This window comes from Zea mays, chromosome 2 (assembly GCF_902167145.1).
Source record: "Zea mays cultivar B73 chromosome 2, Zm-B73-REFERENCE-NAM-5.0, whole genome shotgun sequence".
NCBI lineage: Eukaryota > Viridiplantae > Streptophyta > Magnoliopsida > Poales > Poaceae > Zea > Zea mays.
The window spans coordinates 106,123,182-106,195,270 of NC_050097.1; the positions used below are offsets into that span (position 1 = coordinate 106,123,182).

At 45.7% G+C, this 72,089-nt stretch overlaps 2 protein-coding genes and 1 pseudogene across 2 annotated transcripts; 1 reads left to right on the forward strand and 2 right to left on the reverse strand.

The window, feature by feature from the left end:
* Positions 1 to 5,235: 5,235 nt before the first annotated feature.
* On the reverse strand, positions 5,236 to 6,356 carry LOC103646785 (senescence-specific cysteine protease SAG39). Its single transcript, XM_008671446.2, has 2 exons — positions 5,912 to 6,356; positions 5,236 to 5,822 (listed from the first exon to the last, which is right to left on the reverse strand). The coding sequence occupies exons 1-2, from the start codon at positions 6,354 to 6,356 to the stop codon at positions 5,236 to 5,238; spliced, it is 1,032 nt and encodes a 343-aa protein (XP_008669668.1).
* A 1,978-nt stretch (positions 6,357 to 8,334) lies between these two features.
* On the reverse strand, positions 8,335 to 9,152 carry LOC103648825 (uncharacterized; annotated as a pseudogene).
* A 14,436-nt stretch (positions 9,153 to 23,588) lies between these two features.
* LOC103646787 (uncharacterized) lies at positions 23,589 to 26,981 on the forward strand. Its single transcript, NM_001319750.1, has 4 exons — positions 23,589 to 24,074; positions 24,826 to 25,272; positions 26,477 to 26,582; positions 26,662 to 26,981. The coding sequence occupies exons 1-4, from the start codon at positions 23,589 to 23,591 to the stop codon at positions 26,979 to 26,981; spliced, it is 1,359 nt and encodes a 452-aa protein (NP_001306679.1).
* Positions 26,982 to 72,089: the final 45,108 nt, after the last annotated feature.

Consider the following 72,089-nt stretch of genomic DNA (forward strand, 5'->3'; position numbering starts at 1 on the left):
ACTCCGCTCCGCCCGACCCCAGGGCTCGGACTCGGGCTAAGACCCGGAAGACGGCGAACTCCGCTCCGCCCGACCCCAGGGCTCGGACTCGGGCTAAGACCTGGAAGACGGCGAACTCCGCTCCGCCCGACCCCAGGGCTCGGACTCGGGCTAAGACCCGGAAGACGGCGAACTCCGCTCCGCCCGACCCCAGGGCTCGGACTCGGGCTAAGACCCGGAAGACGGCGAACTCCGCTCCGCCCGACCCCAGGGTTCGGACTCGGGCTCAGCCCCAAAAGACGACGAAACTCCGCCTCGCCCGACCCCAGGGCTCGGACTCCGCCCTGGCCTCGGCCGAACGATCTCCGCCTCGCCCGACCCCAGGGCTCGGGCTCTGCCCTGGCCTCGGCCGAACGATCTCCGCCTCGCCCGACCCGGAGGCTCGGGCTCGGCCTCGGCCACGGAAGACAGACTCGACCTCGGCTTCGGAGGAGCTCCCACGTCGCCCGACCTAGGGCACAGGCCCGCCACGTCAACGGGAAGCGCCATCATCATCCTACCCCGAGCCGACTCGGGTCGCGGAGAACAAGACCGGCGTCCCATTCTGCCAGCTCCGCCAGATGGGCAATGATGGCGCCCCACAAGCTCTGTGACGACGGCGGCTCTCAGCTCTCTTACGGAAGCAGGGCAACGTCAGCAAGGACTCGACCGCTCCAACAGCTGTCCCTCCGCCAGGCTCCGTCGCTCCTCCGACAGCCACGACATCACGCCAGCAAGGTGCCAAGACCTCTCCGGCTGCCACATTGGCATGTACCCAGGGCGCTAGCTCTCTCTCTCCGCTAGACACGTAGCACTCTGCTACCCCCCATTGTACACCTGGATCCTCTCCTTACGACTATAAAAGGAAGGACCAGTGCCTTCTCAGGGAAGGTTGGCCGCGCGGGACCGAGGACGGGACAGGCGCTCTCTTGGGGCCGCTCGCTTCCCTCACCCGCGTGGACGCTTGTAACCCCCCTACTGCAAGCGCACCCGACCTGGGCGCGGGACGAACACGAAGGCCGCGGGACTTCCACCTCTCTCACGCCCGTCTCCGGCCGCCTCGCCTCTCCCCCCTTCGCGCTCGCCCACGCGCTCGACCCATCTGGGCTGGGGCACGCAGCACACTCACTCGTCGGCTCGGGGACCCCCCGGTCTCGAAACGTCGACAATATTAAATAGATATAATATGAAAGTAATGTTGTTCGTTTATAATTTATTCACCTTTGACGCTTCATATTTTGTATTACTTTATTCAATCTATTATAATTTAATTACGAAGATTTAACCTTCGTAATCATATTGTCTTTAACCTTCGTCCAAAGTTCATTAGTCCTTAAGGGAATAATGCTTCGTTGGACGAAGGGCATTAACATTTAACATTTTATGTTGCCTTGTTCTTGATTCATAGCATTTGAGAACAAGTCCCCAACAAATATAGTGGTCTATATCCTCCTCAAAATATCCTACAAATATTTCCCAGTGATCCCCCTCGAATTCTTTCTAGAGATACTGCCCAAATATTCCACCGATAATTCTCCAAATATTTTCCTCCTCGGAAATACCTTCAGAATCATTTTTAAAGTATCTACAAATATTTTCTTCATAATTTTCCTCATGCTCATAAGTATATGTACGCCTCCGGTGTCATACTATGAGCTCTACAAGCTAATTTCACTTATACATGACTAATACATGCTTATCTCCCACTAATCCTAGCATCCTCCCACTAATCCTCGCCTCCTCTCCCTAATCCCCCACCTTGCCTATAAATAGAGGGGCAAGGGCCTCCCCTCAAGCCACCCCAAGTCATTTCATGGCAACTCACTTCTCCCCCCACTCCCACTCCAACACAAGCACAAGGATCATTCGGTCTTTCATTCGATCGTTCGTCCACCTGTTCATAGTTGTTCGTTCGTTCATCCTATCGTTCGATCATTCGTCCGATCGTTCATGGTTTGTTCGTTCGTTTGTCCGATCGTTCGATCGTTCGTTTGTCCAAATAGTTTTGTTCAGCCATTATGCTGCCGAAATTCTGATCGTTCGTCTGTTTGTTCATAATCCCTATTCATTGGTCATCGTTCGTTCATAGTCACTATTCATCGTTCATCGTTCGTTGATACGAACTGTTCATCGTTCATTCATAGTCACTATTCATCGGATCGTTCATAGTCACTATTCACCGTTCATCGTATCGTTCATAGTAACTATTCATCGTTCATTCATATGAACTATTCATCGTTCGTTTATACAGACTATTCATTGTTCATCGGATCGTTCATTCTACTATTCATCGTTACTATTCATCGATCATCCGATCACCCAAATATTCAACTGCTCATCCATCATGTTGTCCAGCTCACCTAAGACCTGCCAGACCAATATTTTAGTCATACGAACTCCGGTGACTGTGATTTTTCTTCCAGTAAGAACTTCCCATCTGGTTACTCATCCCAGATTTCTCCAAGTTGAGCACGCTTAACTTTGAGATTCTTTCGAACCAGGCTTCCAAAAAGAAAGGCGAACCATGTTTGTATGGATACGCCTTCAATCCTATAAAACAAGGATGGGAATGTTTTGTCCTGGTTTGGGCATGGAGGTGGCCTTGTGCCTTTCGGTATAACCGCCAAGGTAAAGTCGTGCAAGGGAAGAGAGAGTTTCAGCATTCGGATTTCACGACGGTGAGATTGCAGAAACCGGACTAGTGGGTAAAGTGTACACCTCTGCGCAGAGTTTAAAAACCTATTCGAATAGTCCGTGTCCACGGATATGGATGAGTCATGGCATGGTTTTTACAATTAGTGTTTTGTTTTCCAAAAATGCTTTTGAAAAGTGGTTTTAAAAGGTTCGGTGGTTGAGCGTGAGCTATGGTGGACGAGAAGTCCAGTAGCTATTTTTGAAAATGAAAACCAGTGGGAAACTGCTGAGATGCCTGGATGGTTTAGTCTAGGGGATTTTGTTCTATATTGAAAAACTTCCTGCTCCTTTGGGAGAGGATGTGCTTTCAAAAATGAAAAATGTTTTACAAAATAACCCTGCATCAAATATTGCTCTTTCTACAAAATATCCTGAGGTCCACATACTCCATGCACTATATCTGATTTCCCCATTCTGTGGGTGAAGGTGGGCTGCTGGGTACGTAAGTACTCACTCTTGCTTATTTGTTGTTTTTTAGAGAAGGAGATCCTTGATCGAGTAAGGGTTACGCATGTTCCCAACCATGCCTGTAGCTGTTGGACCGCTGATTTGCTTCGCTGCGGATATCGGGCTGCTTTAGCCCCACTCTGATGATATGTCCCGATTTATGGACCAACTCTTAAAGTTGATCGCCACCTTTGTAGGTTTGTCTTGTTTAAGCAGATCTGGAACCATCTGATGTATAAATATGTTTACTAGCCTCTTATGACTAGTAATTGTATCACATTTGAGTCCCAGAGGATTGTGACACTTCATACAAGTAACTCCGTAGATAGTTGTAGACCTTCTCCATGTACAAGTGGTCCTCCGCTTTTGGCCTCTCTTGGATGCTCCCCCTATCTTCACTATCGAGCTTTCGGCTAAAATGCTACATGTCTCGTCCCCTCTAGTGCATGGTGGTGGCCACACCGCAAACACGGTTGGTGTGGTCTCGCAAGACTTTCTCCTCAATTGGTACAATTGCAACGACTGTGCAAGAGTCAAGGGGTGTTTATGGGTTTTCTAACCTCACTTAATCAACTAGGAACTAAATTAGAGCAAGCACAATAGTGGTCTAACTAAACTAAGCACTTCACAAAAGCACCTACACTAATTACTGAATGATTCTATTAAGCACTTGGGTGTATGGTGCTATGGTGATGTTTCTCAACTCACTAGCAATGTTGTTTGGCTTCCACACTTGAGAATGACCGGTTGGAGGGGTATATATATAGAGCCCCACTCCCGAAATAGCCGTTGGAGGAACCTGGTTGTTATACGTCGCACCGAAATAGTTCGGTGTGCCTCCACGTTAGCTAGCTGTTGTCGATCTCAGAAACACTTGACAAACATTGTGCAACAGTGCAGAGGTCCGTGCACCACCGGATCTGTCCACGTTAGCCATTGGAACTAGTTGTTGCTGACCGCTGCCTATTGTTCCAGTGTACATATTAGCTACTGGAAGAATACCTAGGTGGTGTTTGGTTTATAGGGACTATTTTTTAGTCCCTCCAATACATACCATTTTAGGCCATAAATTGCTAAAAACGGAAACTAAAACTCTATCTTAGTTTCCGAATTTAACAATTTAAAGACTAAAATATAATAAAATGAAGGGAATAAAAATTAGTCCTAGAAACCAAACACACCCCTAGTGTCGCACATGATCGATACACATATCAACCTAATCAACTCTATCTATGACTCTTAGTTCTATCTTTACATGTAGGTCGTTCCCTCTAACAACCACTCTACCATATTAACTGAGTATTGACCTTATCTAGCTAGCGATCTGAATAGATCTTACGCCTCCATCGATCCTAGTCGAATCTAGTACCTCCTGACATGTGGGCTGAGTCCTTGGATAATGTGGCCAGGTGCTTGGACATACGTGTCAGGGTCTTGGACGTTGAAGTGTCATCGGGTACTCCTGGTATGTGTATATATATATATATATATATATATATATATATATATATATATATATATATATATATATATATGATTATTTATCCAGCAGGATTCGAGGAACTATGTATGGAGCTTTAAGTTAATATTTCAAGCGTCCAAGACATTTACATTGTTCACAAACATAATAAAAAGTCACACGTGTATGATGTAACCTACATTTTTTAGATAATAGAACAAAGTTCTAGTCACTACAACAAGATGCACAATACATAAATTTAAGAACATATATTGCGAATGGGATGCTAGAAGGCACATATAACTATTTAATACGAGCAGGTGTTGTTTTTGGAAGCAAACGCTTGGTTTTCTACTTGGTGGTGTAAGAAGGCTTCAAGGAACTCTGCACACAACTTTAAGTTACTATTTCAAACGTTCAAGATATTTATATTGTTCGCAAACATAACAAAATATATATATATACACACGCGTGTGTGATGTACAATACATTTTTTAAGATAATAGAACAAAGTTCTAGTCGCTTGTACATAACATAAATACTTTGTGCAGTACAACTATTTAATACGTGTAGGTAGGTGATGTTTTAATTTTGAAACCAAACGAACTCTTGGTTTTCTACTCGGTGGGGTAGGAAGGCTTCATGGCAAGGCCGCACATCCCTTGCTTGTCAGAAATGTCCTTCTCCATCCGTAGGAATCTCTTCTCTCCCCAAGTGGTGCCCCATGAGTTCTTCAGAATCCAATACTTTGTGCCGTCACTCTCCACGCCGTAGCCGATCGCAGCGATCCCATGGTCCAGCTGAGTGCCGCAGGAGCCGGTCATCACACCGCCGGAGTAAAGCATGAAAGTCCTGTCGCTTGCATCGACGGCGACCGACACAGGCTGACTGGCCACGGCCTTCATGAGCGCGGCCTCGTTGTTGGGCGGCACGTCCTCATGGCCTTTGATCGTCGCGGCGCTCTTTGACCCGCCCTTGCACTTGCCGTCTACGGCCTTGTACGGGTAGCTAGACTCGGTGGCGAGGCCTCCGTTCTTGATGACGAACTCGAAGGCGCTGTCCATCCAGCCCCCCTCGCAACCCTCGTCCATGCTGTGGGTGTCACAGTCCACCAGTTCTTGCTCTGAGAGTGAGACGAGGTTGTCGGTGCTCAGCTTCACGATGCCCTCCATGGCAGCTACGGCCGAGAACGCCCAGCAGCAACCTGCAGTTATATATTGGTGTCATTTACTGTTCATGTCATCATAAGAAGTATGGCTTTCAAGTATGACCATAAAATATGAATGCACATACCACACTGGCCTTGGTTCTTGATGGGTGTGACAGCTCCCTTGGTCCTCCAGTCGACGGCCGTCGGAAGCGCGCTAACGCTTAAGTTCTCGTACTTGAATCCAGTCGTTGGGACCTCTTCTGCTGAGATCGGTTTGAAGCCTTTGTTTGCTTTGAACTCTTCGGTAGTCAGGTCGGCGAACTGGTTCACGCCAAGCCAGAACTTGTTCTTCTTATCGGCGTTGAACGACTCGACGAATGCGAGATTGTCCTTGAACACCTCGAAGCGTCGTGCCTTCTCGGCTGCATCCTTGTAGACGCGGCCATACACCGCCATCCACCTCTCATGCCTCTCGGCCATGGCTGCATCGTCGCTCAGCTCACGAGCCGCCAGGACAGGACTAGGGAAGCTGCAGGCGCAGCCAGTAAGGATGGCAAGGAGGAGGAGGAAAGCCCTGGAGCTCACCATGATCTATATATGATGCTGGTGAGTTTGTTTTAATTTCTTGGTGGTTGCTCTTTGCAATGGATGATGCTGTGTGTGGAAGTGAGGAGGGGAGCGTTGTGTTTATATAGCACCTACATCTTTGATGGAGTGGTCATTTTCAATGCTGTGAGTGCAGGCCAAGTTGACTACCCATTATATATAATTCTTGTTCATTCTTGCTGCACAGAACGTATGGTATTTGCTGAGAGTGACCCACACTATAATGAGCTAGAAATAGAAAAGTAATAATCCAAACGTTGTGTGGAATTGACAAGACGGATTAATATATGTTCCAGCGCGTAACCTCGACGTTAACTAAAGAATTATTAGTAATATAATATTCAGGCAACATCGGCGTCGCGCGCTACGTACACGAAGAACCCGAACCGAATCGCACGCACCCTACCACAAACGAAATCAATGCTTGTTATTGCCTTGTATGTCGTCAACGTTTAATAATCAACAAATTATTAACTAGTGTAGGAACCAAACGAAACAAGTTATATATATGTGTCCTTTTAGTACAGTGTGTGTGTATTGTTTGAACACTAAAATTCTAGACAAAAATGTGTGATATCATTTCATTTTACCACCGGACTCTTATCATATGAACTTAAAAAAGATTAAAAAAATAAAATAACCAAACATGCTATATTAAAAATATATATATAAGCATAGGCACATAAATCATAAAAAAGTCTGTGAGCTTAACTACTCTGAAGAAGCCTGCGGCAAGGTTAATTAAATAGCTAGTCTTTTCTACAACATACGTTAAGCATGAAAGACTTTTCACGAGTATGGTGTAAATAGACTGATCAAATTTAGAGGAGTTAGTGTAAACATCAATTTAAATGATGAGGTACATCATCTCTTTCAGACAAAAAAAAGCAAGACACTATGATCCTTTGTCTTCTATCTTATATAACTTGGTGACCAATATGCTAGCAACGTAACTTTGATTTCTCGAGCTAATTCAAACAAAAAAAACTAGGGAAATTATTCCACATTTGGTTGATGATGGCCTCTCAATTCTGCAATAAACAGATGACACTGAACTCTTCTCATATGAACCTAAAAAGATAAAAAAAAATAAAGTAACCTGTCATGTTATATAGAATGTATAAGCATGGACACATCATAAAAATATATGAGCTTAACGACTCTGAAGAACCCTAAGATAAGGTTAAATTGTCTTTTTTGTAACACTCAATAATAATGAAACGCTTTTCGCCAATATATGGTGCAAATAGATTGATCAAATTATGAGGGAGAGTTAGTGTAAACAACAAAATAAATGATGAACTATATCATTTCTTTCAAACAAAGAAAGGAGTGAGATATTGTGATCCTTTGTCTTCTATCTTATTTAACTTGGTGGGCAATATGCTAGCAAATTTGATTTTTTTTGAAATCTCTACTATCCTATAAGGCTCCAAAGAGGGCGTCCACCCTGACTCACCGTGCCCCTGCTCCCGTCATCCCCGCCGAGATGCCAGCCAAGTCGCCCCCCACGGCGGCCACAGGCTTCATCGTGCCTCCGCCCGCGCGTCCCCGCTCCCGCGCGTCGAGATCTCGCGCCCGTAGACACCGCCACAGCGGCACAGTGCCCCCGCCTCACCGCGACCCTGGCCCGCCACGCGATCTCCTGTCCTGCCCCGTGTGCCTTCGTCAATCCCGTCCCCCGCGCCTACCAAATCTTGATATCGAGCAGATCCGCCATCCCGCGCCCTCGCACTCCCTCTCCAATTGGCTTGGCGCGTGCTCGTGCGGCGGTCGAGGCGGAGGCACCTACGTCGACTCCAAGGAGGAGCAACGCCTCCTTTAGATCCAGGAGTCCGAGGCGGCTGTGGAGTAGAGCGTGTGCTCCGTGACTTCAAGGACGCCGACTCGTCATTGCTGCCCTCATCATCCACCATCTCATCGCTCTCGCACTCCCTCTCCCTGTAGCTCTACTTGCAAGTCACCACCAGATCTCCATTCCCGCGGCTGCGAGGAGGTCGCCCCCGCCCCACTTCTTCCTTCCCCACGACACCTCTCTGCCGCCGTCACCGCGCTCCCGACGCTCCGCTTCTTCGCGTTGGAGGAAATCGACATCGGCGCTGCCGCCGCCGTTGGGCTCGGCCTGAAGGATCTGGGCCGATAGGGTACACTGGTGGCCCACTGGACTTTGCTGGATGGCGTAGAACCTCGACGGCCTCAGGCTCGATAGCGTCGAAGGAGTTGACGAAGATGGCTTCGGCGGCTTCACGGCAGCGCACGACGAGGTGCTGCATCACCACGTACTTCGGTCGAACCGGTCCTGGAGCGGCGAGACGATGTCGGGCCCTAGGATGGGCACGCAGCCGGGTATGATGCCCAACAAAGAATTATAGTTTGATGAACTAGATACTTTTTCATTGCTTGATCTATGATTTTGGCCAATACTGACTGCATCTTGGGTGTCATGTTCTTGGCAGCGATTCTTGGCAGTTGCAGGGAAAAATGGTTGTTCTTTTGCGTATAATTTTAGGGGAATCGGGCTCTAGATTTTTGGGCTTTCATGGTTCCCATTCTGCATTTAGATTGTCGTTCTCTCTTTATGTGCCATGTTGGATGGTTCTCTCTATTTCGAGTTCAGCCTGCATACATTACTAATAAATACCACAATTTTGAATCCGGAACTGTGTAGAGAAATTGGTTAGGATGAAATAGAAAGAGATAGGATGATACTGCAATTGGAGGAGGATTGTCTCAATGGTTACAGACAAAAGGTGAATCAGATAAGGAAACATAAGGCATACCTAACCTACTTCAAAAGTTGTCCTTTGGTGAAGCTGATAGAGTAATAAAATGAGTTCTTGGCTATTCAGTGAGAGATAGTTCTGGATCAAACTTCTGCATCCATATATGAAACTCCTAATATCAATGAAGTATGGATCAAACTTCTCATAAAAGGATTTTAGAGCCTTAAGAACAAAAGATAGTAGTAATAGCTACGCTAGAATAGATCTCGCGCAAGCTACTGGGAGCATCAGTGTGCACTCTCCTGAAAGTGAACAAAATGTTCCAAGCCAGGTATTGATGCTTGTTAGTTTGGTATTTTTATATCTTTTCTTTTCTTCTTTAAATAGGCCATTCTTTGTTGGGCATCATTTTTTCCTCAAAATGCAAATTGGTTTGTTCACATTGTTCTCTATATACGGAACCTTTAATGTATGTTGCTCTCTGAACTGATGGCTTAACACCACATGGGATCTAATATATATGCAGAATACCTTGCTTGTTTGGATGAGTTCAATGTCTGTTCTCTGAATTTAAGATCTATGATCTGCAATTTTACTCATTGTCACCAATTTCTAAATGTCCCAGTATACACGTATATATTTCTTTTCTAAAAAGACTGCTCATCAATTTCTAAAAAGACTGTTGTTTCAGATCCTCTTGTGAGTGATCATAACAAAGAGTCTTTTATAATTAGAGGTGATAATAATGTCGCCGGCAATTAGAGGTGGGTAACTGAGTATTACTACCATATATTCCTTATATGTGAGTGCATTGCACACATTTGACTTGGCGGCTTTCATTTTTAATGTAGATGGCTCTCATCTCTTGGGCAGATCAAAGGAAATAACACACAGGATACCCTCCCCCACAACCTTGTAAACTGCAGTATAATGTAGGGATGATTTGAACTCATTTGTTTCATTCCCGAAGTGGTTAACATTTTGTTTGTGTTATTTTTTCATGGCTTTACAGGCATTGTAAAATGTAATCTTGGAGTTTTTGATTTTTGAACTGCATCCTTTGAGTTTTTTAATTGATCTTTATTTTTGTTTCAAGCAATGATGTACAGGTGGGTGGTCTTGAGAAAGCGTATTTAGCAGCCAAGTCCTTACTTCAAGTAATGGGGGAAAAACAATCTACTGTGGTGGTGCTGGAAATGGCTCGGCAAGTTTTTTTAACCTTCATTCTTCACAAAAATTCTCAGTGTGACGATGATTCTGACTCACTCTTGATATTGGGTATTTAAGGCTGCAAAGATATGTAACAACATGGCAATGGCAATCAGCATGCTTGGGGTCTCCGAGGCCTTTGCTCTTGGCCAGAACCTTGGGATCAAAGCAACCACTGTCACAGACATTTTCAACTGTTCAAGCGCTCGCTGCTGGAGTAGGTATTCTCTCCTTTGCTCATCTTATTGTGGTCTAAGCTGCTGCGACTTTGGGATTTTCTTCCTAAGGAATTGGAAGGGTAACAACCATTGTATGGATAGTAATTTTTTAGCTTCAGCTTGCATGTTGCATCATCTGAAATTTTTAATTGGTTTTCTTTTCTGTTGGTTTCAATAGCGATACATATAATCCAGTTCCTGGAGTTATGGAAGGTGTACCATCATCAAGGAACTATAGTGGTGGTTTCACTTCCAAACTAATGGTACAAACTGACACAGAATTTTCCTTGATCAAATTCTTCTGTAAATTATTAAGTAGATTACTTCTCCTAAGGATGAGTTGATGTGTCTAAAAAGATAATCTTATCAATAAAACTGAGTTGCTTGGGAATAATGTTTGCTTGTATTAAATACCTCTGTTTCAAATTGTAAGTCCTTCTAGGCTTTTTCTATATACATACTCCTGCTTTTATTTACGTGTCGTATTAGTTTTGTCCTAAGTTAAATATTTATAACTTTTACCATTAATTTTTAAAAAGTGTATAAATTCATGACATAATATTTATGCTTTTAGATTCACTATTAGAAATATTTTAATAATATATAGTTAATATGTTGTGAAACTTTAAAGATTTTTTTGAAATAGATGGTCAAAGATAGCAACATTTAAATTAAGACAACTAATGCGACATGTAAATAAAAACAGAGATTGGTTCACAACCGACCGTTTGGCAGGAATAATTTGCATTTTCCGTTGAAATGTGCCACTGTCATGAAACCAAAGAAGCCCTAAGATGTGGGATGACCTCAATAGAGAAGTCATTTGTAATATGCCACCATAACCATTTTGCACATAGGAGGTCCTCAGCATTCTGATCCAATTTGCACATAATTTTCAGGGACCATGATGGCAAAGTGATCCCTGAAGAGGTGGCGACGGCAATAGTCTATCTCAAGGACACCATAGGAAAAGAAGCCGTGCAAGAGATCATCATCAACCTTTCTAAAGACAGAGATTGGTTCATCCATGACACCTACATGTTTCTCCAATGTTGCATCTGTCCAATTTTCTTGTATTTTTCTAAATGTTCTCTTTATGCACACCTTCAGTATTCAGAAGGAAAAATTCTTGTTGAGATATTGTGAAGCAAATGTCCTAAACAAGGAACAATGAAGTGGAAGAGGAAACACAATTTTGTCTCTTGACTGAATTTGATAGTGACTTCCAATTAGTAAAGTAGATTTGTTGTAGAAAGGCTCATGCTGACATGCATTTAGTTAGGTGCGGTGCTCTGATTTGGCAGGTAAATTGAAACCGAAATCTCGACCGGTTGCATGGACGTGGACAATATGGATCAATTGTATTTGTTATGCTATTATGCAATCTCGAAATATTGGATCTGTTTCCTATTCCCAAGTAATGGTTGATGGATGCTATTTATTGACCATAAATAAAGTTTACAGAATCATTATTGTTTTAGCTGATTTTATCGTGACCAGTTCTGATCAGTCTACATGCCTACGTGGTTGCTGCATTGTTCTGCTTGGAGTCAATTTTCATTAGTTGTACTTATATTGGATTACTGCATTGTTCTGCTTGGAGTCAATTTTCATTAGTTGTACTTATATGGTAATGTAAATGACATTCCTTTTTAATTGCATGATTTCCCTTTGAATTTGATATTTTTACAGGATGGTTTCTTCCCTAAACCAATCGACCTCAAGGGTGTTCAATACATTGTTCTGCTATCACAGTTTTGCAATGCTCTTGTAATACCCTATTATCTAGCTAGCTCTAGCACCAGTCATTTACCCCTATAAGATCTTGATGAGGGTGCAGCTGGCTGTGTACAGAAATATTAGTGGTTTGCAAGCTATTATGAACAACAAGCTGAAGCAGCTAGCAGAGGAGGATGAAGAACCATCTTGCATCTGGAATCCCATGTACAATAATCGGTTCTCTGGTAGCGAGAGGTTTCAATTTTACTGAGGTCTCAGCGTGAAAATCCAGCTTACACCCACTGCATATTAATTATCATACAGTTTCTCTTCCCATCATTCAGTTATTAAACTAATAAATGTCATGCAATTAGGACACACATTTATATAGAAATCGTATCAAAACAGGGGCACCTAACTATTTGTTATGATTATTGAGTTGATTCTTGATAGCATCACTAAACGAATGACCTATGTGTGCATAGGTGTCTTCCGTTGCAACGCACGGGCATATACCTATAATTCTAATAAAAAGATTAGTGGAATTGTTCCACACAATTGGTTGATGATGACCTCTCAATCCCGCAATATTCAAATCTGACACAATTTTGTTTACGAATCATGGTATGCTATAATCCAAGGACCTCGAGGTCGTGTTGAATACCTGTGAGCAATAATCAAGATTGAAAATTATTTTTCACAAAGTGAGATTTTTTTTGTTATGTAGCGGTCAAGGACTATGAATAGGAATATACACAATTGTTTGAATGCATGTTAGGGTATGGTGTTTCCCTTGTAAGAAAGTTTCAAGTGTTGTTTTCAAAGTTCAATTAGAACTATCCAATATTTGTTCTTTGATTGTTAGTTTGCGAGATTTGTTTGGAACATTGTGCATATTACTCTTGAAATTCAACTATATAAGACATGTAAGACAGGGTGTCAGATGGATATTGATTTCTCGAGTTGTTGTATGCACGTGTTGCAACGCACATCGTGGAATGTAGCAACCTGACGAGCAATATACATCTGGATGCATAATATTAATCTATAACATCAAGCATAAAAGAAACATTAGATTGATACTACACAAGATAACTATTAGATCTTGGCAACCACAACACTTAGTACCAGAACTATAGGAGTAAGGCAATGCACTGCACTACCATGACGTGATCTACTAGAGACCACATCAGCGCAATCACCCATTATTAGGGGGGTAGTGTAAACAAAGAAATGAGTGACACAATTTGACCCCTTGTCTACTTGATGGCCAATATGTTAGGAACTTTGATTTTTCGAACTAAGTCTAATGCTAAAAATCAGGGAAGTTTTTCCACATTTAGTTGATGGCCTTCTGCAATATGGAGATGGCACCATTTTGTTTATGGATCATGATGTGCTACAAGCTAAAGGCCTTGTTGGTCACCTGTTCAAATTCCGATAGAGGACCAAAACATGGCAACATAATTGAAGTATTTAGTCTTCTTTCCTTTAATTCGCTCTTTAATGAGAGAAAGATTAAATGGAGAAGATTGAAATAATCATTAATAAAAAAAACCTCACAAGTGAAAGACATTTGGGATAGTTCATTATAGGAATATCTCCTTATTTATCTCTCCTTTATTACAAATGATCACAAGTGTACCTTCGAAAATCCAGTCAATGGTTGAAGGTGTGAATATTGCGCATCTTCGGATGCTAGCTGAGCAGCTCCGCAGATGATGTTTATATTTAGTGTGTTCTCATGCATGAATGTATGACACTGTACTTTTATTTATAGTAACGACGTGACGTATCACTTATCATACCTTTGGGTTTTTTATACATAAAGTATAAAACTACTGAAGAATGATATTATATTTTCATCTTAAAGACGTATTGCACACGCTTCCCGAACCTTTCTTCACTTATCTGGCTTCATGATTCAGACTTCGGCCATCACTATGTGCTTCGTCCGAGCAACAATACCAAATTTGTCACCTTCGTTTCATATCTGAAGACATCACCGAGATGAAGATCCCTTCATTATTCTTCCTAAGATGAACTCAGAGATAGCTGGTATTTATTATTTTGAGGATCTTCAGCATAGATAGGTCCCTAACAGACCTCAAGGTAGTGTTAAGTACCTTTGAGCAATGATCGAAATTGAAAAATATTTTTTATTGTCACACCTAGATTTAAGGATAAATTCAAAAACATCTCATATGTGTGTGAGGATCAAGTTTTATATAGACGACGACTCAGGGTACAGAATCCAATGCCCTGCGGTACAGATTAAATATGTGAAGTGGTATAGGGGTTTTAATCCCGTTCATCCATCTAGGAACGAACGATCAGCACGTGCCCCCGATCGACCTCACTGACGGGACGGCGCTCTTATAGACGGTGGCGCCTTGCTAGCGAGAACCGCCTTCAGTGTTCTAAGGCTATATTTCTAAAGCAGGCGTGTGCTAGACATAGCTAAATACTTGGTGAATTTGTCTGAAGCATCTTACTGGCGATTGGTGCAACCGATAGACTTCTCCACACGTCGTGATGCAGCTCGGCAGCGGAGAGGACTCTCTATGGCGAGCAATTCTCATCCCTCTGGTGCTCTACCAGGCTCCGCTAGGCCTCATGTCCTCGTGCGGTGTGTTCGGGTGAACCTCCATGACCACTAACCACGACCAGACCAGTGGCGGCTCCCTCTCTTCTCTTTCTTGGCAGCGTCGGTTCTCACGACACGGCTTATTGGATCCACCTCGGCTAGACGGTGCACATGCATCTGGCTGTAACAAACTCAAGTTAGTTATGAGAGGCAGTTACGGCGAACTCTAATCGATCCACGGGAACGAAGCTTGGTGGCTGGTGCACATGTCACAGCGACCGTGGCTGCCCAGTGGGGCCCACCTGACGGTGACCCAAGCGGGACTTGGGACTGAGCCGTGCAACGAGGGAAATAGATGGGCCGTGGGTGTGGTTTTTGTCCCGGTACGGAAAGTTCCTTTTCCTTTTTATATTTTTTTGTTTTCCTTTTCTTTCCTAATTTCAGTTTTTTTGTTTCTATTTCAAATTTCAAAGCAATGTCCAAACTAAAATTTTAAATCAAATTTAAACGCACAATCAAAGATCACAACATTATTGCAAGGTTCGTTTTTAGTTTATTAACTATTCCTTTTATTTAATTTGTTCAAACCAATAATACTTACAAATATGGAATTAAATAAACAACAATTTCACACGGTCTCATAACTCTAAAATGAAATTCATTATTTTACTCAAATTTGGGTATTACACATCCTACTCCTTGTTGGGGAATGCCTTTGCCGAAGGTCTTCAAAACTAACTGGTATTAATCATTTCACAATCAGTTTCAGGAGCAATTCACTATGTACGCCAAAGAATGTCAATACAGGGAAAAAGAGATATGGAAGAAGCTTCAGTTCAAATGCTTAGATGTGGTATGTCGCCGAATCCGAAGCAGTTGACCTAAAGACGAAGGATGCCGACATGCGTGCCACCGCTTCAAGAAGAAACGACAATTCTACCCCAGAAGTTTTCATAGCTGCATGTATATGTTTTAACACTATGTTTGTAAATTAACACAAAGTTGTATACCAGGTAGTCCCGATAAATAGTGAATAGTATCCATGCATGGGGCACGATTTTTCACACACACTCATGTGACACAAGTCGATTCTACATCCGAAGTTGTATGTACTCATACCTTTGGACTGCTACCTAAGCCTCTGAATGTATAACCGTATTCATTTGTAAGAAGGGAAAGATAATACAAGGAACATGAAAGTAATGATTTTCCTTGGTTATGTTTGTTCATTCTATTTCCTATGAAATTATAATTATAACAACCTTCTCCATTCAATTTGTCTTTCAAATAAAGACGAATTGAAGGGATAAGGGTCCTACATTTCTAATTGTGTTGCCTTGTTTTGATCTCTCGAAGGAATCAAAGAAAGTGACCAACATTGGTGCCCACCTCCGATGAAACCTCGACAAAAAGCATGGCAAGCTTTGGCATTTCGTCACCAAGCCAAAGGAAGCTTATCCTTCCCATTACGTGAGGATCAAGCTTCGAACCAAGCAACAAAAAACAGAAGAAAGAATCTCAACAAAAACAAAAGAAAGAAGCTCAACAAAAAACAAAGAGGAAGCCTTTGTCGAATGTCGGGTAGGACACTCGACAAAGGCTCTGTCACCGTTACCTGCGCCGTGACGACGACTTTTCTTTCCTGAGTACCAGGAGTGCCCGACAAAAAGTACTCGGTAAAGAAGCAGTTGCCAATGTACAGTCGCAGAGACTTCTTTGTTGAGAGTCACACTCGGCAAAGACTTCGCCGAGTGTTTTCCAGGCTTTGATGAGTGCCTGAAGCATTCGGCAAAGCAGCTGTGTTCAGTAGTGAAACCATCGGAAATTTATGGTTTTGCTGTTGTGGTGACCTTTCTAGGCTTTCTTGCCCATTATTTTCACCTTTTACTTCTATCCTAATTTATAGAAAACTTAAATGATAGAAAATGCTTTCTAGTATCTTTCTTTGTAAGTTTTAAGCCTTCTTCAAGTAATTTTAGAAGATTTTACAAACATATGCTCCTTTAATTTAGTTTACGTTCCGCTTGAGCACTTTTGACAAAGTGATGTCTATGACTATGGTTTGTAATAATACTACACACTCTTTATTATTATTCGAGCACTGTGCGGTAATGTGATATTTATGTAATTGTTATGTACGTAATTTAGATCCTAGTATGTACATAGTTCATATTCGATTTGTCTTCTGAAATCGTGTATGATAGACTTGCTCCCTCCTAGTTCTCTCTTTTCGATATTTTGTTATGCAACAATAGTCAAGTTTTTTTATTAAACACTAAAATATAAACTTAATAAGCCATAAAGACCATTTTCTTACACTTAAAAATAAAGATATGATCTATGTCACACTAGTAAAAAATGTTTGTCACTCACGCGATACTTGTCCCCGTCCCGCAGACACTCATCACCCTAGCCCTCGCTCCCCCCTGAGACCCTAACATCAACTCTGTTTTCGACGCGCTCTGTCTGCCATAAATTCCATTTTCTTACACTTAAAAATAAAGATACGATCTATGTCATATAAGTTATATGTAATAGCATTGCTGACTAATACACTAAATGTCCATTAGTTAATGATTGCTTTATGGCCTATAGTGACCTTTCTAGGCTTTTCTTGCCCATTGTCTCCACCTTTTACTTATGTCCTAATTTATAGAAAACCCAAATCATAGAAAAGGCTTTCTGGAATCTTTCTTTGCAATTTTTAAGCCTTCTTGAAGTAATACTAGAATATTTTATAAATGGGTGCTCCAACAAATTTTGATGATGATTTGAACATAACATTAATTGAAAGGCTACATAAAATTTCTGAGAAATTTGATCCAAAACATTTTATATACAAAGAAACATTTTTTATGTTTGCAATATAGGATACTCGTGAAGTTTCAAGGGTATGAAAATAGAACATGTCATAAAATGCTAGAGGTACGCGGGACTTTTTGTGGTTTCCTATGTAGGAGCCAGCTATATTGGTAAATCTTGATGTTTAGTCAATTTGTTGATGAAATTAGTGCATGCGTTTTTTGTGTTACTATTAGAATTAATGCTCTTTCATATATGAAGAAGGTTTTAATAAACTTAAAAATATTTTTATGAACAATACTATATTTGAAGTCCCTTGAAAAATCACATGAAATATTTCCCCAAAAGTTTTCTACAAATTATTTTCTAAAACATGTTTTGAGCACTCTACTGAAAATTTCAACTGTGGTTTTACAAATATAGGATTTAGTGAAAATGTATCTACTAAAAATTTTGTGAATAAGGTTGTCTCCAGCAGCTATCATATCTCATCCCCTATTTGAAACTTTACACTATAAATAATGCAATCTACAATATAAATCCTCTATTTTGCACGATTTGTTAGGGACAGCCTAAGTTACGAAAGAAATGTGCTTGTCAAGTCTTCTCGTCGCTTTCCACCAGATTAGCTATATGGGTATTTTGTCTGTTTCTTGTTAAAACATACATTAATTATCAGGTATTTGTTAATGGTATGTTGCTTTTTTATATTTTGTTGATTGGAGCATTCAGTCATGGTAATTTTTCCTTTGATGCTTGTATGTTTATAGTGTGCATGGTTTTTTTGTTGCTTGTTGTTGGAGCAAGGACACAACATGATCCTCTATCACTTGTTGTTCAAGTGAAATGTTAGTGGTGGTGTATGGGCGAGAGAAAGGTTCGGGTTGAGGGATGTTGTGCTGATAGCTATTAGCGGCACGCTAATGTTTTTATCTTTTGATATCTGAGTTTTTTATGCTTGTTGCCAGGAAAACGTTAGTAGGTTTTTTTTCTTTAATAGCCGTAAGGATTTTGTTGCTTGGTGTCGAAGAAGCATTAGAAGAAGCATTAGTAACCATAAGGAATTTTAACCATTTGATTTTAAAAGTGAAACATCAGTAGATTTTTTCCCTTTTTCGTAGAGACATTAATATATAGTCGTAAGAATTTTATCGCTTGCTGTCGGACGAGCATTAGTAATCATAAAGGGTTTTAGTCGTTTGAAATGTAGGTTTTTTTCCATTTTCGGAGAGGCACTAATAGTCGCAAGGATTTTGTCGCTAGCTGTCGAAGGAGCATTAGTCGTAAGGGGTTTTAGCCATTTGATTTTAAAGTGAAGCGTTACTAGGGTTTTTTCGCTTTTTCGAAGAGGCGTTAATAGTCGTAATAATTTTGTCTCTTGCTGTCGGAGGAGCATGAGTAACCATAAAGGATTTTAGTCATTTGATTTTAATGTGAAGCATTACTAGGATTTTTCGCTTTTTCGAAGAGGCGTTAATAGTCGTTAGAATTTTGTCGTTTGCTGTCGGAGGAGCATCAGTAACCATAAAGGTTTTTAGTCATTTGATTTTAATGTGGAGCGTTACTAGGGTTTTTTTTCGCTTTTTCGAAGAGGCGTTAATAGCCGTAAGGATTTTGTCGCTTGCTATCGGAGGAGCATTTAGTAACCATAAAGGGTTTTAGTCGTTTGATTTTAATGTGAAGCGTTACTAGGGTTTTTTCGCTTTTTCAAAGAGGCGTTAATAGCCATAAGAATGTTGTCGCTTGTTGTCGGAGGAGCATCAATAACCATAAAGGTTTTAATGTGAAGCGTTACTAGTGTTTTTTTGCTTTTTTGAAGAGGCATTAATAGTCGTAAGAGTTTTGTCGCTTGTTGTCGGAGGAGCATCAGTAACCATAAATGGTTTGTCGTTTGATTTTAAAGTGAAGCGTTACTAGGGTTTTTCGCTTTTTTGAAGAGGCTTTAATAGTCGTAAGAATTTTGACGCTTGTTGTCGGAGGAGCATCAGTAACTATAAAGGGTTTTAGTCATTTGATTTTAAAGTGAAGCGTTACTATGGTTTTTTCGCTTTTTTGAAGAGGTGTTAATAACCGTAAAGATTTTGTCGCTTGTTGTCAGAGGAGCATTAGTAATCATAAATGGTTTTGGTCGTTTGATTTCAACGTGAAACATTAGTAGGTTTTTTCCTTTCTTCGAAGATGGCATTAATAGTTGTAGGGATTTTGTCGCTAACTGTCGGAGGAGCGTTAGTAGCCGTAAGGGGTTTTAGCCGTTTGATTTTAAGTGAAGCATTATTAGGGGGTTTTTTCTTTTTCAAAGATGTGTTAATAGTCGTAACGATTTTGTCGCTTGTTGTCGAAGGAGCATTAGTAACCATAAGAGTTTTTAGTCGTTCGATTTTATAGTGAAACATCAGTAGGGCTATTTTTTCTTTTCCGAAGAGGTGTTAATTGTCGTAAGGATTTTGTCGTTTGGTGTCGGAGAGCGTTAGTAACTATAAATGGTTTTAGCTGTTTGACTTTAAAATGAAATGTTAGTAGGGTTTCTTGTTTTTTTGAAGAGACGTTAATAACAGTAAAGATTTTTCCGCTTGTTGTCGGAGGACCATAATAAAAGGTTTGAGCCGTTTGATTTTAAAGTGAATCGTTAGTAGTTTTTTTGTTTTTTCGAAGACGTGTTAATAATCGTAAGGATTTTGTCACTTGCTATCGAAGGAGCGATAGTCGTAAGGATTTTGTCGCTTGCTGTCGGAGGAGCATCAACAACCATAAATGGTTTTAGTCGTTTGATTTTAAAGTGAAGCGTTACTAGGGGTTTTTTCACTTTTTCGAAGAGGCGTTAATAGCCGTAAGGATTTTGTCGCTTGTTGTCGGAGGAGCATTAGTAATCATAAATGGTTTTAGTCGTTTAATTTCAAAGTGAAACATTGGTAGGTTTTTTCCTTTTTTCGAAGATGGCATTAATAGTCGTAGGGATTTTGTCGCTATGTGTCGGAGGAGCGTTAGTAGCTGTAAGGGGTTTTAGCCGTTTGATTTTAAAGTGAAGCGTTACTAGGGTTTTTTTGCTTTTTCAAAGATGCATTAATAGTCGTAAGGATCTTGTCATTTGCTGTCGAAGGAGCATTAGTAACCATAAGAGTTTTTAGTGGTTCGATTTTAGAGTGAAACATTAGTAGGGTTGTTTTTTTTCCTTTTTCTGAAGAGGTGTTAATTGCCGTAAGGATTTTGTCATTTGTATTCGGAGAGCGTTCGTAACTATAAATGGTTTTAGCTGTTCGATTTTAAAATGAAATGTTAGTAGGGTTTTTTTTGTTTTTTCAAGAGACGTTAATAACACTAAAGATTTTGTCGCTTGTTGTCGGAGGAGCATTAGTAACCATAATAAAAGGTTTGAGCCGTTTGATTTTAAAGTGAATCTTTAGTAGGTTTTTTTCGAAGACGTGTTAATAGTCGTAAGGATTTTATCGCTTGTTGTCGAAGGAGCAATAATCGTAAGGATTTTGTCGCTTGCTGTCGGAGGAGCATCAGTAACCATAAAGGGTTTTAGTCGTTTGATTTTAAAGTGAAGCGATACTAGGGTTTTTTTCGCTTTTTCGAAGAGGCGTTAATAGTCATAAGAACTTTGGCGCTTGTTGTCGGAGGAGCATTAGTAACCATAAAGGGTTTTCGTCGTTTGATTTCAACGTGAATCATTGTCAGGTTTTCCCTTTTTTCGAAGATGGCATTAATAGTCATTGGGTTTTTGTCGCTAGGTGTCGGAGGAGCGTTAGTAGCCGTAAGGGGTTTTTGCCGTTTGATTTTAAAGTGAAGCATTACTAGGGTTTTTTTCCTTTTTCAAAGATGTGTCGATAGTCGTAAGGATTTTGTCATTTGATGTCGAAGGAGCATTAGTAACCATAAGAGTTTTTAGTCGTTCGATTAGTAGGGCTGATTTTTTCCTTTTTCCAAAGAGGTGTTAATTGTCGTAAGGATTTTATCGTTTGCTATCGGAGAGCGTTCATAACTGTAAATGGTTTTAACTGTTTGGTTTTAAAATGAAATGTTAGTAGGGTTTTTAGTTTTTAAGATACATTAACAACATTAAAGAATTTACCGCTTATTGTTGAAGGAGCATTAATAACCATAATAAAAGGTTTGAGCCGTTTGATTTTAAAGTGAATCTTTAGTAGGTTTTTTTCTTTTTTCGAAGACATGTTAATAGTCGTAAGGATTTTGTCGCTTGCTGTCGAAGGAGCAATAATCGTAAGGATTTTGTCGCTTGCTGTCGGAGGAGCATCAGTAATCATAAAGGGTTTTAGTCGTTTGATTTTAAAGTGAAGCGTTACTAGGGTTTTTTCGCTTTTTCGAAGAGGCGTTAATAGTCGTAAGAATTTTGGCGCTTGTTGTCGGAGGAGCATTAGTAACCATAAAGGATTTTCGTCGCTTGATTTCAACGTGAATCATTAGTAGGGTTTTTCCTTTTTTTAAAGATGGCATTAATAGTCGTTGGGTTTTTGTCGCTAGGTGTCGGAGGAGTGTTAGTAGCCGTACGGGGGTTTTGCCGTTTGATTTTAAAGCGAAGTGTTACTAGGGTTTTTGCCGTTTGATTTTAATGTGAAGCGTTACTAGGGTTTTTTGCTTTTTCAAAGATGCGTTAATAGTCGTAAGGATTTTGTCATTTGATGTCGAAGGAGCATTAGTAACCATAAGAGTTTTTAGTTGTTCAATTAGTAGGGCTGATTTTTCCTTTTTCCAAAGAGGTGTTAATTGTCGTAAGGATTTTGTCGTTTGCTGTCGGAGAGCGTTCATAACTATAAATGGTTTTAGCTGTTCGGTTTTAAAATGAAATGTTAGTAGGGTTTTTTGTTTTTTAAGAGACGTTAACAACATTAAAGATTTTGCCGCTTGTTGTCGAAGGAGCATTAGTAACCATAATAAAAGGTTTGAGCCGTTTGATTTTAAAGTGAATCGTTAGTAGGTTTTTTTTTCGTTTTTTCTGAAGACGCGCGTTAATAGTCGTAAGGATTTTGTCGCTTGTTGTCGAAGAGCATTCGCAACCGTGAAAGGTTCGCCGCTTAAGTTTTGAAGTGGCATTAGAAACCATAGAGAAGTTTGTCATTTGCCGTCGGAAAAAAATATTGGGTGGTACTCATAGGACATTTTATTTGCTTATTATCGTAGCGTTCTTTCGGTATTATAACGTGTTTGGTTTGCCACAAGTTATAGTGAGCCTTCTCTTCAATTCACACAAGGAAGCTCGGTAGTAGTACGATTTTTGTATCGAGGAAGACAAAAATTTATGACGTTTTGCCGAAGCGTCTTGTATTTTTGTCGCACGCATTGTAGGTGGCGACACTACACTACGTACGCACACGGAATAGGAGCATGGATGGATACGGAGAGCGGTGCAACGGCGGCAAGGTACAAAAGCAGATGATGGAAGCTGCGCGCGGCATGCCGCCGGGGGTGAAAGAAAGCCTGCGACTGCGCGACGGCACGCATCGTCCAAAGGCCGCGCCGCGCAGGCCGTCATACGGCGCACGCACGCACCACCGGTGGAGTGGAGAGAGATGGAATGGAAGGCAACGCAGCCGCGGCTTTTGGGGGCTGCCAGTTTGTGTGCGGCGTCTCAAGCGGGACCACGCGCCCCCTGCACCTCCCCGGCCACGTGTCGCGCGCAGTCCACGTCGCGCGTACGTGGGTCCCGCCGCACAGAACCCGCTGCTCTTCCGTCCACGCGACCCGAGCTCGCACACCACCCACGCGGACGCGGACGCCGAGGGGGAAGCGGAGCGAGAAGAATAAGACCCCGTCTCTCTCTCTCTCTTGAGTCTTCTCCTCCACCCCGCCGGCCCCTCCACCACCTCGATCTCATCCGATGCCCTAGCTAGGCGAGCTTCGCATGGATTCACCTGCGGCTGCGTCGCCTTCGCTGCTCCGGGACGACTCGTGCCGCCGCCGCTCTCCGTCCACCGCGTGACCGCACCACCGCCCGCTGATGACCAGCGCCGGCGTCAACGTACCGGGCGACGACGGGGTCGGGAACCCGGCCGCCGCGTCCGGGTCCGCCTCCGCCCCAGAATGCCGGACGATGCAGCGCAGGCGGCGGCGCCTCGAGCCACAAGGATCCGGCGACGCCGCCGCGGGGCCGAGCTGGGTGCGCCGGCTCCGCCCGGCCGCCTCCCGGTTCTCGCCGTCGCCGTCGCAGGGCTCTGCGGACAGGCCCAACGACGAGGAGCAGGAAGAGGATGACCCGGACGTGCAGGAGATGGAGCTCGTCCCGCTCCCGCCGGCGGGGCCGCAGGAGCTCCAGCCTGCCGACGTCCCCGCGCAGGTGTGGCCCGTGGCGTTCGGCTCCCTGTCCATGGCGGGGCGGATGCGCATGATGGAGGACACCATCTCGCTCCACCCGGACCTGTGCACCTGGGCCGACGGCTCGCCCGTGCACTTCTTCGCGGTCTTCGACGGCCACGGCGGCTCCCATGTACGTGATCCGAACATTTCATGACCATCTATCAGTATCACTTGGCAGCAGATTTTTTTTACCTAATTACTCCCAGTAGATAGTAGATGTTATACTTTTACCTATATATATTCTACATCATATCACTTGGCTACTTTTATAGTGTTTTGTCTCTCTATATATTGTTGAACTCCTGCTGCTACTGTGATTTATTTGTCTGTTTGCATCATCATGTAACAAGAAAGGTACTAGGCCAAGAAAGGAAGAGTAAGGGCATGAATGCGTGCCGAAGAAAGGCTGCCACAGCTAGCTTCCTCGTCTCCTCAGCACCACGTTTGGCTTTGGCTACTATAGCAGCAGTCACTGCTTTCTTTCTGCTGTTAGCTAGTACCAAGTGTCCAGCTGGCCACATTCTAGTGAGAACGTATCTTGTGCGCAAGGAGCGTTGGTGCTCCCATGAGCAAAATCAATCCAGACCACATCCTCCACATCCAACGGTGTTGTGTCAGGGGGTTTTGTAAAATGTTCTTTGCAACTCTGTACATTTTACAAAAACCCCCCTGACGCAGCACCGTTGGATGTGGAGGGTGTGGTCTGGATTGATTTTGCTCATGGGAGCAGCAGAGCTCCTTGCTCATAAGATACGTTCTCCATTCTAGTTCCTTCTAAATCCGACATGCATGCATCCACGTTTCTCTACCTCGTTTAATTGTCTTTTTATTTATTTGCATGAGACAGTATTATATATAATTAACAAGGGCTGTCCGATCAGGTGTCCGCGCTGTGCCGCGACCGGATGCACGAGTTCGTGGCGGAGGAGCTGGGCAAGGAGGGGGCCGCCTTCCTTCGGCGGCGGCAGGAGTGGCTGGCGTGGGGCGACGGCGCCGGCGCCGAGACGAGCGCCGCGGCGTTCGTCAGGGGGCCCCGCGGCGCGTGGCCGGAGCGCGAGGAGGAGGAGCGCGCGTGGCGCTCGGCGCTGCGGAGGAGCTTCCGTCGCGCCGACGCGATGGCGGCGCTGGCGTGCGCGTGCGGGCGCGTGGCGCGCCCGAGCTGCCGCTGCCCGCTTTCCAGCGTCGTCTCCGGCATCGTCGGGTCCACGGCCGTGGTGGCGCTCCTCGTCCGCGGCCGCCTCGTCGTCGCCAACTGCGGCGACTCCCGCGCCGTGCTCTGCCGCGGGCCCGCCGGCACGCCGCCCGTCCCGCTCTCCTCCGACCACAAGGTATGTACGTGCGTACTCCGATTGTCGGAGAGCGAGAGACCGGGGACTAGGACACCGCTGCTTTACTTGTCGGCTTTGACTCGCCGGTGGTGGTGGTGGTCCGCCACTGAGATGAGTCAGTCTCGGCGACGTTGACCATTGACCGCCGTTGCGCCGGGTGTCGGGGGGTGGGCCCGCTTGTGGTGGTTCCCGTGTGAGGTGTCGCGCTCGCGCCTCCAGAAGTTTCAGTCGAAGCCGACTCGTGGTTGGCCTCCGGCGGCGGGCTGTTCGTGCTCGCCGACGTGCAGCGCCCTGACGTCAGCGGCAACGGAGGTGAGCGGGTGGTGCTGGCGTTGAGATCTCGTATCGTATAGTACATGTCTACATGGGTCAGGTACCACCGTGTGCTGGCCCATGACACTCCTGCGGCTCACGGTGCCGGTACGGACATACATGACGTGACTAATAGATTGTCTAATAATACGGATAGAATAGAGGAATATATAAGCATCTATAGTTCTCTACTACAATCTAAACCTTAATGTTCCTTTTCTCTTCACCTTTTCTCATGACGACGTAATGATGTGGAGACTGAGTGAAACAGTGGCAGGACAGGTCAGGTCAGGGCTGTCCGTTCGGCACCTGCAGGATCGATCGAGGCCAGCAGCAGCAGCAGCAGCACGGGTACCAAAGCGGGCCATGCAGTGGCAGTCCCGTGGATAGCCTCCAACTTCCGGGGCGGGTCGCGGCGCGCCATCGCTGTCGCCGAGAGGACACGTGGCGGCGACGCCGGGGGTTCCGAGGTTTGGGCACGTGTCGGTGAACGCCGGGGCACGTGGGGTGACCCGAGTGGCCGCAGGCAGGTGGCCTCTGGTACCTGTACCTCCAAAGCCGCGCGCGGGGCCCGGCAGTCTCCACTGGCTGTCGCCTGGGCCCCGCCCTGGGAGCCAGGAGAGGAAGGGGGTGGTGGCCGGAGGCGCAACCTGGCCTTGCTTGCCGCCTCTGCTCGCGGGACGGTAGAGAGAATGGAGAGAATCGCCTCGCTAGGAGTAGTACGGAGTGCTGCCGTGCTGGTTGGTTGGTGTTCAGCTCTCTCATCTTTTGGGACGGGTGGTCACCAAAAAAACAGCATGTTTGTAGTGCGCCAACATTCGTGCTGATCAACTAATCACTGCTTGTTTTTTGTTGTTGCTGTTGGGAACTCGTAACGAAACCCTGTGTGCAGCCAAACCGGCCGGACGAGAGGGCGCGGATCGAGGCGGCCGGCGGCCTGGTGGTGTTCAACAACGGCCACCGCGTGCGTGGGATCCTCGCCATGTCACGCGCGCTAGGTACCAATGTCTGGTGTACGTACATGATCGTTTGTGCTGCCGCTGATCATTTCCGTTCCATTTAACGCTGGCTGCGCAGGGGACAGGCTGCTGAGGCCTGAAGTGATCGCGGAGCCGGAGATCACCGTGACGGAGCGGACGGCGGAGGACGAGTGCATGATCCTGGCGACCGACGGGATGTGGGACGTGATCGCCAACGACGTCGCCTGCAACGTCGCCCGCCACTGCCTGGAGGACGGGAACCCGCCTCCAGCCGCCACCGCCGCCGCCGCCACCGCCGGCCGCGAGGAGGAGCCGCGGTGCGTCCGCGCCACCTCGCTCCTGGCCAGGCTCGCCATCGGCAGGGAGACCCTGGATAACGTCAGCATCATCGTCGTTGACCTCAAGCACAGGGAGTGAATGACTGAGTGCCTGCCTGCCTCGCTTGCTTGCTCTGTCGCCGTGCATCAGCAGCTTAGTCGATCTAGGAGTGAACTGGTACCGTGAGAGGAGGTGTGATCGTCTAGACCTGGCATTTCCTTCGTTCTTTCGATTCGAAGATAAGATTCTAGCTGTTTCCTTTTTTTTGGAGAGAAAGAAAGTGGATGGAAGATTGCCGTCCTTAATTAAATGAAGACAACAACAACAACAAAAAAAGAGAGGAAAAAGAGAGCAATTGTACAGAGTATGATATGGTGCGACATTTCTGTGCATTAGTGAACTTGCTTCCATTTTCTCAAGGACAATAGTTCGGCTGGTGTCTCTCTGCTTGCTTGGCTGTCGTTCTCTATCGTCTGCTGGGTCTGTGGGATGAATTTTTACTGCAGCAGCTTTGGGGGAGCGGCAGCACTGCTTGCAGGGTGCTCATGCGATCTTCAGCTCTTAATGCAGCGGAAGGTGGCACCGCCAGATCACTGATACTCTTGCAGTTTCGTTTTTTGTTTTAATTGCAGAGTTTGATCTTTAATGTTAGCTCGTATGCAAATTTTTTCACGCTAATTTGTATAAATTAGATCTAAGCATTTCTCGAATTAGACAAAAAGGTTGGGGATCGTCGTATCGCATGCTCAACGGCTCCAATGGAGATGGCTAGGGGAACTATCCGCACGATTGGTTGCATGCTCCTCCCAAACCAGTCTCTACGCGTGCGTTGACTGCTTCCCAATGTTTAATTGGAAGACTGAATGTGGATGGCCATGCCTGCATGTGTGGATGCAGTGTAAGCTAAATTAAAGCTTTTTGGTTGTACGTATGCAAACGGAGAAAACTGCATTTGTGGAGGGACAGGCTCGCGCGAGACATGTGCTGGTTGTGCAACCAACCAATCATGCGATATGCGATCATCGTCGACCACGGGTAGATTGCCAATGGATATGGTGGATATCGACTGATCATGCCTGAGATGGATCGAGGGGTGCCACACTGGCCACGTAGGGAACAACTATCGAGGAGGGGAACCGTTACTCTCTTTGGTGTCCTATTAATCATCATTTTGTACAAGAAGTTTCAAATTAGACTTATAAATTTTTTAAAACCTAATATTTATAACACCGATTTATCTTAAAAACTATTTTTATAGAAATATAAATGTATTAAGAATTTATTTGCATTTTAATAAAAAAATTATTGGTTAAAATTATATTTTGAAAACCGTGTCGTTGTTCTAAACGATAACTGATAGTACACTTGTCGGCGTTTCGACCACGGGGGGTCCCTGGACCGACGAGTAAATTGTCGTTGCGTGTCCCAGCCCAGATGGGTTGGCGCGGGACGGAACACAAAGGGGGGCGGCTTCGTGTTATCCTGCGCCAGAGTGGATGCGCTTGCAGTAGGGGGTTACAAGCGTTCGCAAGGGAGAGAGAGAGTCCCCGCGCGACCACCCCCTCCCGTACGAGGGCCCTGGACCTTTCTTTTATAGATGTAAGGAGAGGGTCCAGGTGTACAATGGGGGGTGTAGCAATATGCTAACGTGTCCGACAGAGAGGAGCCAGAGCCCTATGTACATGCCAACGTGGCTGTCGGAGAGGTGCTAGAGCCCTGTGCATGCGATGTCGTGGCCGTCGGAGGAGCGCTTGAGCCCTGTAGAAGCACAGCTGTCGGGGCTATCGGGACCTTGCTGACGTCTCCTTGCTTCCGTAAGGGGCTGAGAGCCGCCGTCGTCATGGGCGCACGCGGGGAGCCATCATTACTTGTCATCGAGGCGAGCCTGGATGGGACGCCGGTCTTGTTCCCCCATAGCCTGAGCTAGCTAGGGGTAGGGCAATGATGTACCCCCTGCGGCGTGGTCGGTCCGAGCCCAAGGTCGGGCGAGGCGGAGACTCCTCCTGAGGCCGAGGCCGGGGTCGGGCAAGGACGCGATTCCTCCCGATGTCAAGGTTGAGTCCGAGCCCTGCGGTCGGGCGAGGCGGAGACCGCCTTCCGAGGTCGAGGTTGAGGCCGAGCCCTGGGGTCGGGCGAGGCGTAGACCGCTTTCCGAGGTCGAGGTTGAGGCTGAGCCCTGGGGTCGGGCGAGGCGGAGACCACCTTCCGAGGCCGAGGCGGGGGCTGAGCCCTGGGGTCGGGCGAGGCGGAGCTTCCTGTGGTGCCTGAGGCTAGACTCGGCTGCTGTCAGCCTCACCTTGGCGGGTGGCACAGCAGTCGGAGCAGGGCAGGCGGCGCTGTTTTCCTGTCAGGTCAGTCAGTGGAGGGGCAAAGTGACTGCGGTCACTTCGGCCCTGCCGACTGAGGAACGTGCGTCAGGATAAGGTGTCAGGCGATCCTTGCATTGAATGCTCCTGCGATACGGTCGGTTGGCGAGGCGATCTGGCCAAGGTTGCTTCACTGCGAAGCCTGCCCGAGCTAGGCCTCAGGCGAGTCGAGGGCGCGCCCGTTGCTTGAGGAGGCCCTCGGGCGAGGCGTGAATCCGCCTGGGTCTACTGTTCCTGCCCGAGGCTGGGCTCGAGTGAGGCGAGATCACGTCCCTTGAGTGGACGGAGCCTTGACCTGAATTGCGCCCATCAGGCTCTGTAGCTTGTGCTGATGGTGATTACCAACCGAGTTTAGGAGTGTTGGGTGTTCCCCTAATTATGGTCCCCAACAGTAGCCCCCGAGCCTCAAAGGGAGTGTTGGTACTCGCTTGGAGGCTTTGTCGCACTTTTTTGCAAGGGGACCGGCCTTTCTCGGTTACATTTTGTTCCGGTGGGTGCGCGCGAGCGCACCCGCCGGGTGTAGCCCCCGAGGCCTCGGAGGAGTGGTTTGACTCCTCTGAGGTCTTAATGCCTTTCGTGATGCCTCGGCCGGTCTGGTTGTTCCTGAGAGCACCTAGAGAGAGGGGGGGTGAATAGGTGATCCTGTAAAAACTTAACTTATAGCCACAAAAACTTGTTAGAGGTTAGCACAATAATTGCCAAGTGGCTAAAGAGAAGATCTTGCACAATACGACAATCACAGAGAATTCAACACAGAGGAGACACGGTGATTTATCCCGTGGTTTGGCCAAGTACAAAACTTGCCTACTCCACGTTGTGGCGTCCCAACGGACGAGGGTTGCAATCAACCCCTCTCAAGCGGTCCAAAGACCCACTTGAATACCACAGTATTTTGCCTTGCTTATCTTTATCCCACTTGCGAGGAATCTCCACAAATTGGAGTCTCTCGCCCTTACACTTAAGATTCACAAAGAAGCACGGAGTAAGGGAGGGAAGCAACACACACAAATCCACAGCGAAACGCGCACACACACGGCCAAGATTCGAGCTCAAAGACTATCTCACAGTTTCTCACAAGAACAGAGCTCGAATCACTTAGAATCACAAACGGATGCGCAAAGACTGAGTGTGGATGATCAAGAATGCTCAAGAGTTGCTTGGTGTACTCCTCCATGCGCCTAGGGGTCCCTTTTATAGCCCCAAGGCAGCTAGGAGCCGTTGAGAACAAATCTGGAAGGCCATCTTTGCCTTCTGTCGTCGGGCGCACCGGACAGTCCGGTGCACACCGGACAGTGTCCGGTGCCCGATTCCTTTCCTTAAATGGCGAAGCCGACCGTTGCAGATGCGGGAGCCGTTGGCGCACCGGACATGTCCGGTGCACACCGGACAGTCCGGTGCCCCCTTCCGACCGTTGGCTCGGCCACGTGTCCTGCGCTGATCGCGTGGCCGACCGTTGGTCCTGGCCGACCGTTGGCTCACCGGACAGTCCGGTGCACACCGGACAGTCCGGTGAATTTTAGCCGTACGCCGTCAGCAAATTCCCGAGAGCGGCCTCTTCGGCCGAGATAGCCTGGCGCACCGGACACTGTCCGGTGCACCACCGGACAGTCCGGTGCACCAGACCGAAACAGCCTGTTGGCTGTACACAGCCAACTTTCTTCTCTTCTTCTTCTTCCTGTTTCTAATACTTAGACAAGTATATTAGTACACAAAACCAATGTACTAAAACTTAGAAACATACCTTTGCTCTAGATTTGCACTTTGTTCATCCATGGGTATTGATTCACATTTAAGCACTTGTGTTGACACTCAATCACCAAAATACTTAGAAATGGCCCAAGGGCACATTTCCCTTTCAATCTCCCCCTTTTTGGTGATTTATGCCAACACAACATAAAGCAACTAGAACAAGTGCAAAATCACTTCAAATAAAAACTCAAATTGGTTTTGATTCAATTTTGGCATACATGGATCATCCTTTGCCACCACTTGGTTTGTTTTTGCAAATCAAACTCAAATCTCTATTTCTATGTCAAACACACATGTTGAGGCATAAAGAGAGTCATTCCAAAAGAGATTGATCAAAGATTTCAAAAACTCCCCCTATTTCCCATAATCAACACTTCTCCCCACAAGAAGCCAACTTTTGACAATAGAGACAATACGAGATAATAAAAGCCTTTTGACACAACAAAAACTCTATTCTACTATTTTCAAAATCTCTCAAGTGGTAGCTGATCCATTTATCACTTTGGCCTTTATTTTCTCCCCCTTTGGCATGAAGCACCAAAACGGGATCAATCTTGGCCTTTTAACCCCATTGCCTCACCAAAGTCTTCAATTAAGAGCAAATGGCAATAAGATTTCATGAGATGAACTTGGAATTAGTTACCCTCTCATCGGAGTGCAGTGGAAGTCTTTCATGGTCCAAGTCCTCCTTTTCCCTTTCAATCCTCCTTCGAGACTAAATTATCAAACTCAAGCACATGGTTAGTCTCAAAGGGTCAAGTTGTAACACATCTCCCCCTAAACATGTGCATCACTTTGCAACGGACTTGTGAGGTCCAGGGAGTGTTTGTACAACTTGAGCACCATAATAAGCAACAAAATGCAAAAAGGAACATGATCAAAAGCATAAGTACATGTATGCTACAATTCAATCCAGGTTCCGCGAATCTATGACATTTAGCTCACTACGCAACCTGCAAAAGGTCTTCTCATCTAGAGGCTTAGTGAAGATATCGGCTAGCTGGTTCTCGGTGCTAACATGAAACACTTCGATATCTCCCTTTTGCTGGTGGTCTCTCAAAAAGTGATGCCGGATGTCTATGTGCTTTGTGCGGCTGTGCTCAACAGGATTCTCCGCCATGCGGATAGCACTCTCATTGTCACATAGGAGTGGGACTTTGCTCAGATTGTAGCCAAAGTCCCGGAGGGTTTGCCTCATCCAAAGTAGTTGCGCGCAACACTGACCTGCGGCAACGTACTCGGCCTTAGCGGTGGATAGGGCAACGGATGTTTGTTTCTTAGAGTTCCATGACACCAGGGACCTTCCTAAGAATTGGCACGTCCCCGATGTACTCTTCCTATCGACCTTACATCCAGCATAGTCGGAGTCTGAGTATCCAACTAAGTCAAAGGTAGACCCCTTTGGATACCAGAGCCCGAAGCAAGGCGTAGCAACCAAATATCTAAGAATTCGCTTCACCGCCACTAAGTGACACTCCTTAGGTTCGGATTGAAATCTAGCACACATGCATACGCTAAGCATAATATCCGGTCTACTAGCACATAAGTAAAGCAAAGAACCTATCATTGACCGGTATGCTTTTTGATCAACGGACTTACCTCCTTTGTTGAGGTCGGTGTGTCCGTCGGTCCCCATCGGAGTCTTTGCGGGCTTGGCGTCCTTCATCCCAAACCGCTTTAGCAGATCTTGCGTGTACTTCGTTTGGGAGATGAAGGTGCCGTCCTTGAGTTGCTTCACTTGGAACCCAAGGAAGTAGTTCAACTCGCCCATCATCGACATCTCGAATTTCTGTGTCATCACCTTGCTAAACTCTTCACAAGACTTTTGGTTAGTAGAACCAAATATTATGTCATCGACATAAATTTGGCACACAAACAAATCACCATCACATGTCTTTGTAAAAAGAGTTGGATCGGCTTTCCCAACCTTGAAAGCATTAGCAATTAAAAAGTCTCTAAGGCATTCATACCATGCTCTTGGGGCTTGCTTAAGTCCATAGAGCGCCTTAGAGAGCTTACACACGTGCTCGGGGTACCGTTCATCCTCGAAGCCAGGGGGTTGCTCCACGTACACTTCCTCCTTGATTGGCCCGTTGAGGAAAGCGCTCTTCACATCCATTTGGTACAACCTGAAAGAATGGTGAGCGGCATATGCTAGCAAGATACGAATGGACTCTAGCCTAGCTACAGGAGCGAAAGTCTCCTCAAAGTCCAAACCTGCGACTTGGGCATAACCTTTTGCCACAAGTCGAGCCTTGTTCCTCGTCACCACCCCGTGCTCGTCCTGTTTGTTGCGGAACACCCACTTGGTTCCCACAACATTTTGCTTCGGACGAGGCACCAGTGTCCAAACTTCATTGCGCTTGAAGTTGTTGAGCTCCTCCTGCATGGCCAATACCCAATCCGGATCTAGCAAGGCCTCCTCTACCCTGAAAGGCTCAATAGAAGAGACAAAGGAGTAATGCTCACAAAAATTAACTAATCGAGATCGAGTAGTTACTCCCTTGCTAATGTCACCCAGAATTTGATCGACGGGATGATCCCTTTGAATCATCGCTCGAACTTGGGTTGGAGGTGCCGGTTGCGCTTCTTCCTCCATCACTTGATCATCTTGTGCTCCCCCTTGATCAAGCGCCTCCACTTGAGGTACCTGTTCGTCATCTTCGGTTGGGGGATGCACCATAGTTGAGGAAGAAGGTTGATCTCGTTCATCTTGTTCCTGTGGCCGTACTTCTCCAATCGCCATGGTCCGTATAGCGGCCGTCGGAACATCTTCTTCATCTACATCATCACAATCAACAACTTGCTCTCTTGGAGAGCCATTAGTCTCATCAAATACAACGTCGCTAGAGACTTCAACCAAACCCGATGATTTGTTGAAGACTCTATACGCCTTTGTATTTGAGTCATAACCTAACAAAAACCCTTGTACAGCTTTGGGAGCAAACTTAGAATTTCTACCTTTCTTCACTAGAATGTAGCACTTGCTCCCAAATACACGAAAGTAAGATACATTGGGTTTGTTACCGGTTAGAAGCTCATACGAAGTCTTCTTGAGGAGGCGATGGAGGTAGACCCTGTTGATGGCGTGGCAAGCCGTGTTCACGGCTTCCGACCAGAAACACTCGGGGGTCTTGAATTCTCCAAGCATTGTCCTCGCCATATCGATTAGCGTCCTGTTCTTCCTCTCTACCACACCATTTTGCTGTGGTGTGTAGGGAGCGGAGAACTCGTGCTTGATCCCTTCCTCTTCAAGGAATTCCTCCACTTGAAGGTTCTTGAATTCGGACCCGTTGTCGCTCCTTATCTTCTTCACCTTGAGCTCAAACTCATTTTGAGCTCTCCTGAGGAAGCGCTTGAGGGTCACTTGGGTTTCAGACTTATCCTGCAAAAAGAACACCCAAGTGAAGCGGGAAAAATCATCAACAATAACTAAACCATACTTACTCCCTCCTATGCTCAGATAGGCGACAGGTCCGAAGAGGTCCATATGCAGCAGCTCCAGGGGTCTTGAAGTGGTCATCACGTTCTTGCTGTGATGCGCTCCTCCCACTTGTTTACCTGCTTGACAAGCTGCACAAGGTCTATCTTTTTCGAAATGCACGTTAGTCAAACCTATCACGTGTTCTCCCTTTAGAAGCTTGTGAAGGTTCTTCATCCCCACATGTGCTAAGCGGCGATGCCACAGCCAGCCCATGCTAGTCTTAGCTATTAAGCATGCATCTAGACCGGCCTCTTCTTTTGCAAAATCAACTAAATAAAGTTTGCCGTCTAATATACCCTTAAAAGCTAGTGAACCATCACTTCTTCTAAAGACAGACACATCTACATTTGTAAATAGACAGTTATACCCCATATGACATAATTGACTAACAGATAGCAAATTATATCCAAGACTCTCTACTAAAAATACATTAGAGATAGAATGCTCATTAGAAATCGCAATTTTACCTAACCCTTTTACCTTGCCTTGATTCCCATCACCGAATATAATTGAATCTTGGGAATCCTTATTCTTGACGTAGGAGGTGAACATCTTCTTCTCCCCCGTCATATGGTTTGTGCATCCGCTATCAATAATCCAGCTTGAACCCCCGGATGCATAAACCTGCAAGGCAAATTTAGGCTTGGGACTTAGGTACCCAACTCATGTTGGGTCCTATAAGGTTAGCACAAATATTCTTAGGGACCCAAATGCAAGTTTTATCTCCCTTGCATCTTTCCCCTAACTTTCTAGCAACAATTTTCTTATCCTTTCTACAAATAGCAAAGGAAGCATTTAGAGCACAATAAATTTCGGAAGGTTCATTCACTACTTTCCTAGGAGCATTATGAACTACATTTCTCCTAGGCATTTGGTGAACAACATTTCTTCTAAACACATTTCTACCATGCATAACATGAGAACTAGAAGCAGTCATAGCATAAGAGTCATAAGCATGTGAATCAAAAACATCATTACTTCTAAAAGCATTTCTAGAGTATCTCCTATCATAGTACATGAAAGCATGATTCTTCTTAACACTATTAGCCATAGGAGCCTTCCCTTTCTCCTTGGTGGAGATAGGAGTCTTATGGCTTGTTAAGTTCTTGGCTTCTCTCTTGAAGCCAAGACCATCCTTAATTGAGGGGTGTCTACCCACTGTGTAGGCATCCCTTGCAAATTTTATTTTATCAACTTCACTCTTGCTAGCCTTAAGTTGAGCATTAAGACTAGCCACTTCATCATTTAGTTTTGAAATTGAAACTAAGTGTTCACTACAAGCATTAACATCAAAATCCTTACACCTAGTGCAAATTGTAATATTTTCAACATACGAATTACTTGCTACTTCTAGTTTAGCAGTTAAATCGTTAATTTCACCTTTTAAAGAAGAAATGGTTTCATTACAAGTAGAAAGTTCACAAGAAAGTATTCCATTTCTTTTAACTTCTAGAGCAAGTGAATTTTGTGCACTAACAAATTTATCATGTTCTTCATATAAGAGGTCTTCTTGTTTCTCTAAGGTTCTATCCTTTTCATTTAGGGCATCGATCAACTCATTAATCTTAGCTATCTTAGTTCTATCCAATCCCTTGAATAAACTAGAGTAATCAATTTCATCCTCACTAGATTCATCATCACTAGAAGAATCATAAGTATTAGCATTACGAGTGATTACCTTCTTTTCCCTTGCCATGAGGCAAGTGTGATGCTCATTGGGGAAGAGAGCCGATTTGTTGAAGGCAGTGGCGGCGAGTCCTTCGTCGTCGGAGTCGGACGAAGAGCAATCCGAATCCCACTCCTTTCCAAGGTGTGCTTCGCCTTTGGCCTTCTTGTAAGCCTTCTTGTTCTCTCTCTTCCCATTTTTCCCTTGCTCCTGGTCACTATCATTTTCGGGACAGTTAGCAATAAAATGACCAAGCTTACCGCATTTGAAGCATGATCGCTTTCCCTTGGTCTTGGCCTTGCTTGGCTGTCCCTTTCGACCTTTTAGCGCCGTCTTGAATCTCTTGATGATGAGAGCCATCTCTTCATCATTGAGCCCGGCCGCCTCAACTTGCGCCACCTTGCTAGGTAGCGACTCCTTGCTCCTCGTTGCCTTTAGAGCAATGAGTTGAGGCTCATGGAGTGGACCGTTCAACGCGTCGTCGACGTATCTTGCCTCCTTGATCATCATCCGCCCGCTCACGAATTTTCCAAGTACTTCCTCGGGCGTCATCATCGTGTACCTGGGATTCTCACGAATATTGTTCACGAGATGAGGATCAAGAACGGTAAAGGACCTGGGCATTAGGCGGACGACGTCGTGATCCGTCCAACGTGTGCTTCCGTAGCTCCTTATTTTGTTGATAAGAGTCTTGAGCCGGTTGTAAGTTTGAGTTGGCTCCTCTCCCCTTATCATGGCGAATCGTCCAAGCTCGCCCTCCACCAACTCCATCTTGGTGAGCATGGTGATGTCGTTCCCCTCGTGAGAGATCTTGAGGGTGTCCCATATCTGCTTGGCATTGTCCAAGCCACTCACCTTATTATACTCTTCCCTGCACAAAGACGCTAAGAGAACAGTAGTAGCTTGTGCATTTCTATGAATTTGTTCATTTATAAGCATAGGGCTATCCGAGCTATCAAATTTCATTCCATTCTCCACAATCTCCCATATGCTTGGATGGAGAGAGAATAAGTGACTACGCATTTTGTGACTCCAAAATCCGTAGTCCTCCCCATCGAAGTGTGGAGGTTTGCCAAGAGGAATGGAAAGCAAATGCGAATTCGAACTATGTTGAATACGAGAATAATCAAATGAAAAGTTCGAATTGACCGTCTTTTTGTAGTCGTTGTCATCATCCTTTTGGGAAGAAGTAGACTCATCACTATCGTCGTAGTAGATGATCTCCTTTATGCGCCTTGTCTTCTTCTTCTTTCCTTCCTTCCGTCTATGCCCCGAGCCGGAGTCGGTAGGCTTGTCGTCCTTCGGCTCGTTGACGAAGGATTCCTTCTCTTTGTCGTTGATCACGATTCCCTTCCCCTTAGGATCCATCTCTTCGGGCGGTAAGTCCCTTTGTGAAGAGAACGGCTCTGATACCAATTGAGAGCACCTAGAGGGGGGGGGGGGGGTGAATAGGTGATCCTGTAAAAACTTAACTTATAGCCACAAAAACTTGTTAGAGGTTAGCACAATAATTGCCAAGTGGCTAAAGAGAAGATCTTGCACAATACGACAATCACAGAGAATTCAACACAGAGGAGACACGGTGATTTATCCCGTGGTTCGGCCAAGTACAAAACTTGCCTACTCCACGTTGTGGCGTCCCAACGGACGAGGGTTGCAATCAACCCCTCTCAAGCGGTCCAAAGACCCACTTGAATACCACAGTATTTTGCCTTGCTTATCTTTATCCCACTTGCGAGGAATCTCCACAAATTGGAGTCTCTCGCCCTTACACTTAAGATTCACAAAGAAGCACGGAGTAAGGGAGGGAAGCAACACACACAAATCCACAGCGAAACGCGCACACACACGGCCAAGATTCGAGCTCAAAGACTATCTCACAGTTTCTCACAAGAACAGAGCTCGAATCACTTAGAATCACAAACGGATGCGCAAAGACTGAGTGTGGATGATCAAGAATGCTCAAGAGTTGCTTGGTGTACTCCTCCATGCGCCTAGGGGTCCCTTTTATAGCCCCAAGGCAGCTAGGAGCCATTGAGAACAAATCTGGAAGGCCATCTTTGCCTTCTGTCGTCGGGCGCACCGGACAGTCCGGTGCACACCGGACAGTGTCCGGTGCCCGATTCCTTTCCTTAAATGGCGAAGCCGACCGTTGCAGATGCGGGAGCCGTTGGCGCACCGGACATGTCCGGTGCACACCGGACAGTCCGGTGCCCCCTTCCGACCGTTGGCTCGGCCACGTGTCCTGCGCTGATCGCGCGGCCGACCGTTGGCTCACCGGACAGTCCGGTGCACACCGGACAGTCCGGTGCACACCGGACAGTCCGGTGAATTTTAGCCGTACGCCGTCAGCAAATTCCCGAGAGCGGCCTCTTCGGCCGAGATAGCCTGGCGCACATGACACTGTCCGGTGCACCACCGGACACTGTCCGGTGCACCACCGGACAGTCCGGTGCCCCAGACCGAAACAGCCTGTTGGCTGTACACAGCCAACTTTCTTCTCTTCTTCTTCTTCCTGTTTCTAATACTTAGACAAGTATATTAGTACACAAAACCAATGTACTAAAACTTAGAAACATACCTTTGCTCTAGATTTGCACTTTGTTCATCCATGGGTATTGATTCACATTTAAGCACTTGTGTTGACACTCAATCACCAAAATACTTAGAAATGGCCCAAGGGCACATTTCCCTTTCAGTTCCCTCATGCGATCTGATCGTAGCCCGGGTGCATGGTCAGGTTCCGAGTCCTCGGGCTGGTTTGTTGACGTTGTCAACGGTTTGGCCGGAGCCGGGTTTGCGAGAGGAGCCCCCGAGCCTCTGCACGGAGCGAGAGGACGATCAAGGACTGACTCGACTTTTATCATACGCCCCTTCGTCGCCTTTCCGCAAGGAGGAGGGGGGAAAAGCGCCATGTTGCCCTCGGAGGGCGCCGAACATGGTGTATCCAGTGAGTTGCTAACGGGTGATCCGAGTGGACGCCCGTGCCCGTTCGATAAGGGTCGGCTAGTGGCCTAGAGGCGCACTCCAAAAGTACCTGCAGGTGATTTGCTGGACCCGGTCTTGTTCGATAGGGTCTGAGGGCTCGATGCCTCCCTCTGATGGGATTCCGTTACAGAATCGCTCCTGCTGGTCTCAAAAATGTCCTAGGGTACCTCGGGAGCGTAGCCCGAGCCTCGGCCATGTATCGGACGTACCCAGAGTCATCCCTCGCTCTGTGTTTTCTGGGGCGGCTGTTGAACCCTTCGGGGGGCCAGCCTTCGAACCCCAGATCAGTAGTGGGCGCGGAGCCCGAGTGGTCTGAGGCGGCTGTTGAACCCTTCCGAGGGGCCAGCCTTCGAACCTCTGATCAGTAATGAGCCTGAAGCCCGAGTGCTCTGGGCGCGGCTGTCGAACCCTTCCGAGAGGCCAGCCTTCGAACCACTGATCAGTAGGAGGGCTCGGGGCCCGCTTGAAAGGGAAATGTGCCCTTGGGCCATTTCTAAGTATTTTGGTGATTGAGTGCCAACGCAAGTGCTTTTGTGTTGGTCTATGCAAAGTGGTGGACAAAGTGCAAATCAAGTCAAAAGGTATGTTTCTCAGACTTAGTACATTGTTTTGAAGACTAATGTATTATGTCTAAGTGCTGGAAACAGGAGAAAACAAATTGGAGAGAGATAGCTTTGTTTCAGCCAAAGCCAGCGCTGTCTGGGTGCACCGGACTGTCCGGTGGTGCACCGGACAGTGTCTGGGTCGCCAGGCTGGCTCAGGCGAACTTGCTGCTCTCGGGAAGAAATTGACGGCGTACGGCTATAATTCACCGGACTGTCCGGTGTGCACCGGACTGTCCGGTGAGCCAACGGTCGACCGAGCCAACGGTCGACCGAGCGATCCACGCGAGACACGTGGCCGAGCCAACGGTCGGGAGGGGGCACCGGACTGTCCGGTGTGCATCGGACAGTGTCCGATGCGCCAACGGCTCCAAGGCGCCAACGGTCGGCTTCGCCAAATAAGGAAAGAGATCCGCACCGGACAGTGTCCGGTGCTGCACCGGACTGTCTGGTGCGCCAGGCGACAGAAGGCAAGAATTGCCTTCCCGGATTGCTCTCAACGGCTCCTAGCTGCCTTGGGGCTATAAAAGGGACCCCTAGGCGCATGGAGGAGTAGACCAAGCATTCCTTGAGCACTCTTGATCACTCACACTCCATTCTTGCGCACTTGTTCAACATTCTAGTGATTTAAGCTCCGTTCTAGTGTGCTAGTCTTTTGAGCTTAAGTCTAGGTCTTGTGTGTGCGTATTTGCTGTGATCTTTGTGTCTTGTGTGAGTTGCTAATCCCTCCCTTACTCCGTGCTTCTTTGTGAACTTCAAGTGTAAGGGCGAGAGACTCCAAGTTGTGGAGATTCCTCGCGAACGGGATTAAGAAAAGCAAAGCAAAACACCGTGGTATTCAAGTGGGTCTTTGGACCGCTTGAGAGGGGTTGATTGCAACCCTCGTCCGTTGGGACGCCACAACGTGGAGTAGGCAACCGTTGGTCTTGGCCGAACCACGGGATAAACCACTGTGCCATCTCTGTGATTGATCTCTTGTGGTTATTGTGTTTTGTTGAGACTCCTCTCTAGCCACTTGGCAATTATTGTGCTAACACTTAACCAAGTTTTTGTGGCTTAAGTTTCAAGTTTTACAGGATCACCTATTCACCCCCTCTAGGTGCTCACAATTGGTATCAGAGTCGTTCTCTTCAAGAAAGGGACTAACCGCCCGAAGAGATGGATCCTAAGGGCAAGGGGATTGTGATCAATGACAAGGAGAAGGAGTCATTCGTCAACGAGCCCAAGGATGACAAGCCTACTGACTCGGGCTCGGGCCACAAACGCAAAGATGGGAAGAAGAAGAAGACAAGGCGCATCAAGGAGATCGTCTACTACGACGACAGCGACGAGTCCGCTTCTTCCAAAAAGGACAACGACGACAACGACTACGAGAGAAGGAAACCGGTTAATTCGAACTTTTCTTTTGACTACTCTCGTATTCCGCAAAGTACAAATGCTCGTTTGCTCTCCATTCCACTTGGCAAACCTCCTCACTTTGATGGAGAGGACTACGGATTTTGGAGCCACAAAATGCGTAGTCACCTGTTCTCTCTCCATCCAAGCATATGGGAGATTGTGGAAAGTGGAATGAAATTTGATAGCTCAGATAGTCCTATGTTTATCAATGAACAGATTCATAGAAATGCACAAGCTACTACTGTGTTGTTAGCCTCTTTGTGCAGGGACGAGTACCATAAGGTGAGCGGCTTGGACAATGCCAAGCAGATCTGGGACACCCTCAAGATCTCTCATGAGGGGAACGACGTCACCTTACTCACTAAGATGGAGTTGGTGGAGGGCGAGCTTGGAAGATTCGCGAGGATAAGGGGCGAGGAGCCAACCCAAACATACAATCGGCTTAAGACCCTTATCAACAAAATAAGGAGCTACAAAAGCACGCGATGGACGGATCACGACGTCGTTCGCCTAATGCTAAGGTCCTTTACTGTACTTGATCCACATTTGGTGAACAACATTCGTGAAAATCCTAGGTACACCAAGATGTCGCCCGAAGAAGTCCTTGGGAAATTCGTGAGTGGGCAAATGATGATCAAGGAGGCGAGATACGTGGACGACGCGTTGAACGGTCCAATCCAGGAGCCTCAACCCATTGCTCTCAAGGCAACAAGGAGCAAGGAGGCGCTACCTAGCAAGGTGGCGCAAGTTGAGGCGGCCGGGCTCAATGATGAAGAGATGGCCCTCATCATCAAGCGCTTCAAGACGACGCTGAAGGGTCGCAAGGGACAGGCAAGCAAGACCAAGACAAAGGGGAAGCCTTCATGCTTCAAATGCGGTAAGATTGGTCATTTTATTGCTAACTGTCCTGATAATGAAAGTGACCAGGAACAAGGGAGCAAGAGGGAGAAGAAGAAGGCATACAAGAAGGCTAAGGGCGAGGCACACCTTGGCAAGGAGTGGGACTCGGATTGTTCGTCATCTGACTCCGAAAATGAAGGTCTCGCCGCCACCGCCTTCAACAAGTCATCCCTCTTCCCCAACGAGCGTCACACATGCCTCATGGCGAAGGAGAAGAAGGTATGTATTCGAGACAGTACTACTTATGATTCTTCTAGTGATGATGAGTCTAGTGATGAAGAAATAGATTACTCTAGTTTGTTCAAGGGATTGGATAGAACTAAAATAGATAAGATTAATGAATTGATTGATGCCTTGAATGAAAAGGATAGACTCTTAGAAAAACAAGAGGACATTTTATATGAAGAGCATGACAAATTTGTAGAGGCACAAAAATCTTATGCTTTAGAAGTTAAAAGAAATGAAATGCTTTCTTGTATCTTCTTGCCATAAGACAATTTCTAGTTTAAAAAGCATAAACGATGACTTGGATGCTAAGTTAGAAATAGCTAATAAATCAACATCTTGTGTAGAACATGTTGTGGTTTGCACTAGGTGTAAAGATTTTAATATTGATGCTTGTAGTGAACACCTAGTGTCAATTTCTAAATTGAATGATGAAGTGGCTAGTCTTAATGCCCAACTTAAGACTAGCTAAAGCGAATTTGATAAGTTAAAATTTGCAAGGGATGCCTACACGATTGGTAGACACCCCTCAATTAAGGATGGACTTGGTTTCAAGAGAGAAGCCAAGAACTTAACAAACCATAAGGCTCCCATCTCCGCCAAGGAGAAAGGGAAGGCCCCTATGGCTAGAAGTGCTAAAAGGATCCATGCCTTTATGTACCATGATAGAAGACAATCTTATAAGAGTTGTAATGCTGTGAATAATCTAGGCCCCTTTGGTGATGTTTTGGTAATTAATGACAACTGCTTGTGGACTAACGATTCTTCGAGAAATAAGATTGCAAAGTTGGTCCACATAAAACAGGAAATGTTGGAGAATCATAAACATTGGTTGTGGATCAGATAAAGGCAAAGGTATAATATAGGTTTTGTTTTTGCCGGTCTTGAGGAGTTTAGAGAAGATACCTGACCGGATTAATAGGCTAGATAGCCGTACTATTAAGAGGGGTCAATGACTTTGATCTGTGTGAAACTTAGTGCCTCATAGAGCATCAAGTAGTTGCATTTGCATGAGGACTAACAGCGCTTCAAATCTCGTGAGTTAAAAGTTCTTTCAAAAACAAGTTTGAAGTTTGCAAAGTCTTGGATGCGCGGACCGTCCGGGCCTTGAGGGCGGACTGTCCGCGATCCACCAGAGGGTCCGAAGACTGACTTCTTCGGGGCCACCTTGTTGCTTTGCACTGTGGACCGTCCGGGCCTTAGGGCCGGACCGTCCGCAGTCCTGACTAGAGAAGGCTGGTTTCGGGTCAGTCCCTGAATTATAGTGCGGACCGTCCGGCCGTGCAGGGCGGACAGTCCGCAGGTGTCAAAATGTTTTTTGGTCAGGGACTGTGCGTTTTCTTTGATCAGTACTACGGACTGTCCGGGGGACTAGTCCGGACAGTACTATCTCAGGTCGCGGACCATCCGGATTTATAGGCGGACGGTCCGCGCGTGTTAACTGTTCTTAGTCTGAGGCTCGGGTGTCTCATGCTGCCAGGTCGTGGACGGTCCGGCCTTGGAGGGCGGACGGTCCGGACCTACCTTTTCTGACAGTTCTGACAGTTTTCAAACGGGAATTATAGCCGTTATGTGTACGGCGGACCGTCCGGCCCTAGGGCGCGGACCGTCCGCGTGTGCGCAGAACATGTGCTTTCTGCACATAACGGTTGGATTTTGATGGAGGGGTATAAATAGAAGGGTAGCTCGTGTGAGAGACCTCTCTTGGCCATTCCTTGCACACATTGAGCTCATTTGTGATCCTCCAACTCACTCTCTCACACTCTTTGCTTGAGATTGCATTCTAGTGAGAGATTGAGGGTTCCTAGTGCATTTGCATCATTTGGTGATTCTTGAGGCACTAGGTGGTACACCGAGCAAGCGTCATTGGCTTGTTACTCTTGGAGGTTGCCGCCTCCTAGACGGCTCGGGTGATTGTCTCCGTCGAGCTCTCCAAGAAGATTGTGGAGAAGCCGCGGGGTTGATTGTGAGGGGTTTGCGCCTACCTCGCCGGAGCGGCAAAGGTGACATTAGTGGAATCGAGGTATTGAGTGATTTCTTGTCCACTTGGCTCAAAGATCAAGCCGTGACTTGATAGAGGAGCAAGTGAGAGCTTGAAGTCCACCTCAACGTGGATTAGGGGTGATCGGCAAATCACCGATACCACGGGATAAATTTCGGTGTCTCTACCTTCTTGCATTACTTATTGCTCTGCAAGTAATTAGTGTTTTGCATATTGTTTCTCAAGTATTCAATCACCGTAGTTGTTTCTCATACATTGTTTACTTATTGTCACTAGAGAATTTATTCCTCTTGTTATATTGATTAAATTTACCTAGTGTTTTTGATTTTAGTCAAAACCGCCTATTCACCCCCCTCTAGCCGGTGTCCTAGATCCTACAAGTGGTATCGGAGCCGAGGACTCCATTGTTTGTGGATCTAATCATCCCGGAGTGGAACAAAATGGCTAGTAACAACAATGTGCACATTGGGAAGCCACCACATTTTGATGGGAATAATTATGACTATTGGAAAATAAGAATGTCAATGCATCTTAGAGCAATGGGTGGAAAAATTTGGCCAATTGTCAGGGATGGATTTGTTGTGTTGAAAGAAGATGAACCATCCGTTAGTGATAATGAGAATATCCTCACAAATGATCAAGCCATGAATGTCTTTTATGATGCTCTTGATATAAATGAGTTCAATCGTATCAAGAATCTCACAACCGCTCATGAGATTTGGATTAAGTTAATGGAAATTCATGAAGGAACTACAATTGTGAAGAGTGCCAAACTATATGTGTGCAAAGGGAAGTTTGAGCAATTTATTATGAAAGAAGATGAGAGTGTATCCGATATGTTCAATCGGTTAAATGAGATAGTAAATGAACTCAAGGGACTTGGTTTTAATGTACCGGATGTGGATTTCACTCACAAGTTCCTTAGATCACTTCCGGAGAAATATGAGACCATTGTGACAATGTTAGTAAGGAGTGATCTATCTACAACTTCTCCAACCGAAGTATTGGGAGAAATTCTCACTCAAGATATATTTAAGAAGTCGCAAGCCTATGCTTTAAGTTTGGCAAAGAAGGTGAAAAATGAATCAATTGCTCTAAAAGCTAAGGCCTCAAAGGCAATTGAAAAGGAAGAGAGTAATGATGAAGAAAATGAAAGTGAGAGTGATGGTGACATGGCTCTATTTGTAAGGAAATTCAATAAATTCATGAAGATGAAGAGAGGTCAACCTAGAAGAGGTCAAACATCTAGAAGAAGTGCTTTCAATGATAGAAAGTGTTTTGAGTGTGGGGAACCCGGTCACATTGCCATGAATTGCCCAAGCAAGAAGAAGAAGGGCAAGGATGAAAGTGACAAGAAGAAAAAGAAATACTTTAACAAGAAGAAAGATGGCAAAGCCTACTTAGTTGAATGGGACTCGGATGATAGCTCGGATGATGATGATGATGACACCTCATCCAAGCTTAATGACGGAATTGCCATAAAGGAAGCTCCCTCACTTTTCTCATCCCCCCATTGTCTTATGGCAAAGGGAGATGCTAAGGTAAACTACAAGGCGGGAGGGAATCATTGGGTGTTAGATAGTGGATGCACTCAACACATGACCGGAGATATGAAAATGTTTACCCAAATGAGTGAGGAAGATTGCTCAAATTATGATAGTATCACATTTGGAGATAATCGCAAAGGAAAGGTTAAAGGTTTGGGTAAAATTGATATTTCAAATGATCATTCTATATCAAATGTTCTCTTGGTTGAGTCTTTGAATTTTAATTTACTTTCCGTAGCTCAATTATGTGATTTAGGATTTTGTTGCAATTTCACGGTTGAAGATGTTATTATCTCTAGTGTTGATGGTAGCAATCTTAAGTTTAAAGGTTTTAGACATGAAAATCTTTATCTTGTTGATTTCTCTTCTAATGAGGCAAAGCTCACAACTTGCCTATTCTCAAAAGCTTCACTAGGTTGGTTATGGCATAGAAGACTTGGTCATGTTGGAATGAAGCAACTCAATCGGTTAACCAAGCATGACTTAGTTCGTGGCTTAAAAGATGTGAAGTTTGAGAAGAACAAATTGTGTAGCTCTTGTGAAGCCGGGAAGCAAGTGGCAAACACTCATCCAAATAAAAGTCAAATGTCCACTCATCGACCTTTGGAATTACTTCACATGGATTTATTTGGGCCCACATCTTTTGTAAGTATTGGTGGTAATTCTTATTGTCTTGTGATTGTGGATGACTATTCAAGATTTACTTGGGTTTACTTTCTTCGAGACAAATCTAATGTGTTTGAAACATTCAAGTCATTTGCTATATTGGCTCAAAATCAATTTGATTTCGACATCAAAAAGGTTAGAAGTGATAATGGGTCGGAATTCAAAAATGCGAGAATTGATGAATATTGTGATGACAAGGGTATTAAACATGAATTCTCTTCCAAATATACCCCGGAACAAAACGGTATTGTTGAAAGAAAGAATAGAACTCTCATTGATATGGCTAGGTCTATGTTAGCGGAATATAGTATATCGGATTCTTATTGGGCCGAGGCAATAAATACCGCTTGTCATTCATCAAATAGACTATATTGTCACAAGCTCTTGAAGAAAACTCCATATGAATTGCTCATTGGTAGAAAGCCAAATATCTCATATTTTAGGGTATTCGGTTGCAAATGTTATATTTTGAGAAAGGGAAGCCGTCTTTCTAAATTTGAGAAGAAATGTGATGAGGGTTTTCTTCTTGGATATTCATCAAATAGTAAAGCTTATAGAGTCTTCAACAAAACTCATGGTATTATTGAGGAAGCATATGATGTTGAATTCGATGAAACAAATGAGTCTCAAGATGAGAGTGATAATCTCGATGATGTTGGGGGAACTCAATTGATAAATGCAATGAAAACAATGGCCATTGGTGAAATAAAACCAAAGGAAGATGATGATGAAAATAGTGTGGTTGTCATTCCTTCATCCTCAACTCTAAATGAGGAAGATCACCAAAGCCAACAACATAATGAAACCGTGGATACTCATGATCAAGGTACTTCAAGACTTTCAGTTCCTCCTAATGCTTCAACTAGCAATTATCAAACGGTATCAAGAATTCATCATTCCATTGTGAAGGATCACCCGGTTGATCAAATTGTGGGTGATATTAGTAAGGGTGTTCAAACTCGCTCTCGCATAGCTTCGTTTTGTGAACATTTCTCTTTTGTATCTTGTATGGAACCTAACCATGTAGATGAAGCTCTACTTGATGTTGATTGGGTGAATGCAATTCATGAAGAATTAAATAACTTCGCTCGAAATGAAGTTTGGGAGCTTGTTGAGAGACCAAAGAACCACAATGTTATTGGTACAAAATGGGTGTTTCGCAACAAGCACAATGAAGATGGTATGGTAGTAAGAAACAAGGCAAGATTAGTTGCACAAGGATATACTCAAATTGAGGGATTGGATTTTGGGGAGACATTTGCTCCCGTGTGTAACACCCACTTTGTAGTTTGCTAGGAACAATACCAATAGAGAAACAATTTCTCTTCATATGAGTTTGATCTTTGTGCATCATCATATGTGAACACTATGCCCAAAAACAATTAATAAAAAGATATGCTACTAAATCTTTGCATCATGCTGAATATTTTATTTTTGTGTGCATTTTGTAACAAGAAAATAATAAAGACCAGAAGGGGAAAATTAAATCCTAAAAGAAATTCTTGAAATTAGAGAAGAGAAAGGAATATTATTCAATACAAATAAAAATTATCATTAAAATTATTTCATCACAGTTGATATGTTCAAAACAAACAACTAATGTGAAATAATATTTGTCACAAAGAAATTTGAATTTAAACTTAGAAGATGATTTGAATTTTGAATAGGAAAGAAGGCAAAAAGGAAAAATAAGAAAAAGAAAAAGAGACCTAACCATTACTGGGCCAACTTTCACCAAATCGGCCCATATGACCAACTTCCGCGCAGCCCAGCTAGGTTTTGGTGCCGACAAGTGGGCCCTGCCCGTCGGCCTCCCACGCGCCTGCGCGCCTCTCCGTTACACTGACGTGCGGGCCCCGTTGATCGGTCGCTTGATGCCAGGAAGGGGGCGCGCGCGACTCACTGGGTTATGGACCCGCTTGGTCAGCCTGGGTGCCCAACGCACGCGGAGATCTCGCCCAGCCGTTCCCTGTGACTCGCGCGACGTGTTACGCTGTTAGGTGGGCCCCGCATGCCAGGATCGCCTCCTTCCTCGGCTGTTCGTTGCGCCCACCTCGCGAGAAAATCGGGAGCGGACCTTGCGACCGTGGCATAAAAACCTTCTGGGAGCCCGGTCGTGCTACCCTAGCATCCGCAGTCAATACCAAAAGCCAACGCCACCTCGAATTGCACAGAGAACCTGCGCCGCCACTGTAGGAGAGAGTGCCGCCGCCAGTGAGGAACCCATAGTCGCCGCCGCGGTAGGTTTGGAACTCTAGGCAGTGCCGAGATCGCGGAACCAGACCAGGGGCATCTCTGGGACGTCTGGGTGCTGGGGCGACCACCAATTTGGCGTGGGTGGCCACAGCCATCGGGGAATTTGTCGCCGCCTTCGCGCATTCGCGGGTCGCCGTGGACCGACCGAATCATCGCCGGACTTTGGGTATGGACCTGCTCCTCTGGTTCGCCTTCATCTCGATTTCATTCTGCACCTAGCGTATCAAGGTTTGGCACACTGGCGCCGTGGATTGGTTTACTCCGGCGAGGCCTCCGCCGTGAACGAAGGGGGAACACCGCCGTGGGTGGCCTCGGTGGAGCAGAAGCCGTTCGGGCCGTTGGATCTTATTCGATGGTCACGATTAGATCTCAGGGAAATCAGATGTGTGCCGTTGGATTCATGCCCAACGGTGTAGATTAGATAGGGAGATAACGTTTCGGTGGATTGGATCCGGACCATCCAACCCAGATCGAGCGGACAGTACTGGTTACGTAGCGTTTAAAATCTGCGTCGTCAAAATCAGATCGGAGGGTGCACATCGCGTACCGCTTCATCCTACGGCCGATCTAATCCGGCGCGTCCAGGGTGGATCGGGCGGCTCAGATTAAAAGATACCTCTTCGGCTTGTAGTTTTGCATAAGAGACCTTATGAAATCACAAAAATAACCCGCAGTCCATCGGCCGTGTAGCTGAGTCTTAGGAGTTCTTGCGCAATAGACCCTGAGTTCCTCAGTTTTTGACGCGCAGTCCATACCTTGAATAAAACCAGAGAAAATTATCTAGGAAATGATTTTCAATGTAAAATTAATTGCAGAACTTAATTAATTCCTAGAAAATGCATTTTAACTCCTTTTCAGTCCATTCCAATTTCTATAATTTTATTATATTCTTGTTTATCATCTAGAGTCTCTGTTTTGTTATGAAAACAGTAAGAAAGTTAATTCCTCACTTAATCTATTTTAAACACATGAAACCTTTGAAAATCCATAACTTAAAATCTATAACTCCGAAAATTATGATTCCTGTTCCTAGGATTTTATTTTAATATGTAGAATATTTCTGTATATTTTGTTTACATGCTTGGTGTAATGTTAATTTTCCCTATACACTGTGCTTGTTTGTATTGTGACGAGTAGAGGAGCCCGTTGCTGAGGATCCTGGTGAGCAGCAGATTGAAGTAGCTGAGCAGGAGCTCATTGAAGGCAAGTTGTGCCCTTGACCACTTTTTACCTAATAATGTTCTTTAATATCACTTATTCATGCATAGGTTAATTTTGATGGGACCCAATAGGTCACCCTAGATTTGTTTATCTCATTACCTTGTTTGCCCCTGAATCACTTGGGTAGTTTGCTATTGCTTTACATGGTTTTGGGATAATCATTTGTTATATCTATGTTCCAATTATCCTTGTTATTCTGTTTATGTTCATGTCAAGTTCATTAATGTTAATTGGAACATAGAGCTTAACTTGAGAACCACGTGCCACCACAAGGGTTTAATGGGACGCCCTTGGCTGATTAACTAGGAAAGCTAGTGGAAGACTACCTTACCCGAAAGGGGCAAGGGCAGTAGGGGAGAGGTCAGTGCGGGGAGGTCCCTGGTTGATTTTGCTGCGATGGCGGTCAGCCAGGAACCCTGTACTGGATCTTCCCATAAACTGTAGCGGGTTTTCGGAAGCTAGTGGAACTTTGTAAAGGCCTCGTAGTGTTGCCCTGCCGCGCTTCCTAGGTAGAGGTGTATGGGATTCGCGACCCCTTGGCAGATGGGTAACATGACTTGTGGGTAAAGGGTACAACCTCTGCAGAGTGTAAAACTGGTATACTAGCCGAGCTCACGGTCAAGAGCAGCTCAGGACTCTCTGATGTTTAAATTATGGAACTTAAATTCAATTTTGTCATTTGCATATGCATGGGTTTATTATTAATTTGTTCAATTACTTTATTTAAGGTTTGGTATTTACTTACACTTAGTAACTGCTAATAAAATTTTGACCAACTACTTAAAAGCAATGCTCAGCTTTAACCCCTATCATTGATCAGCCTTACACTTCACATGAGCTCCCACCTTTGGTGAGTTCGTGTCACATTATTCCCCACAACTTGTTGAGCGATGATCATGTGTGAGCTCACCCTTGCTGTCTCACACCCCCCCACAGGAGATGATCAGGTGGTTCAGGAGGAGCCGCCTAACACTGAGGAGTTCGATCTGATCTAGGTGGCGTGTCTCGGTCGACATTGGCGCCGGCGATCCTTAGTTCGCTTTATCTTTATTATTTTATTTTGTAATAAGACTTCCGCTATGTAATAAGTACTCTGATGTTTTATGACATTTATCTCTATACACTCTGTTATTATATATGTTGTCTTCTTGGCGCATGTATGAGATGCACCCGGTTTTGTCCCTTTAAAACCGGGTGTTACAGAAGTGGTATCAGAGGAAATGTTGACTGTAGGACGAAACCTAGATAGAAATGGACAAACCCTCTCCGACTTACCTTACTCTGACTCATTCTATACTTATCTCATCTTGATCTTGTCTCACCTTCTGCTACTCTACTCTGAGTAATCTTATCTTTTCTACTCTAAAGACAAGATGGATTTCACACCTTGAAATCCTACCACTATGATCTTTTTAAGAGATAGGGAACCTAAGACAAAAATTTAAACTAATTTCTCTATTTAAAAATGTTGGTTGATTGATTGTTCTGATGATAAATGCTTGATTTGCTTCTTTGATTGATTGAAACATTATAGTTGGGCATCTTAGCATGTACCACCATAAGGTAATGTATTAGCTTTAGTGGATAACACACTAATCTACTTAGCTAATAAATCCCTTGTAGTATCATTCCTCGTAATTACTCATCTTGTCTATAATTCTTCCTTTCTTTCGTACCCTGTGTTTCTAACCCAGATGGGCTACCCCTATAGTGTTAGAAGAGAGCACTATAGACGTGATCCTTGGTATGTCATGGTTAAGAGAGGCAAAGGCAGTTTATACACTATGCTAAAGGAACCATAGAACTCACCAATTCCAAAGGACAAAGATTTGAAGTTGAAGTTGCAGTAACTACCACCATCAGACTAGCGACATTCTTAGAAGATGAGAAGTTTGTGGGTATCAACATCCGTGTGGTTAGAGATTTTTCGGATGTCTTTCCAGAAGAGTTACCAGGGATGCCACCATATAGGGAAGTTGAGTTTGTCATTGATCCCTTACCTGGGACTACCCCTACTTTCAAACGGCCATACAGGAGGTCTGTAGAAGAACTAAAGGAACTTAAGAAGCAATTAACGGAATTACAAGAGGCTGGTTACATTCGTCCGAGTTCCTCACCTTAGGGAGCAACGGTTCTGTTTGTACAAAAGAAGGACGGATCACAGCGGATGTGTGTGGATTATATGTCCCTTAACGATGTTATCGTGAAGAACAAGTACTCGTTACCCCGCATTGAGGATTTATTTGATCGGATGAGAGATGCTAGGGTATTCTCGAAGATTGATCTCCGATTGGGGTTACCATCAAATGAAGATTAGACCATCGGATAATCCCAAGACAGCATTCTCGACTCGATATGGATTATATGAGTTCACTGTTATGTCGTTTGGATTAACTAATGCACCAACTATTTTATGGATCTGAAGAATAAGGTGTTCATAATATGGACAGATTCGTCGTAGTGTTCATCGACGATATTCTTATTTATTCCAAGAGTGATAGTGATCATGAGGAACATCTGTGATTGGTACTACGGAAGTTGCGAGATAATCAACTCTACACCAAGTACAGTAAATGCGAGTTTTGGATTGGCGAAGTGCCATTTCTTGGGCATATCATTTCTAATGGAGGAATTTCAGTGGATCCTGCTAAGGTTAAGGAGATAATGGAGTGGAGAGTACCCACTACAGTTACTGAGATTCGGAGTTTCTTGGGATTAGCAGGATATTATCGGAGATTTATTGAAGGGTTCTCTAAGATTGCTAAGCCTATGACTTCACTTTTGGAGAAGAGAAGAGAGTTTAACTGGAACGAGAAGTGTCAAGACAGCTTTGATCAATTGAAGAAGAGATTGATGTCGCCACCGGTATTGGTTATGCCAGACCTACAGAAGGGGTTTGACATTTATTGTGATGCATGTGGCCAAGGACTTGGATGTGTGCTCATGCAAGAAGGACATGTGATTGCCTATGCATCTCGTCAGTTGCGGAAGCATGAACTGAACTACCCCACTCATGACTTGGAACTAGCAGCAGTTGTGCATGCACTTAAGATTTGAAGACACTACATTATGGGGACTAAGTGCCAAGTATATACGGATCATAAGAGTTTGAAGTATATATTCACTCAGAAGGATCTCAACCTTAGGCAACGTCGTTGGTTGGAGCTTATAAAGGATTATGATTTGGAGATTCACTATCACCCGGGCAAGGCTAATTTGGTTGCAGATGCCTTGAGTCGCAAGGAGCATGTTCATTCAGCTATTGTTGCCCAGCTACCCGATGAGATTGTTGAGGATTTCAGGAGACTTAACCTGGGGATAGTTGCTCATACTGAAGGAGTTACTATTGATGTGGAACCTACGTTGGAGCAAGAGATCCGCAAAGGACAAATTGGTGATGCTAAAATAAAAGAGATTAAGGACCTGATTACTGAAGGTCGAGTTCCGGAATTTACGGAAGATGAGCAAGGTACTGTATGGTTCAAGGACAGAATGTGTGTTCCTGATATTAAAAGCCTTCGAGAGACTATATTGAAAGAGGCCCATGATTCAGATTACTCTATTCATCTTGGTAGTACCAAGATGTACCAGGATTTGAAGCGAAAGTATTGGTGGTATGGATTGAAGAGAGATGTGGCTGCACATGTGGCTATGTGTGATGTATGTCAAAGAGTCAAGGCTGAACACCAGAGGCCAGCTGGACTACTGCATCCACTGAAGATACCCGAGTGGAAATGGGAAGAGATTGGTATGGATTTTATTACTGGATTGCCTCGCACCCAGAAAGGATATGATGCTATATGGGTGATTGTGGATAGATTAACTAAAGTGGCTCACTTTATTCCTGTGAAGACTACTTATAAAGGTTCTCAGCTAGCAGAGTTATATATGGCTCGGATTGTGTGTTTGCATGGAGTGCCAAAGAAGATCGTGTCTGATCGAGGTTCGCAGTTTACCTCAAGATTTTGGAGAAGCTTTCATGAGAACATGAGTACAAAGCTGAATTTTAGTACGGCTTATCACCCTTAGACTGATGGACAGACTGAAAGGACTAATCAAGTATTGGAAGATATGTTGAGAGCATGTGCCCTTCAGCATGGAGGAAGTTGGGATAAGAGTCTGCCTTATGCTGAGTTCTCGTATAATAATAGTTACCAAGCCAGTCTGAAGATGTCACCTTTTGAAGCTTTATATGGGAGGAAGTGCAGGACTCCTTTGTATTGGGATCAGACTGGTGAGAGACAATTCTTTGGGCCTGAATTGATTCAAGAAGCGGAAGAACAAGTTCGTATAATTCGAGAGAATTTGAGGGTGGCTCAAACCAGGCAAAAGAGTTATGCTGATAATAGAAGAAGGCCACTGGAATTTGAAGAAGGAGATTATGTGTACCTCAAGGTGTCACCACTGCGTGGAATGAGGAGATTTAAAGTTAAGGGCAAATTATCCCCTCGCTATATTGGACCATTCTTGATCTTTAGGCGAGTTGGAGAGATGGCATACCAACTTGAGTTACCTGCTAGTCTATCGGATGTGCATAATGTGTTCCACGTATCTCAACTAAAGAAGTGTCTCCGTGTCCCTGAGGAACAGTTACCGATGGAAGAGCTCAGTGTTAAAGGTGATTTGACTTACACGGAGTACCCGATCAAGATTTTGGATACTTTGACTCGGGTTACGAGAAATAAGGTGATAAAGATGTGTAAAGTACAATGGAGTCACCACGGTGAAGATGAAGCAACTTGGGAAAGAGAAGAAGAGCTTCGTATAGATTTTCCCCACCTTTTCTCTCGTTCTTCTTAAATCTCGAGGACGAGATTATTTTTAAGGGGGGTAGGATTTGTAACACCCACTTTGTAGTTTGCTAGGAACAATACCAATAGAGAAACAATTTCTCTTCATATGAGTTTGATCTTTGTGCATCATCATATGTGAACACTATGCCCAAAAACAATTAATAAAAAGATATGCTACTAAATCTTTGCATCATGCTGAATATTTTATTTTTGTGTGCATTTTGTAACAAGAAAATAATAAAGACCAGAAGGGGAAAATTAAATCCTAAAAGAAATTCTTGAAAATAGAGAAGAGAAAGGAATATTATTCAATACAAATAAAAATTATCATTAAAATTATTTCATCACAGTTGATATGTTCAAAACAAACAACTAATGTGAAATAATATTTGTCACAAAGAAATTTGAATTTAAACTTAGAAGATGATTTGAATTTTGAATAGGAAAGAAGGCAAAAAGGAAAAATAAGAAAAAGAAAAAGAGACCTAACCATTACTGGGCCAACTTTCACCAAATCGGCCCATATGACCAACTTCCGCGCAGCCCAGCTAGGTTTTGGTGCCGACAAGTGGGCCCTGCCCGTCGGCCTCCCACGCGCCTGCGCGCCTCTCCGTTACACTGACGTGCGGGCCCCGTTGATCGGTCGCTTGATGCCAGGAAGGGGGCGCGCGCGACTCACTGGGTTATGGACCCGCTTGGTCAGCCTGGGTGCCCAACGCACGCGGAGATCTCGCCCAGCCGTTCCCTGTGACTCGCGCGACGTGTTACGCTGTTAGGTGGGCCCCGCATGCCAGGATCGCCTCCTTCCTCGGCTGTTCGTTGCGCCCACCTCGCGAGAAAATCGGGAGCGGACCTTGCGACCGTGGCATAAAAACCTTCTGGGAGCCCGGTCGTGCTACCCTAGCATCCGCAGTCAATACCAAAAGCCAACGCCACCTCGAATTGCACAGAGAACCTGCGCCGCCACTGTAGGAGAGAGTGCCGCCGCCAGTGAGGAACCCATAGTCGCCGCCGCGGTAGGTTTGGAACTCTGGGCAGTGCCGAGATCGCGGAACCAGACCAGGGGCATCTCTGGGACGTCTGGGTGCTGGGGCGACCACCAATTTGGCGTGGGTGGCCACAGCCATCGGGGAATTTGTCGCCGCCTTCGCGCATTCGCGGGTCGCCGTGGACCGACCGAATCATCGCCGGACTTTGGGTATGGACCTGCTCCTCTGGTTCGCCTTCATCTCGATTTCATTCTGCACCTAGCGTATCAAGGTTTGGCACACTGGCGCCGTGGATTGGTTTACTCCGGCGAGGCCTCCGCCGTGAACGAAGGGGGAACACCGCCGTGGGTGGCCTCGGTGGAGCAGAAGCCGTTCGGGCCGTTGGATCTTATTCGATGGTCACGATTAGATCTCAGGGAAATCAGATGTGTGCCGTTGGATTCATGCCCAACGGTGTAGATTAGATAGGGAGATAACGTTTCGGTGGATTGGATCCGGACCATCCAACCCAGATCGAGCGGACAGTACTGGTTACGTAGCGTTTAAAATCTGCGTCGTCAAAATCAGATCGGAGGGTGCACATCGCGTACCGCTTCATCCTACGGCCGATCTAATCCGGCGCGTCCAGGGTGGATCGGGCGGCTCAGATTAAAAGATACCTCTTCGGCTTGTAGTTTTGCATAAGAGACCTTATGAAATCACAAAAATAACCCGCAGTCCATCGGCCGTGTAGCTGAGTCTTAGGAGTTCTTGCGCAATAGACCCTGAGTTCCTCAGTTTTTGACGCGCAGTCCATACCTTGAATAAAACCAGAGAAAATTATCTAGGAAATGATTTTCAATGTAAAATTAATTGCAGAACTTAATTAATTCCTAGAAAATGCATTTTAACTCCTTTTCAGTCCATTCCAATTTCTATAATTTTATTATATTCTTGTTTATCATCTAGAGTCTCTGTTTTGTTATGAAAACAGTAAGAAAGTTAATTCCTCACTTAATCTATTTTAAACACATGAAACCTTTGAAAATCCATAACTTAAAATCTATAACTCCGAAAATTATGATTCCTGTTCCTAGGATTTTATTTTAATATGTAGAATATTTCTGTATATTTTGTTTACATGCTTGGTGTAATGTTAATTTTCCCTATACACTGTGCTTGTTTGTATTGTGACGAGTAGAGGAGCCCGTTGCTGAGGATCCTGGTGAGCAGCAGATTGAAGTAGCTGAGCAGGAGCTCATTGAAGGCAAGTTGTGCCCTTGACCACTTTTTACCTAATAATGTTCTTTAATATCACTTATTCATGCATAGGTTAATTTTGATGGGACCCAATAGGTCACCCTAGATTTGTTTATCTCATTACCTTGTTTGCCCCTGAATCACTTGGGTAGTTTGCTATTGCTTTACATGGTTTTGGGATAATCATTTGTTATATCTATGTTCCAATTATCCTTGTTATTCTGTTTATGTTCATGTCAAGTTCATTAATGTTAATTGGAACATAGAGCTTAACTTGAGAACCACGTGCCACCACAAGGGTTTAATGGGACGCCCTTGGCTGATTAACTAGGAAAGCTAGTGGAAGACTACCTTACCCGAAAGGGGCAAGGGCAGTAGGGGAGAGGTCAGTGCGGGGAGGTCCCTGGTTGATTTTGCTGCGATGGCGGTCAGCCAGGAACCCTGTACTGGATCTTCCCATAAACTGTAGCGGGTTTTCGGAAGCTAGTGGAACTTTGTAAAGGCCTCGTAGTGTTGCCCTGCCGCGCTTCCTAGGTAGAGGTGTATGGGATTCGCGACCCCTTGGCAGATGGGTAACATGACTTGTGGGTAAAGGGTACAACCTCTGCAGAGTGTAAAACTGGTATACTAGCCGAGCTCACGGTCAAGAGCAGCTCAGGACTCTCTGATGTTTAAATTATGGAACTTAAATTCAATTTTGTCATTTGCATATGCATGGGTTTATTATTAATTTGTTCAATTACTTTATTTAAGGTTTGGTATTTACTTACACTTAGTAACTGCTAATAAAATTTTGACCAACTACTTAAAAGCAATGCTCAGCTTTAACCCCTATCATTGATCAGCCTTACACTTCACATGAGCTCCCACCTTTGGTGAGTTCGTGTCACATTATTCCCCACAACTTGTTGAGCGATGATCATGTGTGAGCTCACCCTTGCTGTCTCACACCCCCCCCACAGGAGATGATCAGGTGGTTCAGGAGGAGCCGCCTAACACTGAGGAGTTCGATCTGATCTAGGTGGCGTGTCTCGGTCGACATTGGCGCCGGCGATCCTTAGTTCGCTTTATCTTTATTATTTTATTTTGTAATAAGACTTCCGCTATGTAATAAGTACTCTGATGTTTTATGACATTTATCTCTATACACTCTGTTATTATATATGTTGTCTTCTTGGCGCATGTATGAGATGCACCCGGTTTTGTCCCTTTAAAACCGGGTGTTACACCGTGGCAAGATTAGAAGCAATCCGGATTCTACTTGCTTATGCTTGTGCACATAATATCAAGCTCTACCAAATGGATGTAAAGAGTGCCTTTCTAAATGGTAAGATTAGTGAACTAGTGTATGTTGAACAACCTCCCGGTTTTGAGGACCCCAAAAGACCTAACCATGTGTTCAAGCTTTCTAAAGCTCTTTATGGGCTTAAGCAAGCTCCACGCGCGTGGTATGGAAGGCTTAGGGATTTCTTGCTTTCCAAAGACTTCAAAATTGGGAAGGTTGACACTACTCTATTCACTAAAAGAATTGGCAAAGACTTATTTGTTTGTCAAATCTATGTTGATGATATTATTTTTGGATCTACTAATGAATTATTTTGTGAGGAATTCAGAAAAATGATGTCAAAAGAATTTGAAATGTCTATGATAGGAGAATTGAGCTTCTTTCTTGGCCTTCAAATTAAACAATTGAAAGATGGAATTTTTATAAGTCAATCAAAATATTTGAAGGACATGCTCAAGAAGTTTGGTTTAGAGAATGCAAAGCCTATCAAGACTCCAATGGCAACAAATGGTCATCTAGACTTAGATGAAGGAGGTACTATGGTTGATCAAAAACTTTATCGTTCAATAATTGGTAGTTTGCTTTATATTACCGCATCTAGGCCCGATGTTATGTTTAGTGTATGCATGTGTGCTCGATTTCAAGCTTCACCTAGAGAGATTCACTTGAAAGCCGCTAAAAGAATTCTAAGATATTTGAAGTACACTCCCAATATTGGTCTATGGTATCCCAAAGGTGCTCAATTTGAATTAATTGGATATTCGGATTCGGACTATGCGGGGTGCAAAGTTGATAGAAAAAGCACCTCCGGTTGTTGTCAATTTCTTGGTAGATCTCTTGTTTCATGGTCTTCTAAGAAACAAAATTCGGTTGCTCTCTCTACCGCCGAAGCGGAATATATATCGGCCGAAAATTGTTGTGCTCAACTATTATGGATGAAACAAACCTTATTGGATTATGGAATCATTTTCAAGAATGTGCCTCTCATGTGTGATAATGACAGTGCGGTAAAATTGGCTACCAATTCGGTCCAACATTCAAGAACTAAGCATATTGATATACGACATCACTTCTTAAGAGATCATGTTGGCAAGGGAGATATCTCTATTTATTCCATAGGCACGGATGATCAATTAGCAGACATTTTTACAAAGCCTTTGGATGAAACAAGATTTTGTTCTCTTAGAAGTGAAATGAATGTGATCGATCTCTCAAATGTGGCTTAAAGTTGACTACGCATGTGTCGTGCTGCATCTTGGTTCTACATATGCTCTTTATGCTTTTTATTTGACATTATTGATGCATTTTTCATTCTAAATTGCTCTAGATAGTTTAATGCAAAAATTTGCATAACTCAATTACATAATATGAATATGCATGCATACTAACTCTTGGATTGGTCGAAATGTCCATTTATGAGCACCAATTCGGATTTGAAATTCAAAATCAGAAAGTGGACAGACATTGGAAAACTGAGTATCAGGCCGCGGACCGTCCGCCCATGGACCGCGGACCGTCCGCGGAATCAGGAACTAGACAGTCCGATCAGCAATGCAGACCGTCTGAACTCATCAGGGCGCGGACCGTCCGCCGCCCCTGCGCGGACCGTCCGCGACAGGCAGTAAAAGCAGGCAGAGACCGTAGACTTGTCATTTGTGTTACTTGTTCCTTCTCTCTTGCTCTCCTCTCGCCAAATAAACTCCTTTGTCGATTGTGCGCGGACGGAGAAGTGACGTTGCGCACGGACAGTCCGACAGCTTGTGGCAACGTTCGTCAACATGTCTTCATCACGGTATTTCATAAATCTTGTGGATTTCATCAAATTTCTTCAAGTTTTGAGATTATTTGGGTTTCCTCTCTGATCTGAAATTAAGCAGTGGTTTTACATATCTGATTGGTGGGATTGATGGTATTACTCACTATGAATGCTGTGCAAAATTTTGAACTCGGTTGAATGGGTATTCTCTGCACAATCCTCACTTCAACATTTGTGGCGGCTAGGGTTCCTTGAGTCGCCATTGGTCGGTCGCGGACCGTCCGCCTCGTGGGCGCGGACCGTCCGAGCCTCTGGCGCGGACTGTCTGGCCCCCTAGCGTGGACCGTCCAGACCCTGGCAGAGCATTGCAAGTTCTATTCCTTTCTATTGTGGTAATTTGTATCAACTATTTATCTATGGATGTCTGTCACATTATTGCAGTGGTTTTGGTGGTCTCCGCAAGAAACTTGCAGGTCGCTTTAAATCAAAGCGTCCTCGTGGAGGTGATGATGACTATACACCGACCACTGATTCAGAGGCCCAATCCTCAGCTGGGGGCACTGAATCTATGGATACTGAGGACTTTCCTCATGTCCATCCTGATTATCCCATTGACACCTCTGGATGGACCTATCCAAAGCGAAGGTTTTCTATGGCTGAGTACTGCTCAAGGCGGACTGTGAACCAGTACACTCTGCCTTCTGACACCAATATTCAATTTTTCCATACTCAGCTGCAGTTTGATGTCTTTTGGGGCACCTTGGTGGATACAAATTTTCATAAGCATCAGGTGATTGATTGGTCCTTCTTGCTAAGTCAATCAGTCATGGAGGGTCTGATCCCTAAGTTTGAAACGTGCAGACTGTATCAGTTTATGGGGCAACGCACAGACTTCAATGAAATGGCTGTTAAGCAATTCCTGGCTACCTCAGAGATTGATATAGAGGAAGAATCTATCACTTGGATGACTGGCTTCAAGCGCTATTCTGCTTCTTTTGCTGACTTTGCCACTGCCAACAGTCTGGATTATGGCACCATTTCTGCTGGGCTGGATCTTTATACTGAGGATAATTTTGAGGATTTCGTGCAATTTTATGAGCCAGCCAGGCTTGGAATACCCAGGAGGTTTGGAGAGACAGCATGACTCAGACATCATCCTGCTGTAATCAACAAGATTGCCAGAGTCACCATTCTTCCCAAGAGTGGTGATAAGAGTAAAATACGAGATAAGTTCTGGAACATCATCCAGCACATCATGAATGGTGAAGTTATGAATATTGTTCTTTTCATGATGAGACAGCTAAATGATTTGAAAATGGACAAGAATCAAAATTTAGCATATGCTCCTTACATTATGGCTCTCATCAAATCCAAGACAAGATTTGAGGGCCCATGCGAGATTGTTCACACACCTTTCAGACCTTTTAAGAATGAGATAGGGTTTCTCACCAGGCCACTCACTCCCTTCCCAGATAATGAGGAAGACCCTGGTTATGAGGGTGGAGCAGCTCCTAATGTTGAGGGCGAGCAGATGCCTCCTCCTCCACCTCCTCCTCAGCCTCAGCAATATTTGGAGCCTGGTCTAGGGTACTTTGATCCTTACTTTCACAATATGCAGCAGGGGCTTGAGACTCATATTGATACTCGCTTTGAGGGCATGATGACACATGTGGATCACCGCCTCGATGACATGCAGTCTCGCTTTGACAGTAACTGGGATGCGCTTAATTCTGAGTTTTCTGAGTTTCGTGATCATATTCACACTAATGTCACTGATCCTATCATGACAAGGCTGAATAATATGCAACAGAGTTTTTCAAGATAACATGGGTGCTCTCTCCAGTCAATTTGACAATCTTTCTACAAGTGACAGCATGCATGATATCAATCAGAGGCAGCAGCAACTCCAGCAGGATTTTGGCCAGTTCTCCTCCCTCTTTGACACGTTCAGCACTCACTACTACAACATGCATCCTCCGCCTAGTGATCAGTGAGGCCTCTTCTTTATAGAAATTGATGCCAAAGGGGGAGAGAAGTGATGAGAAGAGAAGTAGTCTGGCGTCTCTTCAGGGGGAGTTGGTGGTCTATGTGGACATTAAGACCATGCATATGCATTTTATCTTTTCATGTCGCATGCATTAGTTTATGTCTTACGCATTTGGAACTTGGTTTGAACTGTTAACTCTATGTCGTATGTCTGTGGACTATTATCTGTAATATTCTGTGGGATGAACTATGTTTTAGTTCAAATTACTCTGTGTGTGGTTAATCGAGGAGTGATTATAATTGGTGCGCTTACTCTACGGATCATCTCTTGTATGCCTCGATAACCATGATTGTAGGAAAGTCTCCATCAAACTCCAATATATTATGTGTGTTATATCTTCAGCTTCAAATAATCCTGCACACACTTAGGGGGAGCCTTTCTTACATACTGAGTTTTTATTGGGATTTATCTATCTCTCGGACAGAACTTCAAATCAAGATAAGTCCTATGAAACTCATCTCCAAAATCTATCTTATACCTTAGGTATGAGGAAGATTTGGAAAAACTAAACTTCTCTTTAATATACTATGTAGTGTTGTCATCAATTACCAAAAAGGGGGAGATTGTGAATCATCTAGGCCCCTTTGGTGATGTTTTGGTAATTAATGACAACTGCTTGTGGACTAACGATTCTTCGAGAAATAAGATTGCAGGGTTGGTCCACATAAAACAGGAAATGTTGGAGAATCATAAACATTGGTTGTGGATCAGATAAATGCAAAGGTATAATATAGGTTTTGTTTTTGCCGGTCTTGAGGAGTTTAGAGAAGATACCTGACCGGATTAATAGGATAGATAGCCGTACTATTAAGAGGGGTCAATGACTTTGATCTGTGTGAAACTTAGTGCCTCATAGAGCATCAAGTAGTTGCATTTGCATGAGGACTAACATCGCTTCAAATCTCGTGAGTTAAAAGTTCTTTCAAAAACAAGTTTGAAGTTTGCAAAGTCTTGGATGCGCGGACCGTCCGGGCCTTGAGGGCGGACTGTCCGCGATCCACCAGAGGGTCCGAAGACTGACTTCTTCGGGGCCACCTTGTTGCTTTGCACTGCGGACCGTCCGGGCCTTAGGGCCGGACCGTCCGCAGTCCTGACCAGAGAAGGCTGGTTTCGGGTCAGTCCCTGAATTATAGTGCGGACCGTCCGGCCGTGCAGGGCGGACAGTCCGTAGGTGTCAAAATGTTTTTTGGTCAGGGACTGTGCGTTTTCTTTGATCAGTACTACGGACTGTCCGGGGGACTAGTCCGGACAGTACTATCTCAGGTCGCGGACCGTCCGGATTTATAGGCGGACGGTCCGCGCGTGTTAACTGTTCTTGGTCCGAGGCTCGGGTGTCTCATGCTGCCAGGTCGTGGACGGTCCGGCCTTGGAGGGCGGACGGTCCGGACCTACCTTTTCTGACAGTTCTGACAGTTTTCAAACGGGAATTATAGCCGTTATGTGTATGGCGGACCGTCTGGCCCTAGGGCGCGGACCGTCCGCGTGTGCGCAGAACATGTGCTTTCTGCACATAACGGTTGGATTTTGATGGAGGGGTATAAATAGAAGGGTAGCTCGTGTGAGAGACCTCTCTTGGCCATTCCTTGCACACATTGAGCTCATTTGTGATCCTCCAACTCACTCTCTCACACTCTTTGCTTGAGATTGCATTCTAGTGAGAGATTGAGGGTTCCTAGTGCATTTGCATCATTTGGTGATTCTTGAGGCACTAGGTGGTACACCGAGCAAGCGTCATTGGCTTGTTACTCTTGGAGGTTGCCGCCTCCTAGACGGCTCGGGTGATTGTCTCCGTCGAGCTCTCCAAGAAGATTGTGGAGAAGCCGCGGGGTTGATTGTGAGGGGTTTGCGCCTACCTCGCCGGAGCGGCAAAGGTGACATTAGTGGAATCGAGGTATTGAGTGATTTCTTGTCCACTTGGCTCAAAGATCAAGCCGTGACTTGATAGAGGAGCAAGTGAGAGCTTGAAGTCCACCTCAACGTGGATTAGGGGTGATCGGCAAATCACCGATACCACGGGATAAATTTCGGTGTCTCTACCTTCTTGCATTACTTATTGCTCTGCAAGTAATTAGTGTTTTGCATATTGTTTCTCAAGTATTCAATCACCGTAGTTGTTTCTCATACATTGTTTACTTATTGTCACTAGAGAATTTATTCCTCTTGTTATATTGATTAAATTTACCTAGTGTTTTTGATTTTAGTCAAAACCGCCTATTCACCCCCCTCTAGCCGGTGTCCTAGATCCTACAAATGCTTATGATGCTTTTGACTCTCATGCCATGTTTGCTTCTAGTTCTTCCTATATGCATGGTAAAGATATGTCTGGGAGACATTTTGTTCATATGCCTAGGAGAAATGTTGTTAATGTTCCTAGGAAAGTTAATGAACCTTCTACAATATATCATGCTTTAAATGCTTCCTTTGCTATTTGTAGAAAGGATAAGAAGATAGTTGCTAGAAAATGAGGGGCAAAATGCAAGGGAGACAAAACTTGCATTTTGGTCCCTAAGACAATTGTGACTAACCTTGTAGGACCCAACAAGAGTTGGGTACCTAAGACCCAAGCCTAAATTTGCCTTGCAGGTTTATGCATCCGGGGGTACAAGCTGGATTATCGACAGCGGATGCACAAACCACATGACGGGGGAAAAGAGGATGTTCTCTTCCTACGTCAAGAACAAGGATCCCCAAGATTCAATAATATTCGGTGATGGGAACCAAGGCAAGGTAAAAGGGTTAGGTAAAATTGCTATTTCATCCGAGCACTCTATTTCTAATGTGTTTTTAGTTGAGTTGCTTGGATATAATTTGTTATCTGTTAGTCAATTATGCAATATGGGATATAATTGTCTATTCACAAATGTAGATGTGTCTGTCTTTAGAAGGTGTGATGGTTCACTAGCTTTTAAGGGTGTATTAGACGACAAACTTTACTTAGTTGATTTTGCAAAAGAGGAGGCCAGTCTAGATGCATGCTTAATTGCTAAGACTAGCATGGGCTGGCTGTGGCATCGCCGCTTAGCACATGTGGGGATGAAGAACCTTCACAAGCTTCTAAAGGGAGAACACGTGATAGGTTTAACTAATGTGCAATTCGAAAAAGATAGACCTTGTGCAGCTTGTCAAGCAGGGAAACAGGTGGGAGGCTCTCATCACACCAAAAATGTGATGACCACATCAAGACCCTTGGAGATGCTTCATATGGACCTCTTCGGACCCGTCGCCTATCTAAGTATAGGAGGAAGTAAGTATGGTCTTGTTATAGTTGATGATTTTTCCCGCTTCACTTGGGTATTCTTTTTGCAGGATAAATTCGAAACCCAGGGGACCCTCAAGCGCTTCCTCAGGAGAGCTCAAAATGAGTTTGAGCTCAAGGTGAAAAAGATAAGGAGCGACAACGGGTCCGAGTTCAAGAACCTTCAAGTGGAGGAGTTCCTTGAGGAGGAAGGGATCAAGCACGAGTTCTCCGCTCCCTACACACCACAACAAAATGTGTGGTAGAGAGGAAGAACAAGACGCTCATCGATATGGCGAGGACGATGCTTGGAGAGTTCAAGACCCCTGAGCGATTTTGGTCGGAAGCCGTGAACACGGCTTGCCACGCCATCAACAGGGTCTACCTTCACCGCCTCCTCAAGAAGACGTCGTATGAGCTGCTAACTGGTAACAAACCCAATGTGTCTTATTTTCGTGTATTTGGGAGCAAGTGCTATATTCTTGTGAAGAAAGGTAGAACTTCTAAATTTGCTCCCAAAGCTGTAGAAGGGTTTTTATTAGGTTATGACTCAAATACAAAGGCGTATAGGGTCTTCAACAAATCATCGGGTTTGGTTGAAGTCTCTAGCGACGTTGTATTTGATGAGACTAATGGCTCTCCAAGAGAGCAAGTTGTTGATCTTGATGATGTAGATGAAGAAGACGTTCCAACGGCCGCTATGCGCACCATGGCGATTGGCGATATGCGACCACAGGAACATTTGGAGCAAGATCAACCTTCTTCCACAACAATGGTGCATCCCCCAACCCAAGATGACGAACAGGCACCTCAAGTGGAGGCGCATGATCAAGGGGGAGCACAGGATGTTCAAGTTGGAGAGGAAGAAGCACCTCTGGCACCTCCAACCCAAGTTCGAGCGACGATTCAAAGGAATCATCCCGTCGACCAAATTTTGGGTGATATTAGCAAGGGAGTAACTACTCGCTCTAGATTGGTGAATTTTTGTGAGCATTACTGTAACACCCTGAATTTGGGGGTAGAATTTTTTCTTCTTTTCTCTCACCAAATTCGGGCGTTACTCTCTTTTCTCTTTCCCCGTTTGCTCCTTCTTCCCAATTTCAAACCAGTATAGCGGCAGGTGTCCGTGTCATGTATAAACCAAAACCTAAGTGTCATGGGTGTTGCATCATGCCGAAGCGCATTTCTTTGTCTGATGATGAGTGTTCGTCTTGTTCCGTTCCGGATTTCGGTTCGCGATTTAATTCCATTTAGTGGTCCGCGCTCGTCGTGGGTTTTCGATCCGCGAAGTGGCCCGGCCCAGCCCAACCTAGTCCAGCCCAGCCCAACCGGCCCGGCCCGCCCCGGCCTGCGCGCCCCTGGCGCCCAAACCCCCCATGCGCCCCCCCTCCCCTCTCTCTCTCTCATTTGGATCTCCCGCGCAAACAACCTCTCCTCTCCCTCTTCCACCTCTCTCTCCCCGTGGCGCCCTAGGATTTGGAGACGGCGATCACCGGATTTTGGACCCCGAGGTGAGCTCCCCTCCCCTCCCCTTCTCCTCTCTCTCTCCCTCTCCCTCCTCTTCTTCCCCCCCCCCGCGCGCCCTCCCTCTCCCCCTGCCCGCGCGCGACCCCGCCCGTCCCCGCCCCTGCCCGGCGCGGCGGCGCCCGTCCCCGCCCCCGGCCCCGGCGGCGCTCGGCCCCGCCCGGCTGCCCTCCCCGGTGGCGCTCGCCCGCCCGACCCCTCCCGCGGCGGCGCTCGGCGCCCGTCCCCGGCCTCCCCTCGCGCGGCCCCTCCCCCTCCCTCCCCGGCGGCGCTCGCCCGCCCGGCCTCCCTCCCCGGCGGCGTTCGGCCCCCGCTCGCCCCCCCCCCCGCTCGGCCCCCTGCCTGCCCCTCCCCGGCCCCGCGCGGCGCTCCCCGCCCGTCCCGGCCCCGTGGCGGCGCCCGCCCGCCCCCGCTCCTCCCCTGCTCGCGCGCAGCGCGGCCGCGGCGTGGCCCGGCGCGGCCCCGGTGGCCCCTGCTCACCGGCGCGGCCCCAGCGCGGCCCCGGCGCGGCCTCCGGCCCCCGGCGTGTCCCCGGCGCGGCCCCGGCCGACTCGGCCGCCCCTGGCCGGTTCAACCGCCCCCCTGGCCGGTTCAACCGCCCCGGCCCCGGCTCGGCCGCCCGTTCCCCCGTCCCGGCCTCGCCCGACCGTATCTTCGCTCGCCCGCGCTCGCGGTGATTATTCGTTAATTAGCGTGTTGCATCGCGCGCTTCGCCGCGCGACGGATTTGTCTAAATTCAGATTCTATCTTGTGTTGTGTCGTGCGCTTCGTCGCGCGACGATCCATTTTTGTTTCAGGTTGTTTAAGGTGTAACGCCGCGTGTGTATTCACGCGACGTTCCACTTTGGACTCAGTTTAGTCGACGTATGCCGTCGTGCGCTTTGTCGCGCGACGCTTAACGTCTCCTCGTAACTAAGGCGAAGTGTCTCGTTGCGTGCTCGGTCGCACGACGAGTCGTTAACTTCTTAATTTGTTTTAGAGAGCTTTGTCGCGCGTCTCGCCGCGCGACCATCTTTTTATTTATCTCCACCTGCTGATAATAATTAGACATGAAACATGACTTTACTTTACGCTAAACATAGTGTCTACATTAAATTTCCTTCCATTAAGCGAGTGGTTAATTTATAATCATGTAACGTGATCGTTTCTCGACTGTCTTTTCCTCTTTCTCTCTTAACCGTACTCGCGAGCCCGCGTGGAACGTCTGTTTACTTATTGCATTCTATTGTATGCTGTACTGTTCTTTTGTATTAAATATGTGGATGTATGTATGTTTGCAATCGCATAGAGAACGATCCGGTTGAAGAGCCCGAGGAACTCGCAGGAGAAGCCCCTGAGCAGCAGTCGGTTGGTGGAGGCAAGTGTCCCTTGACCTATCTCTGTCCTATTCATTCTTTAATTCACCTCCCGCTTTACACATTTATGCCTAAGGATTGACTAGCTTTTGTGATCCATGTCCTTGTTCACCTATTTGGGTTGGATTATTACTGTTTAGCTTTAGGCTATTGCTTAACTCTAATCAATGAACATGATGAGAATATCTATGATACGCTGTTTTCCCCTCTCTTATTATGATGTTATACTTGTGGTCATCAAGGGGGCTCGAGCGGTTTCTCGAGTGCCTCTCCGTAAGGACCTGTTCTATGGATGACCGCCCGGGAAAACAGTGCAACCATGAGGGTGGAATGGGATGCCCTTAGCTGAATAATTAGAGGATCCGGGGTGTAGTTCACTTAGCCGTCGTGCCGTCAATGGGGCTCGGTGTATGCGGCTCGCTCTGCCAAGTTTGGGTTCGCCCCTTGGGGAGGAGTGCGGTGCATTTAGGAAACCTAACGGGTGGCTACAGCCCCGGGGAATCTTTGTAAAGGCTACGTAGTGATGCCCTGCTGGGTCACCTTGGTAGTGATCAATGGAGAGTCATGATCTCCGGGCAGAATGGGAATCACGGCTTGTGGGTAAAGTGCACAACCTCTGCAGAGTGTTTGAAAACTGATATATCAGCCGTGCTCGCGGTTATGAGCGGCCAAGGGAGCTCCAGTGATTAGTGAGACTTGATCAGAGATACTTTGGTACAGGTGGTTATGAGATTGATGGTTTTGGTCATGACTATGATACTGGTAAGTGGTACTCTTTCCTTTTGGAAAGGAGTACGTTTGGGTTAATAACTTGGGTTAATGCTAAAACTTGGCTTTCTACTAGTAAGTAATAATCTGACCAACTAAAAGCAACTGCTTGACTTATCCCCACATACAGCTAGTCCACTACAGCCAAACAGGATGCTTGCTGAGTATGTTGATGTGTACTCACCCTTGCTCTACACACCAAACCCCCCCATCCCCAGGTTGTCAGCATTGCAACCACTGCTCAGGCGAAGATGAAGCTGTGGAAGGAGACTTCCAGGAGTTTCAAGACTACGACGAGTTCTAGGTGTGGGTTAGCGGCAACTCCCAGTCGGCTGCCTGTGAAGGCCGCGGTTATCTACATTTCTTTTCCGCACTTTGATTTATTGTAAGAACTATATGGACGTCTCAGACGTATGATGTAATCGACTATTTCCCTTCTTATTACTATTTTGAGCACTGTGTGATGATGTCCATGTTATGTAACTGCTGTGTACGTGAATAACTGATCCTGTCACGTACATGGTTCGCATTCGGTTTGCCTTCTAAAACTGGGTGTGACATAAGTGGTATCAAAGCCGTGCTGACTGTAGGACCGCTAACCTAGAGTAGAATGGTCGTTCTAAGGACTATAGACCTCTGTCTCTGCCTTGACTTTGATATCTCTTCAAAAGTTGGTCATACCGACCAAACCTATGTTCTACTATATATTATACCTTGCTGAAAATCATGTTTTATTCTAATCCTTCATTCACTTATGATTCATTATTTGCTGGTCATATTGATTCTGTTCTCACCCTTTTGCTTGCGATGTCTTTTGTAGATGGCTCGACTTAGACACACTGCACGAAAGTCAGTCATCCCCTTCTTACCCTCCCGCCTTGCTGAGCGTCCGCTTCGCCGTCCCGTGGCCGGACAGTCCAGCCACTTGGAGAGACTGCACCACCGCCTGCATGAGGAGCAGGAACGTCGACGACAGGAGCAGCAGGGCTCTTCTTTCTCGCTCCAGCAGGAGATAGAGTCTGTGAGGAGCTGCTCCCCTGTGCTTTCCCTGGAGGCGCCCCCTGCACCACCACAGGGCGCCCTAGCCCCTGGAGTAGCTGCTGGAGGAGACCTAGACGACGGAGGTGGCGACGACAGCTCGAGCCACGACACCGACTTCTCTGCTAACCATGAGCTGGAAGGATGGTTTGCTCGATCCATCACTCGCGACGCTGCTCGCGGGTGTCACTTCCACGATGCGCTCGATACCCTGCTATGTCGGGCACTTAACCGGCATACTTGGTCCATCGAGTATCGCTGTGTGGTCTACCAGCACTGTCGCGGGGTCTACCCGGACCGCTGGGAGGCAACCTGCTTGGTGCGCTGCCCGGAGAACAGTCTCCAGGGTGCGGAGGCCTGCTCAGAGCACTATTCTATCTCTGAGCGGGACTCAGCTGAGGCAGCCATGCAAGATGCTGCACGGCGTGCGCTTTCGCACTACTGCTCGGTTTTCGGTGGGGCAGCTGACGGTCTTGACCTGAAGTATTACCCTCGCCGTCCATCTGGCAGCACAGGAGGACACCAGTCTTATGGCAATCCCGCCTGCAAGACCAAGATAACTCTAGAACCATAGCTCGTTAGAGTTGGATCTTGTAATTAATACGAAATATATACGTAGAAGCTACAGTCTTAGCGTTAGTCTCGCTCTTAGTTAGTCTTAGTTAGACAGGGTAGTTTGCTATATCCTGTGCATTCATGTTTGTCATGATGAACTATGTTTGGTCTGGATCTTTGTAATGACTGTCACCAGAGTGTGGGTATCCCCTGCATTTTGGTTTATCTATTATGTTAATGGAGTTAGTTATATAGTTGGGAAGCCTTTTTATTCCACTTTCCTCTTTATCTGAGAAGCTGTGTGGTCTGTGTTGGAGATCAGTGAAGATGCTCATCTGTTCAGTGCTGTTGAAGAATTCTATTCTCTTTTCTTATGCTGCAAGATTTGCCAGATCAGTTCTGATGTGTGGTTGCATTCTGCAGATGTCAGAGAACAGGCGCAGAGGAGGAAGGCGTGCTCAGCAGGAGCGAGCCGCTCAACAGGAGGAGGTGCCTCAGCAGCAGCACCTGCCGCCCCCACCCCCGATGTCCATCGAGCAGATGTTTCTGATGCAGACTCAGGCAGTTCAAGCCATCGGTCAGACTTTGGCCGCCATTCAGCAGCAGCAGCAGCAACAGCAGCAGGCCCCACCTCAGCCTCAGCCTCAGATGCCCAGAGACAAGCATGCTGAATTCATGAGAGGTCATCCACCAACGTTTGCTCATTCTTCTGACCCCATGGATGCTGAAGATTGGCTGCGCACTGTGGAGCGGGAGTTGCATACCGCTCAGTGCGATGATAGGGAGAAGATTCTGTATGGTCCCCGTCTGTTGAGAGGAGCAGCCCAATCATGGTGGGAGTCTTATCTCGCCACCCATGCCCACCCTGACGCCATCACCTGGGAAGAGTTCAGAGGTAGTTTTCGTCAGTACCATGTTCCTGCAGGTCTGATGACAGTGAAGAAGGAGGAGTTCCTGGCTCTCAAGCAAGGGCCGTTGTCTGTCAGTGAGTATCGAGACAGGTTTCTGCAATTGTCTCGCTATGCTCCTGAAGATGTCAACAGTGACGCCAAGCGACAGTACCGTTTCCTGAGAGGCTTGGTTGACCCTCTGCAGTACCAACTGATGAATCACACCTTCCCGACATTCCAGCACCTGATTGACAGAGCAATCATGACAGAGAGGAAGCGTAAGGAGATGGAGGATCGTAAGCGCAAGATCAGTGGACCCCAGCCTGGAAGCAGCAATCGTCCTCGTTTCTCAGGCAATCAACCTCAGCAGTTCAGGCAGAACCAGCGTCCACCTCAGCATCAGCAGTTTCAAAGGCAGTATCCTCAGCATCAGTACCAGAACCGTCAGAGCAATCAGTCAGGAGGTCAGTTTCAGAAGCAGAATCAGCAGGCATCTCGTCTTCCTGCCCCAGCAAACCAGCAGAACAGTCAGGCAGCACCAGCTCAGGTTGGAAACAGAGCATGTTTCCACTGTGGAGAGCAAGGCCATTGGGTGATGCAATGTCCGAAGAAGGCAGCCCAGCAGCAGTCAGGCCCCAATGCCCTAGCAAAGCAGAATGTGCC

Coding starts and splice junctions, on each gene's coding strand:
- LOC103646785 (XM_008671446.2), bottom strand. CDS start 6,356: ATGGTGAGCTCCAGGGCTTTCCTCCTCCTCCTTGCCATCCTTACTGGC. Junction 5,823..5,911: donor CAAGAACCAAGGCCAGTGTG/GTATGTGCATTC, acceptor ATATAACTGCAG/GTTGCTGCTGGGCGTTCTCG.
- LOC103646787 (NM_001319750.1), top strand. CDS start 23,589: ATGACCAGCGCCGGCGTCAACGTACCGGGCGACGACGGGGTCGGGAAC. Junction 25,273..26,476: donor CGCTCTCCTCCGACCACAAG/GTATGTACGTGC, acceptor CCCTGTGTGCAG/CCAAACCGGCCGGACGAGAG. Junction 26,583..26,661: donor CGCCATGTCACGCGCGCTAG/GTACCAATGTCT, acceptor CTGGCTGCGCAG/GGGACAGGCTGCTGAGGCCT.